The sequence below is a fragment of the Protopterus annectens genome, chromosome 1.part0 (assembly GCF_019279795.1).
Source record: "Protopterus annectens isolate FY-2018-M chromosome 1.part0, PAN1.0, whole genome shotgun sequence".
In the NCBI taxonomy this organism is placed as follows: domain Eukaryota; kingdom Metazoa; phylum Chordata; order Ceratodontiformes; family Protopteridae; genus Protopterus; species Protopterus annectens.
The window spans coordinates 1,549,288,641-1,549,360,729 of record NC_056725.1 but is presented as its reverse complement, the minus strand read 5'-3'; positions in this window follow the sequence as shown (position 1 = coordinate 1,549,360,729).

The following is a 72,089-nucleotide window of genomic DNA, read 5'->3' as shown; positions in this document are numbered from 1 at the left end:
ACTCTGGATCTCACCCAGTTCAGGTTTGTGAAAGGCAGATTATGCCTCCTGAACCTGATCAACTTCTTTGAGGCAGTCATTAAAGCCGTAGGTGAGGGTAAGGTTCACACAGCCTATCTTGACCTCGCCAAGGCTTTCGACACCATCCCCCATTCTGGAATTATAGCTAAACTCACTAAACTAGGTATAAATCCCTACGTCCCAAGATGGGTTGCCAACTGGCTCACTGACAAAACCCACACTGTAAAAGTTGCACAATCCAAATCTGACCTCAAACTAGTGACAAGTAGAGTACCACAGGGTTCAGTCCTGGGACCTCTCCTGTTTGGTAGCTACTTCTCTGAAGTACAGGCTAACACAGAAGGCCTCTGGCTAACAAAGTCTGCAGATGACTGCAAACTAGGAACCATAGTCAATTCCCCAAATGATGTGGAAATCCTACAGAAGGGCCTCGGTGAGACAGATGCTTGGTGTCAGAGCCATGGCCTCAAGCTCAATGCCAAAATGTGCATTGTCATCCCCTTTGGTAAAAACTCTGTACCCATGAACTACTACATAGACAACAGTCTACTTAACACCGAATGTGTGATAAGAGATCTTGGGACCCAGGTGGACAGTAGTCTGTCCTTTGGTAGTCACATCGCCACAGTAGTTAGGAAGTCCTTCTACGTGGCACACCTCATCATAATAGGGGTCTCATCCAGGAAAAAAGAGGTCATTGTTCCCCTCTACTCAACACTCATTAGACCCATTATAGAGTACAACTCTCCTTTTGGAATGTACCTCACAAGACATCTGCAGCAGCTGGAAAGGCCACAGATGTACCTCACAAAGAGGATTACTGGCCTCAAATTGATGACCTACACTGACCGTAACAAAAAACTCCAGCTTTACTCCGTAGCATATCGCCTAATCCAAGGTGATCTCTGCCTAACATATAAAGCTATGTCAAACCCAGAGCTGTTGGACATGCTACACCTAAAGAAATCCCAATCCCTCTGAGCTACATGCTCTAGGGACCTAAACCTTGTCACCACAATAAACAGGACATGCTGGAGGGATAGATTCCTGTCCAAGAGAATTCCCATACTCTGAAACAGGCTACTCATCTATGTCAAGCAAAGTTCTTCATTAGGCACTCTTCAAGAAAAATCTTGATGAGTGGATGGGAAATAGGAAATACACCCTGGGGATCACTTTTGTGTCTCTGCTCGACAGTGGCACAGGAAAATAACTTTCTTGAGTAGCATAAGCCAGGAAACTTGTTATCTAGGCTTACATAGCCCTTGGGCCGATAGTCTAGTACCTACCTATGAAACTATGAACCTATGCCTAAGTTCATAGTTCACAGAGTTGTATATCAAGCACTGGTGCCACAGAAATGAATGTCTCTGAAGTGTCATGATTCATACAATTAAAGGGATTATATCAGGAATGTGTTAGAGTGATTATTCCTCCCCTGAAATGTTGTCTGAGGGCTGAAAATCCTTTATCCCTATTAGTGTTCACACAAGTGTGAGTCTGCCATATCACTATCTGTTGGGTAAGCCAGTCCTGTCTGTCACTTTTGTCTTATACACATACATTACCATAATGAAACTACTGCCTATCTAGGTTCACACTCTGCAAAACTGGTTATTAACTGTTGATGTCATGGAAAAATTATACGTAGAAATGCCAAGACAGCACACACTTGAAAGAATGACTTCAGTGTTGTATCTAAAGCAATATGACTCACCTAAAATATATTTGAGTGATCAAAATGCTATAGACATAAGTATTACCCCTGCATTGAAGTATCCACATCACATTTGTTGATGAAACCATTATTAACTAATTTCAATTATCTATTATAAAACTATGGTAGTTAGACAGTGGTGCATATGAAACCCTGTCTATCTCAGTCCAAACTCTACAGAGCTGTGTATTAACTGCTAATACCATAGCAGACTTTAAGGTAGTGGTGTCAGAAAGCACATACTTCAAGTTCTGAATTAAAGAATTGTTTTTAAATGCTCATCTATCCCCCAAAATGTATTTTGTGGGATTAAAATCCTTTAGCGATGTTAGTGTTCACACAAGTGTGAGTTAACTGTATCACCATCTTTTGGGCAAGCCAGTCCTGTCTGTCACTATTGTTTTACATACATGCATTATTAGATTTAAGCACCTGCCTATCTAAGCCCATATGCTGTATAACAGTATATAAACTGCAATTTCCACAGGGGAAGTCTTACTGCAAATGTAATAGGAAAACACATTTGAAGAGATGACTTCATTGATGTGTTTAAAGGTATATGTTTGACCCAAAATGGAGTTAAAGAATTGGAGAGCTGTTTAATACACCAATCTTTCATGTCACTACATTAACACACACTCACATTACCTAGACAATACTGGATTGGAAGACCTGCCTATCTAAGTACACATTCTAGAGAACCATGTATTAGCTGGTCATACCATAGGAGTAGACCTAGGTTCATAGGTGTTTAGTAGGCTAACGACCACAAGGGCCTTTTTAAGCCTAGCCATGCATCCCAAAAGTTCTGATACCCTTGATAAGTGTAGGCAGGGGCTTGGGAGATGAAACATTCACATGCAGGGGCCTTGCAGATGAAACATGTACAAGTTGCCTGTGTCCATTAGAGACACAGGTACCAACGCAGGGATACATTTCCTGTTCCACTTCCAACTTACACTTGAATTGGGTTATGGAGGAACTCTGTTTCAGAGATGGGGTAGTCTCTTGGATATATATCTGTCGATCCAGTAGGTCCTATTTATAACACAGTCAATGTTTTAGTCTTTAGAATGGGTAATTATTGTGCTGTTTGTTTTGTGGATATGCAAGAGGTCCATTAGAGTGTGATCTGACAATGCCCTATATGCCAGGGATATATCTCCCCTCAACAGCCTGTAGGAGACAGAATACAAGGATAAGACCTTTAGGTGGTCTGCATAGGACATTTTACTTATGCCCTGTATTCTTTTAATGAGGAACTTTTGTGGACATTCCAAGTATTGGATATGCGTGGTTAGGTACATACCAAAGGGGACACTGTAGTCAATGACAGGTCTGATGGATGTCAAATACAGTGGGACAATGACTTTTTTAGACCTAGAATGCCATATCTTTATTTATAAGATGTGCAACATAGAATGATTTCTTCACTACTGTAGACGCATGATGGTCAAAGGCTAGATTACTGTCTATGTGTGTCCCTAAGTCCCTGACTACTGGGTCAGCTCTAAGGGGTGTTTTGTCGATATGATAGTTACCAAGGCTCGGTGACTTTCCAAAGAATACTATTATGCATTTTTTGGCATTAGCTTTAGTCCATGGCTCTGACACCAGTTGTTTGTCTTTATCAGCCCTTCCCGGAAAACATTTGTGTCGGTGTGGGATTTAATGACAGCTCTTAATTTGCAATCATCTGCAGATTTAATATGCCAGAGACCATTGACATTGGCCTTGACTTCAGAGAGATAAATGCCAAGAAAGAGTAGTCCAAGGACCGAACCCTGATGGACTCCACTTGTGACTGGCACCTTTGTAGAGGTGGACTCCCCAGTTCTAACTTCCTGGGTCCTGTCTTTGAGCCAGCTGGCTGTCCATCGGGTGATATATGAGTTTGTACCTAACCTCTTGAGTTTGTCAACACTGCCCGAGTGGGGTATTGTGTCAAATGCCTTGGTCAGGTCAAGATAGGAAGTGTGGACCATTTCCCCCTCATCCATTGCTTTGGTGACCTTCTCAAAGAAGTCCACCAGGTTGAGTAGGCGTGACCTGCCCATGAAAAAAAACAAAATGGGTTGGGTCCAGTGTCTGGAGGTTTACTATATCATTATTGATCATTTCCATGTTAATTCTTTCCATGGCTTTGCATATAAAACTAGTGCACATATGGGTCTCTCGTTTCTGGGATATGTAGATGGCCTACCATTTTCAAAGGGATGACTGCTGCTGTTCAACATTCATGAGGCACAAAGCCTACTTGGAGGCTACAGTTAAATAGCAATGCCAGAGGGCCTAATAGGTCATGTTTCATGCTATTTAGAAGGCATTCTGGGTTATTGCCTGGGCCCATTGATGCAGTTTTCTTGACCTTAAAGAGAGCATTAAGGACCTGTTCCCTAGTGATAGCAGGGGAAGTTATATTTGGTGGTATTTCCTGAGAAAAGGTTGAGGAGAGAGAGGGAAAGTTGGAGCTAAATCTGTTGGCCAACAGGTTTGGTGTATCTTCTGGCTCAGTATACAAGGCTCCATATACATGGCTCCATTTACAATGAGCTCTGCACACAATTGTGTGTTGTCTTTCAGGTTGCAGACATTACTAAAGAATGCCTTGTGGTAGTTCTTGGCCTGGAAGACCAAATTTACCTCAAATTTGGCTTTGGAAGACTATTTGTTCTCTGAGTTATTTGTTTAGTTTGATGAGTGTGCTTTTATCCCACTGGGTGCTGCATCTCTTGATTTTTCCTGTTATCTTCTTCCTTTTGTTATATAGTCTACTGATTTTGTGATTCTACCAGGGTGGCTTCTTTTTTGAGTTATTTCTGTACTTATTCCTGGTTGGTACAGCTGCCATTAACATGCTTGTAAAGGGTTTCTGTGAACAGTAATGCAGAGGCAGCAGTGTTCTCAGGTTTTGTGGGGGCTTGAAATGTTGCCAGGTTATCACTTAATAGCAGGAAGTTAGCCTTAGAGTAGTTTCTGAGTATTACAGGGTTAGCTGGGGGGGTCCAGGTTTTATTTTTACTTCAAAGGATACCATTTTGTGTTCTAACCTTACTAGGAAAGATATTTCTCTAGGGGGTGTGCAGCATACTCCCATAATAGTGAGGACCAGATCCAGTATGGTTGCACCCTTTGTTCATAGGTTCATAGGTTCATAGGTTCATACTAGGCTATCTGCCCTAGGGCATTTATAAGCCTAGCCAGAATGTGTTTGTCTTTCGCCACCCATTTCAAATTTATTTTGCTATGCCCTTTTTCGAGATTAGTATACTGTGCCTCTATCTAACAGTGACACAGAAGTGATACCCGGGGTAAACCTACGATCTCCCATCCACTCATCAAGATTCCTCTTGAAGAGAGTCAATGAGGGACTCTGCCTAACCTGGACTGGGATTTTATTCCAGAGTGAAGGGAGCCTCTGGGTTATGAATCTGTCCCTCCAGCATGTCCTATTTATTTCAGTGCTGAGGTTCAAGTCTCTCGAGCGCGTAGCTCGATGGGATTTGGATTTTCTGAGGTGCAGCATGTCCATTAATTCCGGGTTGGACATGGCTTGATACGTCAGGCACAGATCGCCTCTGAACAGGCGGTATGCCACTGAGTAGAGCTGGAGTTTCTTTAACCGGGCAGCATATGGCATCTGTTTGAGCCCTTTGATCCTCTTGGTGAGGTACTTTTGGGGTCTTTCCAGTTGCTGCAGGTGTCTGGTAAGGTACATCCCAAAAGGGGCATTGTACTCAATTATGGGCCTGATGAGGGATGAGTAAAGAGGCACGATGACCTCCCCTGATCTAGATGTGAATCCCTTCATGATTAGGTGGGCTATATAAAATGTTTTTCTAACCACTTTGGCCACGTGGTTGTCAAATGAGAGATTGCTATCAACTTGGGTCCCCAGGTCCCTAATTACTTCTTCTGTACTTAATGGATTTCCACCTATGTGGTAATTTGTGGGCACTTTGATTTTGCCAAAGGGGATGACTATACACTTTTTGGCATTTAGCTTGAGGCCATGGCTCTGGCACCAGTTGTCTGTTTCTATGAGGCCCTTTTGGAGGATACTTGTGTCGGCTGGAGAGTCGATTATGGTGCCCAGTTTGCAGTCATCTGCGAACTTGGTCAGCCACAGTCCTTCCGTGTTGGCCTGTACCTCCGAGAAATATATACCGAACAAGAGAGGTCCCAGGACTGAGCCTTGTGGGACACCACTTGTAACTGGTTTGGAGTCCGACATGGCTCCAGCAATTCTAACCATGTGGGTTCTGTCCTTGAGCCAGTTTGCAATCCATCTAGTGACATAGGGGTTTATATTTAAGCTGGTGAGCTTATCTATAATGCCCAAGTGGGGTATTGTATCGAAGGCTTTTGCGAGGTCCAGGTAGGCTGTGTGGACCACCTTCCCTCGTCAATGGCCTTGGTGACTGTTTCAAAGAAATCAACCAGGTTTAAGAGACAGGATCTGCCCTTAACAAAGCCGAACTGGGTAGGATCCAGTGTTTGTAGGTCCCCAATATCTTTATTTATGAGGTCCATGATGATCCTTTCCATAGCTTTGCAGACCAAGCTAGTCAGGCTTATGGGGCGATAGTTTCCAGGATCCATTGAGGCACCACCTTTATGGAGAGGGACCACTGTTGCTGTACGCCACTCTTTGGGCACATATCCTGTAGTAAGGCTGAGATTGAACAGTAGTTTTATGTTTGGGTTTAGCTCTTCTTTGAGTTCATGTAGGACGAGCCGGGACACCATCTGGTCCCATTGATGCTGTGTTTTTGCTTTGGAGAGGGCGGCTCTTACCTGAGCATCTGAGATGTCAGGGGCAGCACTCTGCTGGGATAGATATTTGCCCTTTGGTGGGGAGGGAGAAGTTTGCGCTGAACCTGTCAGCTAGGATGTTGGCAATGTCTGTGGGTTCGGTGTATTTTTTGTCATTTTGGACTATTTCGGAGCATATCTGGGAATTACCACCCAGGTTCCTAACATAACTAAAGAAAGCCTTGTGATTATCCTTAGTGTCCTGTGCAATTTTTCTCTCGAAGCTCACCTTAGACAATTTTATGTGTGTCCGTAGTTTTTTGCTAATACTGATCAGTGATGCCTTCCCTTTTTGGGATTTTGCTTTATCATTTAGTAGCTTCCTCCTTCTATTGTATAGTTTGTTTATGGCTGGGGTCCACCAGACAGGACGTCTGCCTTTGGAGGAGTGGGTGTTGGTTTTATTTGGGATTGCATGATCCATGCATTCCTGAAGGTGTTCATAGAATGCATTTATAAAGGATTCTGCGGTCTGGGCCGTATTTTCCACAGGCCCGGGGGCTTTGAAGGATTCCACCTCAGTTTTGAGGAGTGTGAAATTTGCTTTAGAGAAGTTTTTCGCTGTGGTTTTCTGGGCAGCGGGTGGGGTCGGGATGTGAATATCCAGTGAGATTAGTTTATGGTCTGTTGGTGATGATCAGGTCCAGTATGTTTTCCCCTCTTGTGGGAGTGGTAACAAGTTGTTCCATAGCATTTGAGTTTATAAATTCTAGGAACCTTTGGGCTAGGGTGTTGGAGCTAGAGTAATGCTCCCAGTCTATGTTTGGGTAGTTGAAGTCGCCCAATATAATGGTGTTTGGAGAGACCTTCATATTTTCCAGTGTTCTCAGGAAGGCCGAGTGGGGTTCCTGGGTTTGGGAGGGTGGTCTGTAGCAGGTTATAAACTGGAAGGCAGTTTTACCCACTGTTAGTTGCACATGGATAGTCTCTGATGCTTCGTGCTTTGCCACCAACCTGGAGGTGTGGGTATCTTTGATGAATATCGATACTCCCCCTCCTTTTGTGGTTCGGTCCAAGTTTTGGGGCCGAAAAGCATGGTATGAGGTATAACCTGGTAGTGCTGGGGTGCTCTTGGGAGGTTTCTGTTACTGCACAGATATCGATGTTCTCCATGCTAAGGAGAGTTTCGAGTGCATGCATCTTGAGGTTTAGACTTCTGGCGTTGAGTAGCATTACTCTTAGTTTCTTATCCCTTGTGATACCTATGGAGGTGGGTTTGTCTTTTGAGCCTTGCCTAAAAAAGGCACTATGGGGATAGCAAGAGCCTTTGCCAATATCCGAAAGCCCAGGGGTGACAGGTGCAAGCCGTCCCTAGCGAAGCATCGTGGCTTGTCGAGCATATCATCCCAAGCTGACAGGCATTGGATCCCCTTTGAATGACACCAGTACTTAAGCCAATTGTTGAAATTGATCATCTTGTCTTCATATTGTGGCATCATTCTTGGTGAGGGTAAGATGCTACTCAAGGTCAGGGTCATACTGACCTGGGCTACATGCTGAGAGAGCTCCTTTATGTCTCTTTTCATGTAGTCCAGGGAGGTACGTCTCAGGTCATTCACACCAGCATGGACAATAACTGAGTCATATTTGTACTTGCCTTGGAGTGACCTGAGTGCTTGTGTTATGTGGCGGATCCTAGCACCCAACAGGCTGCTCACCGTGACCCTCTCCTTGTTCAGCCTGGTGAGCGGGACGTCAGTGTGCCTGACGATAGAGTCACCTATTACAAGTGTATCAGGTGTGTTGTTTAGTCTTAAGGGCTGTGACTGTTTGGCACACTGGCTTTGTGAGATATGTGTTGCACGTGTTTTGTTTTGGGGTAGCGGCTGCTTGGGTGTCTGCTTTGGAGGTCTCTGCTGCTTTGGCAGATCTTTATTTAGAGCCTCCGAGTATGTTTTTGTGTGATTATGTGTTTGGTTTGCTGTCGTGGTAGGTCTATGTGAGACTGGAATTGTAGTGAGTGTGGTTTCCTTCTCCTCCTGACTGGTTATGCCAGTACTAGAGAGCTTAACCTCCAGTTTGGCTATATGGTTGCATCTCTCACATGTGTTGGAATTTGTTGGGAGGAGGAGAGGGTTGTCTGTGTACATGAGGCAGTTGTAACATTGCCTCAAGATTCCCAGATTCACCAGATGGACCGGAGAGGAGATTGACAACTGACCTTTGGACATGCTAGAATAATATTGGGAATTCCTCAATAATTGAAAACCAGGGCCAGTGGGGAGTGAGGGTGTAGTGCTTTGGCTGGCAAATTGACAATCTGGTCCAGGGAGTTTATGTTTACAAAATCTAGGAATCTCTGTGCCTGTATGTTTGGAGTCATATAGGATTCCCAGTTAATATAGGGGCAATTAAAGTCAACCATGAATATGGGATTGGGTCGGATGGTGAGTGTTTCCAATAATTTTAAATACAGGGTATGGGTTTCCTGCATCATAGAGGGAGACCTATAGCTTACAAGAAAGTGGTATTGGATTTTGCCTATGGGAATTTGAACATGGAGTAGCTCATGTGGATTGCCCTGTTTGACCAGCCTTGAGGTACATTTATTTTTTAGGTAAATCGAGATGCCTCCAACTTTAGTCCCTTTCTGGGTAGTAACTGGTCTAAATGTGTGGAAGGCATTATAACATTGCACTGTCAGTGTGCTTTCCATGACGTTAAACCATGTCTCAGGGACTGCACAGACATCACCATTCTCTAGGGTGAACAGAGCTTCTAGGAAGTGGAGGTTTTTGTTTAGACTCCTAGCACTGAACAGTAATACTTTTAGATTTTCTTGGTTTGAATTTGCTATGTTGGAAACACTTTCAGTTTGGCATTGCCTCAAAAAAAGGCACTATGGGGGATGACATTGTTTTAGCTAGTATCCCAAAGCCTAGAAGGGAGAGGTGCAGACCATCCCTGGCAAGGCAGCATGGTTTGTTGACCATCTCCTTCCTTGCTGACAAATATTGCACCCCCTTAGAATGACACCAGGAAACTAAGCCAATTATTAAAGTCAGTCATCTTTTGTTTGTATTGTGGCATAATTCTTGGAGAAGATAAAATACTGCTAAGTGCTAGGCTCATACCAGCCTGGGACGCATATTCTAAACACTCCATGATATATAGTCTTCATATAGTCTGTGGAGGTATGTCTCAGGTCATTTACTCCCACATGGACTATGACTGAGTCGTACTAGTACTTATGACCTGAGTGCATGCGTAAGTGGAGAATCCTAGCCCCTGATAATCAACTGACTGTGACTTTCTACTTACTCAGCCTGGTGAGAGAGACATCAATATATTTCAAGATGGAGCCTCCAATGACAATAATGTTGGATTGTGTGGTGGCTTGCCTTATGGGCTTAGAAGTAAGCAGCTCCATGAGATGTGGCTGTATGTATCGATATGGGTGTTGTTTTGAAGGAGTGCATTCGGGGCTGCTATGAGTATTTGTTAGGTGTACTTCATCTAGGAGGTCTCTGTGGTTTAGGAAGGTTACAGTTAAGTGCCTCAGCATATGTGGGTCTATATGTCTGCTTTGAATTGTATGTGATGGGTGCAGTATGTGTACTACTGACAACTTTGTTGATATTAGGAGTACTTTTATATGAGAGCTTTGCCTCCAGTAACATTGTGTAAGTACATCTCTCACACACTGTATCAGTTTGTTTGAGAATGAACTGGTTGTCACTAAACATGAGGCAATTTCTACATTGCCTCAGTATGCCCATATCCACCAAACTGGTAACGGAGATACTGGTAAAGTTCATATCCATGGGAACAAACCCTTTTTTATTGATTAGACAGTTGGAGTAGAGAATATACAGCGATGTCAGGAGTATCTAATTTGCAACTCTGGAGACAGCGCTTGTCACTGCAAACTAGTTGTCCTTTGTGCAACTAGGTATTGGTGAAATTTCAATCATGCTTTTACAGGAAAAATGTCACTCAAGCTGTCTATGTCTATATAGGGCACTGGCAAAAATGAGGGGAAAATAATAAGCAGACCCTGAAAACTTACTGCAGAACACAATTGAAGGGATGATATCATCACTGTCTACAAGGCAGATAAAGTGATGACATCATCCCTTCATTTGTGTTCTGTCTCACTCTTGCAGTACGTTTTTTGGGTCTACTTATTAGTTTCCTCTCAAGTGTTTGGCAGTGCCCTGTATAGACACAGACAACTTGCGTGACATTGTTCCTGTAAAAGCACAATTGAAATTTCACCAAATACCTAGTTGCACACAGGACAAGCTGCTGATCATGGAGATAAGGGTAGAACTTGGCTAGGCTTGTAAGGGACCTAGTGCCATTAGCCTAGTAACTTCCTATGATCCTATTATCTTATGTTACACCTAAAATAGATTGGAATTTTTATTGGGGGGCTCTCCTCATGTAAATGTATTTCCTGAGTGGAGGTACACACCAAATCTACTAAATGAGCCAGTCCTGCTTGTTACTGTAGTCACACACAATCTCACTACTTAGTCTTTGCTGGATTTGAATGCCTGCCTAACCAAGTCCAGAATCTAGAGAACATAGTATTAACTACTGCCACCACAGAGAAAATCTTATTAAACTATGAGACAGAACACACGTGAAGGGATGACATCATTATTGTATTGCAAGGCAGATGTTTAGACTAAAATGGGTTGAAATTCTTGGGGGTCCTCATCTATGTAAATGTTTGTCCTGAGTGGAAGTGTACACATTAGATCTGTTAGGTAAGCCAGTACTACCTGTTGTTATAGTCAAACACACTCATACTAGTTAGTCAATGCTGGATTTGAGCAAATGCTTATCTAAGTACACAATCTACTGACTGTATATTAGCCACTCATGATACTTACTTCACATGTTCTATGAGGACCATGTTTATTTTCCCTGATCCATGCCCATCTTCTAAGTTAAGGAAGAAAAACAAACTGCTTGTTATAATGCATACCATTCACAAAGCACTGAAGCACTTCAGACCTGTCTCCTGACTATTTCTGTACCAATATTCAGAAATGCCAGTACAAAAATGAAAGCTGGTAATGTACAACCAATCGTTCAGCATCTCCTGATTGCACCCACTAACACCTGGTGCCCATTTTTCCTACCCTAGCTTTGCTTCTGATTACAGCAAAAGCCAGTTCAAGATTATGCTACTAGCCTCAAGGTAAAAGTACTTTAAATATCTCATTCTGATGCATCAAATGAGTACTTCTTGTTTTTATTTTTTGTAAAAGAACTGTCAAGTAGACTGGATGGTACCTAATATAAGAAAGACTATTAATAAAAGAAATGCCATAATATGAATCCCAAACCATGAATTTTCAAAACTTGGCAATATGATAGTAATGTATCTTTCGGCTTTTCCCGGTTAGGGGTCGCCACAGCGGAACTCAGGTCCGCTAATGATTGGTAGTGGATTTTTACATACCGGGTTACCAGCCCTGACACACAAACTTCAACGAAGGCACGCCCCATTCACGTATGCCTCCACACAGAAGACACTCTAGCTGAGAATCGAATGGGACGTCTTGCTATGAGGCGACAATACTACAATGTTGAATTATTGTATAATGTAAGCACTGCAATTAAAATTTACATAAAGGACGCAGCCCTCAGTAGCCCCAAAGTGTGTCTCGGGGAGGCTGTGCCTCAGCACAGCCCACACTCTAAATGTATTAATTCCATATTTTTTGTAGAACTGAAATGTGTCCTACTGTAGTTTGAAACATGGTGCGACAGTGGAAAGAGCAAATACAGATTTGGGGGTATGTGTGCAAGATGTGTTCACATTTGGATGGTACAGTGGGGTTAGTTCTTCTGCATTATGTATTTTGAGTGTTAGATTTTCATTTGTTTTAATACTGTTACTGTAACATACATTCTAACAAAAAAATCATGTGGAGGTGTTATGACAGGGATTAAAGATAATTGTGAGACCTGTGATTATTACATGTTCAGTGATAACACCAATACTATAGACTGTGTAACTGTGACAATAAAGACAAACCTGGAACATATAACAATCGATGGAGTGTATAGACCACCAAAGTCAAGTGTAGATGACCTAGAGGAATTCATACATTTCTTGCATGCAACACAGGAGGGAAGAATAATATTAGCTGGGGACTTAAATTTACCAGAAACAGACTGGAATAATATAGCAATAACCCACGCCTGGGTGTGGGTAATGCTGGATTTACCCACAGTTGGTGTAGTTTGGTCACAAGGGTGAAGCCCGAGTGGCCAAACAAAGCCAACCGTGGGTAAATCCAGCATTACCCACACCCAGAAGTGGGTTATTGCTATTATACAATGACATTATTTAAGAAAAAAAATAATTACTTTTCTTAAATAATGGCATTGTATAATGCCTCCTTACTGCCCTTCCGCAGCTGTCTGGTATTCTGCGGCAGTTCTGATGTACTGCGCATGTGTATGCCTACCCAGTACATCAGAGCTGTGAGCAAAAGCAACGGAGAAAGCAAAATCTCGGTTGCTTTTTAGAAACTGTTTTGCTGTGTTAAATGGGTTTAACATACAGCCTTAAAAATAGAAATGGAGAATCTCTGTTGCTTTTTTTAAAGCTGTCTCGCTATGTTAAACCCATTTAACATAGCGAGACAGTTTTGAAAAAAGCAACGGAGAAAGCAAGATCTCCGTTGCTTTTTACAAACTGTCTCGCTATGTTAAAGGAGTTTAACATAGCGAGATAGCTTTAAAAAAGCAACGGAGAATCTCCATTGCTTTTTTTAAAGCTGCCTCGCTATGTTAAACTCGTTTAACATAGCGAGACAGAGTAAAGCAACAGAGATCTTGCATTCTCCGTTGCTGTAAAAAAAGAGTTATAGTAATGGAAACAGTCTGGGCGACCTGACCTTTTTCCATTACTATAACTCAGATTTACAACGTGCACACTGCCAATCAGCGTGCACGTTTTTGAATATTAATGGGGGGGTTGTTGTATAATATTGATTCAACAATGTTAGTAAGGAAATTATTCACAACGTATATTCAGGAACAACAAATGCTGCAGATTGTAAAAAAAAAAATCAGGGGACAGAACATACTGGACATTGTTTGTGTTCCTAAAGAAATTACTGTTACTTCAAGTCAAGTTTTACCACCACTGATGTACAGTGATCATAGGGTTATAAAGGTTAATTTGTTGCTAGATAATTCTGCCAAACTGAAATCTAAAAAAATGCACAGAAGGTTAATTACAGATGATATGGAAGCAAAACAGTCGCCATGTAAAACTAGCTGGAGTGAAGTGTTCAGTGGAAAAACTACAGACGGAATGTGGGATGTTTTGAAAGAGAAATTGAGTGCAAAAAAAATAAAAAAAAATTTAACATCAGGATCTAGGCATACAACATCAGGGGGATATATTTCCATAAGAACGAGATATCTGATTAAGATGAGAGACAAAAAATATAAGAAATGGAAGAGAGGTCAAACTACAACTTTGAAAATTGAAATAAACAAGCTGGACAAACAGATTAAGCATAGTGTGAGACAAGATCAAGAAAATTTTGAAGAAAATTTATATAAAGATATTCAGCATAATAGGAAACCTTTTTTATAGATACATAAGATGTGGAAGGAGTAAAGACACACAAATTGATAAATTGTGTGCAGATTCTAAAATTTATTGTCCGACACAACAGATTATAAACATATTTACAAAATCTTATGCAAAACAGTTTTGCTCCACAAAAGGCGTAATAAGTTGTCCTTGTGACATCCAGGTAACCCCAGATACTGGAATCAAATTAGATTATATTGAAAAAGAACTACGCAAACTGGATCCAATCAAAGCACAGGCAGGAGATGGAATTAGTGACAATGACCTGAGAACACTCAGCAAGAACTTACAGTACCATTATATCTGTTATTCACTAGGTCATATAAATATAGGGAGATTCCTCAAGATTGGAGAGATGCGCTTATTAAACCTGTCTTCAAGGGAAAGGGGAGTAGGACGAACCCAGAGTCATATAGACCCTTAAGTTTACTTTCATGTTGGGGAAAAATAATGGAGAAGGTAATATTGGATAAGTTACTATCAGGACTGGATAGGTTGGGACTTGAAACCATAGCATGCATATGTTGAAAACAGATCTAGTACCACCTGTAACATGATGTTCTATAATAATATAATAACAGCTATGAATGAAAATTTGTGCTGTGATGTAATTTATATAGATTTTACTTCAGCATTTGTCAGGGTCATACACAAAACACTGATCAATAAATTAGAACTACTAGGTATTGATGTACTCTTGATAAGAAGGATAGCTGCATGGCTTACAAATAGGACATGGCAAGTATCATGCAACAAATGGACAGGTGAAATCCTTGGTTACAGTCAGTGTGTCCCACAGGGCTCTGTCCTAGGCCCTTACTTGTTAAGATTGTATCTTTCAGACGTAACTTTTTCATCTGAGGTGTTCTACTGTCGATATGCAGATAACCTGAAATTGAGTAAACTGATTACATGTGTTACAGATAAGGCATGTCTGTAAAATAACTTGACTAAACTGACCATTCAGGCACAGGAGAATAATATGCTGATAAATACATCAAAAACTAAGCATATGAGATTTGGGAGACATAAACTGAAATGTGAATATTTAATACAGCACACAGCGATTGAAACTGTAGACTCATTTAAGGACCAAGGTGTATGAGTAGATTCAGCTATGAGTTTTTCTAATCATATCAACCAATTGGTTAATGGTAGTTATAGAACTATAGATTGCATAAAAAGATTTATAAAGTTTAGGAAATCAAAAATGATGAAGTCATTGGTTGTTAGTTACATTAGACTCAAACTTGAGTATGGAATAATAATACGGAAACCCTATAAGAAAACAAGCATGAGTAAACTGGAAAGAGTACAGTGGAAATATACCAAGGACATCCATGCATGTGAAAATTTAAGTTATTATGAAAGACTAAAATATCTGATCTTGTACAGTATTTCTTATAGATATCTAAGAGGAGATCTTATTCAAGTATATAGTGTATTTAGAGACAACTACCTCTGGGAATGTTTGGGGTTATCAAAAAGTACTAGAGAATCATCAGACAACCTATGTAGAGGATTCTATAGGAATGAGAAGTGTACTAATTAGTTCTCTGACAGAGTAGCTGATGCATGGAACAGCCTACCTTTAGAAAGGCGATTCACACTCAGGGCGAACAGCAATTGTTCGAAAGCCTGTTTGCAAAGTTGGCAAATGCCGAACGAAAAAAAGTTTGAATGTGCAATGAGCGAATGCACAGTGACATTCGCTCATTGCACATTCGACATTGTGGGGTGGATTGCACTATAGCGGGGTTCAGAAAATGGTCCCTTTCCCCACTGTCATGCGATCTCAGAGTTAGAATATTAAAGTAGGAGGGGTGTGGGGGTGTGGCCCCCCCACAAGAGGTGTGCAGGGGGGCTTGCCCTCTTGCTTTACACTTCTTCTTTTTTTGTTCAACATTAATGTTCGAAAAACAGCAAATCTGCTTTTCGATTTGCTGTTTTTCGAACATTAAGGACTATTGCCGTTTTCACGTTCGTGGTTACGAGTCGCTCATATGAGCATTCGTACCAGTGTGATTCGGCTTTATAAAGGTAAACTGCATGGAACAGACTACCAAATTACATTACAGCAAGTACTAGTTTAGATATTTTTAAGAACAGCCTGGACATTTACTATGGGAATAAGTGTTATGGTATATTGGCAAGCTAGAAGGGCTTTTAATGCCGGTGCTTGAAATATTTCTATGTATGTATGTATGTACTGTTTAATTGTGTTTCAAAATAATACAATATGTGGACAGCATAATGGACCAGTAGTGAGCATAGATGCCTCACAATGCTTGGTTCAGCAGTTTGGCTCTTTACTGAGATGCCTTCTGTGTAAGATCTGCAGATCCTCCACATGTCTGTCTGGGGTTTTTACACAGTGCTCAAAGTTTCTGCCTTATCCAAAAGATATGTTGTAGGTGAGCTTGTGATCCTTCAGACTATCTGCAGGTATACACACCATCTATGAGAGGGTCTGCAGGCATTCTATAATAGACTACCACTCTATTCAGTAGTAATAACTCTATCCCACACATAGTCAACATCAGGAAAGGCTCCAGGTCTCGTGAGACACTGATCTGGATTTAGTGGCAATTGCAGACTGAATGAATGAATGAATTAATTAATAATTGAACGATGATTGCTAATTCTCCAATCTGTCTGGGGTGCATTCTATTCTGAGTGTAACTGTCCTCCATGTATCCGCACAGGTTTTTCCGGGTGTATCTTCACAATACAAAAGCGGATTGTGGATGAATTGATGATCTTTTAAACTACCAGTAGATGTGCTGCCATGCTGTTTTATAAAGAGCAGGTGAAGTGCTGCTTTGCTGTTTTATGAAGTAGTTTCATCTTGCTTGCTCAGAGACATAGTATGTGTCTTTAAAAATGCTGACACTCTAATTCATCCAGGGTCTGACATTTCCAAAATGCAATCAATGCTTAAAATCTAAATGTGGTTTGTGTTTACCTTAGTACTGAACATTTTCAGTAATCTAATATCTTGCTCATCCAGAATATCTTAGAACAAGGGGAATAACATGTTTGCAACACAGATTAATATCACATCAGCTAAAGTATCATAACTGATTGCTAATATGAAGCAGCAAGACTAGGAAATATGCTCTAGCAACCACTGTGTCACAGAGAAATAAATAGAATTTTTTCTCATTGGTGCTACTTGCCTCCTTGCCCTCCGGCCATCATTCCTCCCCTACATGAACTGGAGGAGAGCAGTATGAAAGTTTTGTCATTCGGGCAGCTGTGACAGTGGTTTCACCATTACTGGCATCCTGGACAACAAGGCATATTATTATGGCCCTATCTCCACACCCTGGCGGCTGATATGAGCAATCACTTCACCACAGAGGTGTCTTATGCCCTCCCTCTAAATATGCATCCTCTCACACATGTGCCCATGAGGGCTATCTTGACCAGCTTGAAATTGCCACAAGCATGGCCTCCTAGTCCATGGACATTGAGAGCAACTGGATAACCAATAAACATCATGTCTTTCAAGAATAGGCAAGGTGATATAAGCCAATCTCTTCCTCTTTCTGCTGCCCAGCTCTACCAGCATCCCAGCCACTATTCAAATTCAGATCTGCCAGGCTTCATTCATATATGTCTCATAGCCAGATGAAATAAGTGAAAAGTTAATGTGAAGGTTAAATGCTGTCAGATTTCTCAGTTGCACAGAGTGGCAATGTAATACTCTTTTGTCATAAATACTGGAACTTGCCCATTAATCTCTCCCACATGAAAAATAATCGGAAAACATGCTTACCCATTGCAGTTAAGTCGAAAATGCCACTAAATGGCAAAACTGCATGTGGTATCTAGAGCTGTACTGAAAATAAGTGGCATAGGTGAATGCTTTCAGTGATTTACAATGACCATCTGTATGTAAATGAATGTGATAAATGATGACAGGAAATAGCATTGTATTCAAAACTGTGCAAGGATGAAGCTGCCCCAGTCCTGCAAAGTGTATTATATTTTAAAAAAATAACCTGGTGTTGCTTAAATTTACATTTGTGGTTCAAGGATTTCCTGAACATGGCATGGGGAGTTGGTTCTTTGTCATCCACATTTTTCAGTCCGGTGAATTTACAACACTCTAAACAAGGTTGTATATAAGCATTGTACTAAGTAATGATATGCAGAGTTGCAAATTGGAAAAGATGAACTTTTTCTTTAATTTTGATCTGTTTTCTAACTGTGTAACCATTCATGCAGAGTGTTACTGCATATTTGTAACTTCATTAGGTCTACTGAGATGGTCAGTTTTTCTTTATTTTTCAGACTTCTCAACATCTACTTCTAGTTCTGAAATATGCTTTTGATGCAGTAATCATCAATCACATCACAGATATCTTTGCAATCCATAATTTTTACCAGTTAGTCTGGCCACTGTCAGTAGTTTGGGAAAATCCTATTCAATCAGGTAGCTTCATAATGGAACTTCTTGCACTGTTTCTGTTTTAGTGTTACTGTGACTAGTGCAGATTGTGTTATGGCCTATAATGATCATTCAGTGTTTAGGCAGAGAATCTAGTATACTAATAGTATATACACATATAGTAAACTTGGAATAATGCTTTTTGAGGTATCATAATGTTGTAGATAATTCCATTCAACATTCTAGGTTGTCTGTAATCAATGTTATGCAGGATTTGGGTCTTTTCTCAGTGCAGTTGCCAGATCTTCCTGTATGCAACTTGCACATTTCCAGAAGCTTAACCATGAGTGTGTAATGATAGGTTCATAGATTAGTACTAAGCTAACTCCCCTTGTGAGCCATTTTAAGCCTAGCCAATTATCCCTTGTGAGACTTGAACCCTGCACCTTGTGTTTGTAAGGCAAACACCTTAAACATTAGGCCACCCTCCCACCACTGCCTGTATAACCCATCACATGACTAATGCCTGGACATAGGCCTTCCCAGTAGTAATCCTACACCAAAACCTCTTCAGACTTTCTCTCCAGGATAGAATAGCAAGCTCTCATGAATTGAATCCTACCTCCCTGGCTGAATGCATGGTCCTAACTTAGCCAGGCAAGACCAGCTCTTCAACAGCACATATGGACTTCCTGTTACAGATCTATGGGGTGAGCTGCATTCTTTTGGAACTATCAACTACAGTCATGTGTTGTATGTCACTAGGTTTAGTACAGAGGATTAAAGTTGAGCTTCTAACAAGATTCATCATGAATTTCTAAGTTCAGTTCTTTCAGTCTCTACTCATCTAACAGGGTTCCCACATGAAATAGCACTCAATTCAATTGGATAACCTGGTTAACAAAATAAATAAAATAAATAAATAAATATAAAATAATAAACAAATATATAACAAATGAATGTAGCTTTAGATCTGTCACTAGTAATATGTCAATACGTTTGCAATACTACTGAACAGGCTGTTTCATTATGAACATCAGTAAAAAGCAACACAACAAAATCTGAATCTATGGTAGAACAGCACCATTTTGACACTTGTGTTATATGCATTGTACAGTAATATATCTATACATCTATATGTATATCTATACATCTATATGTATATCTAGCTGCGTGTGTTTTGATGCTCCCCGTATTATGTAGTGACTCATTTTTGTCGCTTTTTGCATATCTTCAGTTTCATTTTATTTCACAAAAATCTGACACTACACTATATTATATAAAACATCTCTGTTTTGAGAATTCAGTATTTTGAACTTTTTATGATGTATTCTTTTTACAGGCATTCTTATACTAAGTATTTGTGTGTGTGTGCGTGTGTGCGCGCGCGCATGTGCGTGTGTGTGTGTGTGTGCATGTGTGTGTGCGCGCGCGTGTGTGTGTGTGTATGTGTGTGAGTGAGAGAGAGCGTGTGTGTGTGTGTGTGTGTGTGTGTGTGTGTGTGTGTGTGTGAGTGAGAGAGAGCATGTGTATGCATTTATATCTGTTGCTTTATTACATTTATGTTATTTGCACTTAAGTGCATTCTGAAATAGAAAGCGACATTTTCTTACAAAAAGCATACTAATAGGTTGCTTAACCTGCCCTGCAAGCCAGTACAATGACATATGTCTATATTTAATAGCAGCAACTGACAAGCAATACTTCATTTATATTTCTAGCTGTGGGTGACAGCTTTGATCTGACAGCTGTGTATAAAAGTACTGCATTTGCACATTAACAAGTGGCTTTGGTCTCTTGCTATTTTTTTGTTATGGTTGCACAACTTGGGTACATTTAAATTCTGTCTCATCACATTAGAATAAAACATATTCTCTGAGTGACTGATGACTTCATGGTAAAAATAAGAACTGAAGATTGATTAAAGACTAGTGGGTTTTGCGGTGCTTTTGATAAACAGTTCCTTACGCTGCTTGTAAACTGGTCAAGGGAAATGGAAAAAAAAAACAGAGGGTAGACATTAGTTTCTGTCACTATAAAGGTTACACTGAAACCATACCACCAATAGAAAATCTCACCATTCAGCCATACATTTCCTGCTCTGCATTAATGCAGCCTGAACTGTTTTTTCTTACATGCATTTGTTGTATTTTCAGCATGAACACCATATACTATTCATTTACTTAACTGATAGGTAACTTTGATCATGGTAGACTCTTTTGCATTATATTGAATACTAGCACTGCAGCAATTAATACAATAAAAAAATTATAGAAACCAAAGCGAAGATATTCTATACACCAGACTGACTCGGGTGATTACTGCGTAGTAGGCTTTCCCTCCAGGAAACTTCAGTTGTATAATTTGTGACTAAATGAGTTTTGGGCATGATTTCTGGTTATTGTCTGTGTTGAATTTGTATGTTTTATCAATGTCTGCTTGGGTTTCTTTTTTTTCTTTTTCTAATACTCCAGTTATCTCCTACATCACAAAAACATGCTGGTCAACTCAAACTGTCTCTTCCTCTCTCTCTCAATCTCTCTCTCTCTCTCTATATATATATATATATATATATATATATATATATATATATATATATATATATATATATATATATATATATATATATATACATGTGTGTCTGTGTGTGTGTGTGTGTGTGTGTGTGTGTGTGTGTGTGTGTGTGTGTGTGTGTGTGTGTGTGTGTGTGTTTATATATAACTATTACATTTAGCTTTGCCTCTGTGGCCTAGGGTCTGGATTCAGAAACTTTTCCACATCTCACTATGTGAATTTGCACAATGAGCAGCAATGAGCAGGATTTGTGTGATTCAGAGACACACACATACTGCGAGAGGAGAATGCCAAGAAGCTGGTTCAGGTACAATAAATGCTAATGGCTTTATCGTGACATGGTAATGAGTGACATCATTAAAATGAGCAGCTTGGAGTATGCAAGTAAACCAAAACAAGATGAGATCATTGGTGATGTAAGTATAAATGCTGTGCAATTCGGCTGTGCCTGCTTTATAATTGAACACTTTAGAATATTCACATTCAAGCTAAGGGAATTACTAAATAATGTTAAGGTTTCCCACAGTATTAGTAAGTGTGCATCTGCAAGAAGCCCTTATTGCCATTGCCATACACAAGGGGGTGTGCTTAACATTTCATGGCTTCCATGACAAGACGATGTAAACAAGGAGTACAAAGGCCACACAGAACAACCAATCAGTAAAAAACAAAAGAAAAATCTAGCAAGGCTAGACTTTTCACTTTGTGATTCCTTAACCTCTTGTATTAGAGGCAACCTGGGATATATACAAATGACCCTTTAAGGACATCAGGTGTTTCAGCTATATGGCAATTCTGAATCATTGTTTTAGTTCTTTAGTTGGGATATTTTGCAGACACCCTAATGGTTATGGATATCAACTGGGTACAACAACCCTGTGTTTTTAAAGGTTAAGCAAATATTCCACTTATGCTGTGTTGAGATGTCATAAGAAGGCTGAAACATGCATGTCCAGAGTTAGTGGGGTTTGGCTTTATTGGCCTGAATTTGTTCATAAATAGACTTAAAAATTAAAAAGTCATGGACATTCAGAATTGCCATATAGCTGAAACACTTAATGTCCTTAAAGGGTCATTTGCATATATTCCTGGTTGCCTCTAATACAAGAGGTTTAAGGAATCACACAGTGGAAAATCTATCCTTATTAGATTTTTGTTTTGTTTTTTACTGATTGATTTATCTGTGTGACCTTTGTCCTCATTGTTTTAGTTTGTTGGTTGGGATATTTTGCAGACACCCTAATGGTTATGGATATCAGCTAAGTACGACAACCCTGTGTTTCTAAAGGTTAGCCAAACATTCTACTTATGTTGTGTTTATGATATCATAACAAGGATGAAACATACATGTCCACACCTACTGGTGTTTGGCTTTATTGGCATAAATCTGTCCATAAATAGACTTAAGAAGAAACAAAAGTCATGGACATTCCAAATTGCCATATAGCTGAAACACCTGATGTCTTTATAGGTTCATAGGTTCATACTAGGCTATCTGCCCTAGGGCATTTATAAGCCTAGCCAGAATGTGTTTGGCTTTCGCCACCCATTTTAAATTTATTTTGCTATGCCCTTTTTTGAGGTTAGTATACTGTGCCTCTGTCTAACAGTGACACAGAAGTGATACCCGGGGTAAACCTACGATCTCCCATCCACTCATCAAGATTCCTCTTGAAGAGAGTCAATGAGGGACTCTGCCTAACCTGGACTGGGATTTTATTCCAGAGTGAAGGGAGCCTCTGGGTTATGAATCTGTCCCTCCAGCATGTCCTATTTATTTCAGTGCTGAGGTTCAAGTCTCTCGAGCGCGTAGCTCGATGGGATTTGGATTTTCTGAGGTGCAGCATGTCCATTAATTCCGGGTTGGACATGGCTTTATACATCAGGTACAGATCGCCTCTGAACAGGCGGTATGCCACTGAGTAGAGCTGGAGTTTCTTTAACCGGGCAGCATATGGCATCTGTTTGAGCCCTTTGATCCTCTTGGTGAGGTACTTTTGGGGTCTTTCCAGTTGCTGCAGGTGTCTGGTAAGGTACATCCCAAAAGGGGCATTGTACTCAATTATGGGCCTGATGAGGAATGAGTAAAGAGGCACGATGACCTCCCGTGATCTAGATGTGAATCCCTTCATGATTAGGTGGGCAATGTAAAATGTTTTTCTAACCACTTTGGCCACGTGGTTGTCAAATGAGAGATTGCTATCAACTTGGGTCCCCAGGTCCCTAATTACTTCTTCTGTACTTAATGGATTACCACCTATGTGGTAATTTGTGGGCACTTTGTTTTTGCCAAAGGGGATGACTATACACTTTTTGGCATTTAGCTTGAGGCCATGGCTCTGGCACCAGTTGTCTGTTTCTATGAGGCCCTTTTGGAGGATGCTTGTGTCGGCTGGAGAGTCGATTATGGTGCCCAGTTTGCAGTCATCTGCGAACTTGGTCAGCCACAGTCCTTCCGTGTTGGCCTGTACCTCCGAGAAATATATACTGAACAAGAGAGGTCCCAGGACTGAGCCTTGTGGGACACCACTTGTAACTGGTTTGGAGTCTGACATGGCTCCAGCAATTCTAACCATGTGGGTTCTGTCCTTGAGCCAGTTTGCAATCCATCTAGTGACATAGGGGTTTATATTTAAGCTGGTGAGCTTATCTATAATGCCCGAGTGGGGTATTGTATCGAAGGCTTTGAGGTGCAGGTAGGCTGTGTGGACCACCTTCCCTAGTCAATGGCCTTGGTGACTGTTTCAAAGAAATCAACCAGGTTTAAGAGGCAGGATCTGCCCTTAACAAAGCCGAACTGGGTAGGATCCAGTGTTTGTAGGTCCCCAATATCTTTATTTATGAGGTCCATGATGATCCTTTCCATAGCTTTGCAGACCAAGCTAGTCAGGCTTATGGGGCGATAGTTTCCAGGATCCGTTGAGGCACCACCTTTATGGAGAGGGACCACTGTTGCTGTACGCCACTCTTTGGGCACATATCCTGTAGTAAGGCTGAGATTGAACAGTAGTTTTATGTTTGGGTTTAGCTCTTCTTGGAGTTCATGTAGGACGCAGCCCGGGACACCATCTGGTCCCATTGATGCTGTGTTTTTTGCTTTGGAGAGGGCGGCTCTTACCTGAGCATCTGAGATGTCAGGGGGGCAGCACTCTGCTGGGATAGATATTTGCCCTTTGGTGGGAGGGGAGAAGTTTGCGCTGAACCTGTCAGCTAGGATGTTGGCAATGTCTGTGGGTTCGGTGTATTTTTTGTAATTTTGGACTAATTCTGAGCATATCTGGGAATTACCACCCAGGTTCCTAACATAACTAAAGAAAGCCTTGTGATTATCCTTAGTGTCCTGTGCAATTTTCTCTCAAAGCTTGCCTTAGACAATTTTATGTGTGCCCGTAGTTTTTTGCTAATACTGATCAGTGATGCCTTCCCTTTTTGGGATTTTGCTCTATCATTTAGTAGCTTCCTCCTTCTATTGTATAGTTTGTTTATGGCTGGGGTCCACCAGACAGGACGTCTGCCTTTGGAGGATTGGGTCTTGGTTTTATTTGGGATCGCATGATCCATGCATTCCTGAAGGTGTTCATAGAATGCGTTTATAAAGGATTCTGTGGTCTGGGCCATATTTTCCACAGGCCCGGGGGCTTTGAAGGATTCCACCTCAGTTTTGAGGAGTGTGAAATTTGCTTTAGAGAAGTTTTTCACTCTGGTTTTCTGGGCAGGGGGTGGGGTCAGGATGTGAATATCCAGTGAGATTAGTTTATGGTCTGATCTTACCAGTGAGGGATACACTTCTGGTCTGGAGCATAGAGTCCCCTTGTTGGTGATGATCAGGTCCAGTATGTTTTCCCCTCTTGTGGGAGTGGTAACAAGTTGTTCCATAGCATTTGAGTTTATAAATTCTAGGAACCTTTGGGCTAGGGTGTTGGAGCTAGAGTAAAGCTCCCAGTCTATGTTTGGGTAGTTGAAGTCGCCCATTATAATGGTGTTTGGAGAGACCTTCATATTTTCCAGTGTTCTCAGGAAGGCCGAGTGGGGTTCCTGGGTTTGGGAGGGTGGTCTGTAGCAGGCTATAAACTGGAAGGCAGTTTTACCCACTGTTAGTTGCACATGGATAGTCTCTGATGCTTCGTGCTTTGCCACCAACCTGGAGGTGTGGGTATCTTTGATGAATATCGATACTCCCCTTCCTTTTGTGGTTCGGTCCAAGTTTTGGGGCCGAAAAGCATGGTATGAGGTATAACCTGGTAGTGCTGGGGTGCTCTCGGGAGCCCTGAACCAGGTTTCTGTTACTGCACAGATATCAATGTTCTCCATGCTAAGGAGAGTTTTGAGTGCGTGCATCTTGAGGTTTAGACTTCTGGCGTTGAGTAGCATTACTCTTAGTTTCTTATCCCTTGTGATACCTATGGAGGTGGGTTTGTCTTTTGAGCCTTGCCTAAAAAAGGCACTATGGGGGTAGCAAGAGCCTTTGCCAATATCCGAAAGCCCAGGCGTGACAGGTGCAAGCCGTCCCTAGCGAAGCATCGTGGCTTGTCGAGCATATCATCCCAAGCTGACAGGCATTGGATCCACTTTGAATGACACCAGTACTTAAGCCAATTGTTGAAATTGATCATCTTGTCTTCATATTGTGGCATCATTCTTGGTGAGGGTAAGATGCTACTCAAGGTCAGGGTCATACCGGCCTGGGCTACATGCTCAGAGACCTCCTTTATGTCTCTTTTCATGTAGTCCAGGGAGGTACGTCTCAGGTCATTCACACCAGCATGGACAATGACTGAGTCATATTTGTACTTGCCTTGGAGTGACCTGAGCGCTTGTGTTATGTGGCGGATCCTAGTGCCCGACAGGCTGCTCACCGTGACCTTCTCCTTGTTCAGCCTGGTGAGCGGGACGTCAGTGTGCCTGACGATGGAGTTACCTATTACAAGTGTATCAGGTGTGTTGTTTAATCTTAAGGGCTGTGACTGTTTGGCACACTGGCTTTGTGAGATATGTGTTGCACGTGTTTTGTTTTGGGGTAGCGGCTGCTTGGGTGTCTGCTTTGGAGGTCTCTGCTGCTTCGGCAGATCTTTATTTAGAGGCTCCGAGTATGTTTTTGTGTGATTATGTGTTTGGTTTGCTGTCGTGGTAGGTCTATGTGAGACTGGAATTGTAGTGAGTGTGGTTTCCTTCTCCTCCTGACTGGTTATGCCAGTACTGAGTTGAGAGAGCTTAGCCTCCAGTTTGGCTATATGGTTGCATCTCTCACATGTGTTGGAATTTGTTGGGAGGAGGAGAGGGTTGTCTGTGTACATGAGGCAGTTGTAACATTGCCTCAAGATTCCCAGATTCACCAGCTGGACCGGAGAGGAGATTGACAACTGACCTTTGGACATGCTAGAATAATATTGGGAATTCCTTAATAATTGAAAACCAGGGCCACTGGGGAGTGAGGGTGTAGTGCTTTTAATTTTTAGTGCTGACTTATATAATTGCTTTAGTGAGCAAGTGCCAGGTAACTTAAGTGCAATGTGTTACAGGTAACTTAAATGCAAAAACGACTCTTTAAAGAGTCATTTGTATATATTCCAGGTTGCCTCTAATACAAGAGGTTTAAAAAAATCACACAGTGGAAAATCTAGCCTTGCTAGATTTTTCTTTTGTTTTTTAATAACAAGACATGGTTGAATAGCAATAAGTGGATAGGGGCACCATGCAATAAATTGTGACATGCATTGGCCTTGTCTGCAGCCCTGCAGGAGTACTGGAATACCTATCCCAGTGGATACAAAGATGTGTGTTGCTTTATGTTTGTTAGTGACAGGAACTTTTCAGTGATCTACTATGGATATAATGGGGGCTATTTCAGCCAACCCCAGTTTTGCCTGTTTCTGTTGACATACCTCAGGGATCTATTCAAGGCCCTTTGCTATTCAACATATTCATTAATAATCTTTACAAAGCTATCAGAGAAGCCTCCTTAGTACAATATGCAGATGATACCATGCTCATTCACTCTGCACTAAGTCTAGGCTACTCCAGAAGATGACCCAGGACTCATTTTACTCAAATGAGGCCTGGCTAGATGACTACTAACTACTTTCAAATGCTACAAAAACAAGTTAATGCCATTTTTACCCAAATCTCTGTCAACACAGAAAGAGTTCTTCAGCATCACATCAGCAAATAATACCTCAATTGAAACAGCTTCTAACACAAAGCTTTTTGGTGTCTTAATTGATGAAACCATTAAGAAAACTCAGCAAAAGTTGGGCTTCCTCTACAGAAATAGACCCTTTCTCACTGACTACTCTATGAATTCTTTAACATTATCTTAGCTTGTCCTTTCACTTCTCTGTGCAGCAACAGTCTTGACTAACCTGCACTCCGCCTTGTTTGCTACAATAAAACAGCTAAGCTTGTATCCATCTTACCAAACTGTTTATACCACCACCTAGCACTGAAGCACCTACATTGGCTTGAACTACCTAATTACCTCACCGACTCCCAAATCCTTAATGCCTGCAAATTAATACAGAAACCTAACTCACTACAAAACATCCTCATACACTACTTCTCTCCTAGGAATCTCTACTCACAGAATAAATATCTCCTGAGCAGGACCAAGTTTCATAACAGTGCAGGCAACTCACTTTACTCAACCTATGTTGCTAAGCACTGGAACTCCATCCCATCAACCCTAAAACAGGGCAATGTTACTGTACATTTCAAACACAACCTAAAATAACATCTAACGTCTTCATGGCTATGTTCATGCTGCCAATCAGACTAAATCCACCTTTGTGTTTCCCTTCCATTGCCAATCTTTCTATCAATCACCTTAACTCTTTCACCTTTGTTATCCCTTATTTCTTTTTCTTTCATTCCCACTACTGCTCCACCAACTAACTTATATCCTTAGTCCTCTCCTACTAATACCCCCTCCTTGCCCACCTCATCATCTTACCTATCTCCTGTCATCTCAATGTCTCCACTATCAGAACGTTTTCTACTTATGTTTTTCTTCATTATTCCTGCTTATACCTTTCCTATGACTCTATTTTCTGTTCCTGCTGTAGTGACACCCTACCTCATTAATGTCAATATACCGTGCATTATTTTTTGTATCTCCAGATATTACATGCTAACATGTCTTTGACTTATTTAGATAATATATCTTTACTATATGTCTCAAATTCACCTGCAAAGTAATGCATAAAATGTTTCATTATTATTTTTGCTTATTGTAAATATGTATTTTATGTGGAACTTTCCTCTCCAGGCCACCACTGAAAATGGGACTTGGGATTACTTGGATTTTCCCAGTTAACAAAAGGCATTCAGTCTATCTATCTATCTATCTATCTATCTATCTATCTATCTATCTGTCTATCTATCTATCTATCTATCTATCTATCTATCTATCTATCTATCTATATATCTATCTATCTAACTACCTCAAGAATACTCCATTGTTTTCTTAATACTATGCTTCAGCATGTGGGGGAGCATCATATGTGGTTCCTATGTACCACAGAGGTGAAGGGGAGCACCATGCAGTAATTCTATGTTATAGACAATTTCCCTGAGATACTGAGAGCTATAGACAGTTCTAGCATTGAAATATAGACCCCCCCACCTGATAAACTGGGAAGGAGGTACATGATCCACTAAGGATTTCACTCTATCAACTACCAAGTGATTTGTAATGTAGAGGGTATCATCCACAATGTGTCTGCAGGCTGCCCAGGCAGTTATAATCACTACCACGTATGTCACACCTGTATTCTGTTCTAACATTTTATGATTGATGACTTCCCCCAGGGACATTGTTCTGGCAATGTTAGATGTGCCCTGGAAACTTGTCAGATCACACCCATCAGAAATCCACCGAATAAATTACACCAGGGGTATTGCCATGCCCCACTGCAAACAAGGATCCTTACTGAACATGAATGTGGGCTGCTGAAGGCACACTTTTGCTGTATTGATTCATCAGATGGTGCCCTTTAGTATGACCAAGGCACATGCTCAAAAATCTTTTAAGTGTATACAGTGTTATACAATTTTAAACATATGAAGTAGTCACAGGAGGGTGGGCACTTGCAGGAATAGAAGTCTCTAGCACACACCAAGTAGTGGGGGTCTGAATCAGACAAGAAACTACTGGAAGAGCCAGCAGCAGGGGATGAACATACCAGATGGATGAGGATGCAGGATGCAATGGCAATGGCAAAGAGACAATGGCTTACACATAGCTTAACAACACAGTAGACCAACATATGCACTACTGTAAAAGTGGTGCATGCAAAACCAACACCAGACTGTGTTTATCCATGCATCATCTGGACATACTGTACATCAATCATAGGCAGCCCAGGTAACAGGGCATAAAGAATAGGGTTCAATTATCATCATTTGCACAGGTGGAGAAGAGAACACATGTGTTGGTCTTTCACAGAGAAATGTGCGAGTGCTGAGGATTATTAAAGTGAAAGGGACTGTTGTGTGAATAGGCATTCAGTATGTGTATGTAGGAAGAGGAGGGGACTTGATGTAAAAGGCTTTGTGAATAACTACTGGCAGTGGAGATGAGTGTGTGTGTATGCTGTACTGATGGCTGTACTAGTGGGAGTGTGTGTGTGCATGCTAGGACTGAGGTACTGGGAATTGATGTACTGGGCAGGTCCACAGAATGCAAGATAAAGGTTTCAACAACTCATATAGCATCTGTCCAAGAGAATTGGGTCTACTAGGTGTTGGACTATTGTCCATGACTTTGGATAGATATTGGTATGCTGGATAGGTTTATAAGTTCATAGGTTTGGGGCCTTTTTAAGCTTAGCCATGCAACACACGTTTTATGTTTTATATATTTATATGGGGGGGGGGGGGTTGGTTATGACATGATTTGCTGACTGCCTGTTTCCATCAAAGACACAGGTGCCAGACCAGGGATGATTTTTTGATTTTCCATCCACTGATTCAAGTTACACCTAAATAGGCTTAGGGTGGGACTTTGCTTCACATGGATGGGGAGCCTATTCCAGAGAATGTGAATTCTCTAAGATACATTTCTATCTTTCCATCATGTGCTATTTATGTCACAAGAAAAATATGGGTCTTTGGATCTAGTAGTTCTGATGCTGTTTGTCTTGTGGGTATGCAAAAGGTACATGAGAGTTGGTATAAGGATGCCTTGTACTACTGGCATAGGTCACTTCCCAGTAAACTGTATGAGACCGCGTACAGAGGTAGAGATTTGAAGCAACCTGCATTGGACATTGTGCTTACTCCCTGTATTCTTTTTGTGAGCGACATCTGCTATGAGAAGTGCCACTGGACTGACTGCCAAAACCAGAGACATCCCCTCTCTTTTTTTAAACACCTTTATTGAATTATCACCTGTGACATAGGCAAATTTACATTTATATAAAAGAAATCAAACTGTATTAACAAGTTCACATTTACAAACATTATACTTCACATATATATTATATAACCTAAGCAACATTACATAAATTATTCAACTACTGCCCTTTTTCTTTTAACAAGAAAATTCTTTATTAAACCATCACTTACAACATAGGTAATCATGCATCATCCTCTCTTGAGCATAGACTCCTCCACAACAGATGTAGCCATGGAATTACTAGCACTGCAGGAATGTGATATAGATCATTCATGCCTGCAGTGACTACCATCTTTAAAGTTAGTGGTGAATCAGCTTTGTGGACAGAGCTTGAGATCTGGCAGATGAACTTGAGAGAACATGGCAGATTCCAGTATGGGGCTGAATCTGTCAAAACTATCATACGTATGGGACGTGCACTCCCATAGGTCATCTTGCACATCTTTTGTCAACCTTAGTATCTCTACCATATATTTGGTGGTACTAGCCCATACTTACACAATAGTGCTTCAGATACCTTGAGTTTCAGCCACTGACACACCAGCCTCAAGTGGGAGGGCAGTCACCAAGTATACAGCAACTAGCATTAGGTACCACCCATGTGTGGTCCTGCATGTACCTCTTCTCCTATGGGCTCTAGCGGCAGATCCTGAGATGTGTCCACTATGAGGAACCACAGTCCCCAGTAACCTGACTTCCCTGTGTGGGGTGTGTCTCCTGAGTGTGCACAGACATAGAGGCTGTGTCAGTGGTCTGAATAGAAAATATGGGTCACATTCCCTGTATCCAACTAAGACACACACACACACACTGTGATCCCTGATTGTACAAACTCATCCCTGACATTATCATCACAGGTTGCAGATCCTCCAACATCAGGCAATATCAATTCCAACCAGCTGGGACCATGGAAAAAAATCAGTTGTGAATAAATCAAAGCACAATATCCTGTGCAATTATGACCCAGCACCAGAGATATATATGAAAATGAGGTTTAGGAATGATAACATTAAAAAATATATATATTTTAATTGCATACCTTTTCCAAATGGCTGCACAGGATGAGTCCCTGATGTTCCTGTATACCATAAATCAAACAGCTTTAACAAGTTAGATAGTGGCTAATGGGTCAAAAGGACATAAGATTACTCATATACAGAAATGTGTCTACATAACTGGGGCATCTCCAGTGAATACTGTTTCTGGGCACTCTGGCTCTGCCCCAGCATCCAGCACCACATTGGGGAACTATATTGAGGCGTCACTGTATCTGAGAGAGGCCAGAAACTCCTTGGTCTTCATTAAAGGTGGTTCAGTGGTCCAGCACCTGTTGACTTACCTTCTTGCACTAGGTGGACAGCTCTGTACTCAGCATCATGCATTATGTCAGTGGTCCTGTTGCACATCATTTCACAACTACAGCTCTAGACTCCAACCACATTAATGTCCACCATCAGATCTGTCCAGGCATGGTCCCAGTAGGCCCAGTCAGCAGCTTCCAGGCCAAAGAACAACTGACATGGAGATGGAGGGCCTGGAACAGCACCTAATTTTCAGCATCAGAGAACTCTGGTTAATAAAAAGCAGTCTTTTCAGCAGAGTTTGCAGTATTTTGCTGCTTTGTCTGCATTTCTGGCACTGCTCTGTATGTATGGAAAACACTGTTATTAACATCTTGTTTATGAAAACTCCTTACAACACTAGTCATTAGTCCAAAATAAGTTTACTGAGAAAATGTCTCCCACAATACATCTTTAGCATTGCAACTGGCCAAGGTGACATGACTGTTTTCTCTCATGGTTACAAAGACTTTTGTACATGATACAAATGTGTAATATATACAAAAAGGCAAATACTTTTTATTGAAACTGATATAACAAGGCTGCCTAGAATTGGACTGTTGAGTATGTGCTGATAGGTATTTTCCCATTATGCTCAGCAATCCGTCAGTCCAACAGATGTCTTACCTCTGCAGTAATCATCACAATATACTTTTTCAAAAATGCTTAAAGGTATTGATCAATTATTTTAGTATGAAAATAGCTACAACATCAGTCATAAGCAGGCATAGTTGAGAAAATGAACTTGTAAAATTTAGACCTTACCTTGTATACGCAGAGATTTACTTTGACTTAACAATTATTCACAGGTTCATCTGCTGCAGTTTCACAAGCTGCTGGTCTACTTGTTCTTCCGTAGCACAGTGGGGCTTGGTATGTTCCCTCCCTTGTATTATAGTGCATTGGGGCTTGGTACATTCCCTCTCACATATCACAGCCCATTGGAGCTCTGTACATACAGTATGTTCCCTTTCACATGTCATAGTGCAGTGGGGTTCAGTATGTTCCCTGTCATGTATCATAGTGAATTGGGGCTTGGTACAGTTCCTCTCCTGAAGCTATGGCAGAGAGTAGACAGTTGCAAAAGAAAACGTGGCACTTATAAGGGCACCAGGGGGCATATACTTGCTTAATTGTCTACATGTTTTACTGTTAATAGTCTATTTCATACTGTATAGCTTTTGTACATTACTGACATGTCTCTGCTAACTGCCATAGTTCAAAGGTAGCAGTATGATTGTTGGATACTCTCACTGTCTGAGTGTATGCATGCTTTCATATTATTTGAAATGTGGCTCAAGATAGTAAGGCTTTGCTTTCACATTGTGATGATGATGATGACAATGATGATGACTGTGGGTTTAAGACTGCACTGTTGTTATTACAATGTTGTTGTGTCTTTTGGCTTTTCCCGGTTAGGGGTCGCCACAGCGGAACTCCGGTCCGCTAATGATTGGCAGTAGATTTTTTACATGCCGAGTTGCCAGCCCTGACACACAACCTTCAATGAAGGTACGCCCATCCACGCATGCCTCCACACAGAAGACGCTCTAGTTGAGAATCGAACAGGACAACGTCTTCCTGTAAGGTGACAATGCTATCGCAGCACCACCACCGCAGTTGTTACTGTTGCTATTACAATATCATTTGTAATTTAAGTTTTCTCTTTCATATGGTACCTATAGGATTAGAGAGGTGAAATATGTATGGGGTGCCTTTTTTCATTGTAGAATTTATCTCAGATCCCCTCTTTGTCAATATATTTGGTCTGATAATATCATATGTTTGACTGCAGCATTCATTCATATTGCAGACTTAGCTCAAGATGATAAGGATGTGCCCTATGGTTTATAGGATGTGTACTGGTTTAGTTGCCACACTGGGTTGTGTTTTATCTTTGGTCATTTAGGACCAGTGTCTGTACTTCCTTCAATTATAAAACCTATGAGGGGAATGTATATCTGAGCAGTATTTTCCTTTGTATATAAACGTATGAGTTTCAGAAATCCCCTTACTGTGTGCTTTACTACATACTTAGGTTGGGTTATCTAAGTAGCTCAACACAGTAAGATCTGCTTTTCACAATGCAGGTAATGATGGCACTGGGTTTCAATCTCCTTCTAAGTTGTGTTTGATAACAGCCTTGCTAAACTGAAAAAGCATGTTTGTTGTTTCTTCAAGTGTAGTAGTTATAGCATTATCATAGTAAAAATATATATGACGTTCATTCATTTAGTCATTGTATTTACACTTCCTGTCTCTGCCACCCTCTTTGTCACTATGCTTTATATTACATTCATTTATTTTCTTTATTATTTTGTGTCCCATTATTTATTTATTATATGCAGCAGCAGCAGCAGCCTGCACCCATCCCTCTGGCATGACCTCTAGCACTTGAACCACCAACACCACTAGCACACAGTATATGTGGTCTAAGGCTCCAACAATCATCCCCAGACCTTCTGCCTACCTGCACCTCCTACTACAGGTAGCCCTGCACTGGATTTTCATACGTTTGTATTTACCAGAGCAGTGCCAGTGGAGGTGACAGCTTTGTCATGCTTTCACAGCTGGAAGACATAGTGGGGGCAATCACTGACAGGAAGTTAAATGCCCACACTTGTCACAGGAAGAATCTTATCTGGCTACTCAATGAGTTGTGGCCCTCACACCATCAAAGTCAGGGCCCAATGGTGAGGGTATGAAGCATGGTGAGTAAGCTACAACTATCTCACAGCTGGCAGAGATAGCAGCTACAGAACTCCATCTTATTCCTTATCCTGGTGTTTCCCTACCTTCATGTTTATATCCAGTCCTAGTCATTGTGCAATCCTCCACTCATAATTGTCTTCCCTCTATTTGTCTAATGTCTCTTTCGTCATTGTGCTCCCCTCACTCATTGGGTTACCACAAGCCCTACCAGTCTTGTCTTTCTTCCCCTGCTTCTTATATTACCCCTTTTACATTCTTACTTCCCTAACTTCCTCCCCAACAACTTACTTTCTTTTCATTTATGAAAAACGGGCACTTGTTCAACAAAAAAAATTATCACTCCATCCCCACCTCCATCCTGCTCATTCTTTAGTTTTTTTTACTTTATGTTCTACATACTTGCTTCCCCATTTTATCTCTTTGCTATCCTTCCATTTCCACTCTTTAATGTGGTCACCTCACTCATGTGCATTTAAGGCTTCGAAATCACTTCTTCCTCAAGCTGCTACTGCGTACAAGTGATTGTGCAAAACATTGTTAATGCATGGCGACAACTGACAAGCACTGCTACTGTTTGTATCAGAGCAAGAAGCTAGTCAACCATATTTCACATCTCCAACTGTTTTATTTATTTATTTATTTCAGCTCAGGCCCATATGGAAAGGCTCCACAGTTATAAAACAGAGGTAACAAAAAATCAACTGACTATGTACATTATTGAACACATATAGAAAACAATTACAAAAATGCAGATATAAATAAATACAAACATCAGTAATAAAGACTGCAAATAAATACATTGACAGGATATGTCAACAGTTAAATATAAGGTTAAGAATGTCAATACTATAGTGGTTTAAGGAGATAAAGGAAGAGAGGGAGTGACTCGGATGGATGGAGATTGGTGGTAGGATGGATGGAGATGAAATTCATGTACAAGAACAGGTCCAAGTGGGAGTTAAGTAGGTTTTAGATTGTACAGAAATGTTTTATGTTTTCTCTCTTGTCTAAAGTCTGTTGTGTTAAACCATATTCTACAACTACTTAAATAAACTTGGCTTTTCCACCATTGGTCACACAAATGAGCTAAACATTGTTGCTCTGTAGATGGAACATGTGAAAGTAGGAGTGACCACAAATTCTGAAGTATTTCTCTTTGCAGATTATTTCAGTGTAAACTATGACATTAGCAAAGGACTACAGATCCCAAAGTGGGTGTCATGAAGAATCAAAAATATTCCTCTACCTCCTCCACCAGCATTACAGATGACTGCTCCTCAATGAATAGTATCAAGGACCACAATATAAGGCAGAGGGCTGGAGCTGCCTGACACAAGATGTTAACCATGCCACAGGCATATCTCAGAATGATGTGCAATCTTGTTACCATTACAGTGAACTTAAACATATAAATCCTGACCTTCTGAGCCAATAGGAGGCTGAGGTGAGTAAGCAGCCACCAGCTATGTACTGTAAATCAGCCATGGCTTAAACCTCCATGTGCAAGATACCCCTTTGTGCCATGCAATATGGAGTCCCACCTCTTTCTGCACACCCCCTGAATAGATTGTAAAACATGCGCAGCTGCACAGGAGCACCCAGGTGAATATATATACTGTAGTATTGTAGTCTGGCATATATACAAACCAGTCAGTTGTCATACCACTAGTCAAGATAGGTATGTGTTTTCTCATGATTCTTATAATATGAAATGTACAAAGCAGAGGCACATCTGGTTATTGTAGTGCCTGGGGCAATCTCTGTAGTTGTCTCCAAATAAAGAGCAAAAATGGGTCTGCTGCTTGTACTGGCACTGGCACACTAGCCAGGCAGCCACATACATGCTCTTTCTGTCTTGCCCCTTTAATGGAAGAGCCAAAAAATAGTCTGCAACTTGGTAGTTGATGTTCCTGAAATGCAGATTTCTAAACTCCACCCCTACCTCTCCTGCCCTAGTTTTTAAATGGAAGAGCAAAGAAAGAGTCCACTATCTGGTACCTGGGGCTCCTGAGATGTAGGCCTCATTTCTGTGCCTGCCCAACCCTTCTTCCTCAGATTTTAGTTGAGGGAAAACATGAAGCAACATTTTTTTTATTTTAGAGTGCAGCAAACTGATGTTTATATGCCACATGGAGCACTACACTTCCGAGATTTTATTTAAAAAAAGAAACACATCTTATTCTCCTTTAAACTGTAGCAAACTGATACTAATGTAGCAAGCAAATGCTACAGTTTATACTCTGCTCAGAGTGTTACAGCACTCAGGTTTTAGTGTAATACATATATCTATATATACATTGTATTTTAAAATGTAGCAAGCAGTTGGTACACATTATTCCATTCAGGGAGCACTACATTGGTCAGATTGGACTGCAAATGCATATCTATCTATATCTATATATCTCTATCTATCTATATTTATATAGCTATATATATATATATATATATATATATATATATATAAAAAACACTATAAGTGTGTGTGCATGGATCCTTATCAGTTGATTGAGTTTTCTGAAACCCGAAATTCATATGGTCATGTTCATATGATCAAGTATTTGAAAACTTGAAGCTTTTGAATATAGATTGTGATACAGCAAGAATCAGAAAATTTACCCTTTTCTTCAATGTAGTGTGATCTCAGAGTTGGTATATACATATATATATATATATATATATATATATATATATATATATATATATATATATATATATATATATATATATATATATATATACATATATATATATATATATATATACCAGCGCCAAGAAAGCGAAAAACGAGAAGACCCGACCCAGAATCGCGAGTGGCAGAAAAGGCTGTGTTATGTAGTGACGTGACGCTAGGGGTGCGCGAGGCAGGTAAGTGTGGAGATTGACGGTCTGTGGGGATAGGGGTGGGTTAAGTGAGTTAGTGGGTTAAGTGAGTTAGGGGGTGGGTTAAGTGAGTTAGGGTTAGGGAGCGGGTTAAGTGAGTTAGGAGTGTGGCTTGTATGATTTTGGTGTGCTTGTGTTGTGTGTGTGGTTTGTGGAATGGGGATGTGTTTTGTTTTAATAATTGTTATTGTGGTGTGTGCAGTGTATGGGGTTTCGTGTTTGTGGTTATGTGTGGTTTCGTGTTTATTGATGTGGTTGTCGGTGTTGTGTGGTTGGATCAGGTAGATATATATATATATATATATATATATACATATATATATATATATATATATATATATATATATATATATATAATTTGCAGGGGGTGTAAAGGTGCAGGGATGCTTTCCCCCTACATAAATATAAAAAAGTAATTTTTGGAAACTCAATCATATAGTCTCATCCATATAAATCATCTGACATGGATCCAGTTTGATATACATATATATATATATATATATATATATATGTGTGTGTGTGTGTGTGTGTGTGTGTGTGTGTGTGTGTGTGTGTGTGTGTGTGTGCATTCTAGTTTGGTTTCTGTACATTTATTTTACTTTTATATACATCAGCATCCAGACCAGTACCCCTGCCACCTCCAGACCTGCCATCCCAGTACCAGTAGCTACTAGACCACCACTACCAACATGATAGGCAGAGGTTTGCCCAGCTACAGCTGTCACCACCACACTTCTGTTGACACTAGCAGCAGCACTGCCACTGCACCTGCTCATTAAGGTGCTGTAATAACACCTGTAGGAAGCAGTGATGTAGAATGTGACACATGTGTCACCCAGTGGAAGTTGGAGGAAAATATGGGGTATATTACTGATAGAAAGGTTGATGTCTGAATTGGCTGGCTTGAGACCCTCCACCAGTAATTTGTGTAGTCACCCTGCCCCCAGTGACATTATCATCAGAGCCAAAGCCCAGTGGTAAGGGAGGCCAGGATGGCTAACAAACTCCCACTGGATCATGGCTGTCAGGGACAAGAGCTGCATATCCTATTTTCTCCCCATCCAAGTGTTCCCCCTCCATTTTGTGTCTCTGCCCATCCCTATTTACATTCAGTCCTTTATATCACCATTGTGTTTGCTTTGTGTGTCTGATGCTTCATACTCTCTTGTCTTCCCCATTGTCTTCTCCATCCCTGGTTGTGTCATCACCTCCCCTCTTTGTCTTATCTATCTTTTATGTTTATTCGTATGTCCTTGTCACCTACCTGAACCCTCTAAACTTTCTTTTACTTTCTTTCTTATCTTTCCCAGCTTTCTTCTTCTTCATACACACACACACACACACACACACACACACACACACACACACACATGCATATATATATATATATATATATATATATATATATATATATATATATATATATATATATATCTAAAATAGACACCTGTCACAAAAAAAAAAAACCCTCATTCCTCAGCTCCATCTTGTCCATTCTCTAATTCTTTACCTTATGTTATGTTCTACTATCTGCTTACTTTTCCCTTTTCACCTCTTTCCTATTTTCTAATTTCCAACCTTTAATTTAGGTCAAAACATTGTTCAGCACACAAGCTTCATTGTTGCCTCCTACTTTCTGCTACTGTCCTTGCAGGATTGTGCAGATCATTATTGAGCCTTAAGCATTGGGCATGAACACTGATGGTGTTCCTATTTCACTGTGGCCACACAATACTAATAATCACATTTTCTACAGTCCTTGCTGCAGTCACAATAGGTATATGCAATAAGCTATTCTTCATGCAGTCTTGTTTGCACGTGTTCATTATTAATGATCGCTTTTGTTTATTGAGCACACAAAGTAAACAATAAAGGGCTGGCCATGATGGTGCCTGCACTGTTTCTAAATCCTAGGGTGTGACTGTACAGAAAAGAGTCCAAGACAAACTAATTCATTTATCTGGTTAAAAAGTGAATAGATTAAAAGTAAAAGAAAGAGATCCATAACTAAATCAAATACATTCCCCAGGATTCAGTAAATTCCTTCAAGACTCTGTGTAGAGCCTACATTGAGTGGATCCACGTACACCGCCACAAAGTGCTCTCAGCAACGTGTAATTCATATTAATGTTGTGCTGCAAGCCTAAGTGAGGTTTCACAGCTTGTCCCAGTAGTGTTGGCCATGAAACCTTGTGGAACAACACAGATAAGGAATCTGTGTACATGGGAAAACCAACGGTCCACCCCCATACCTCTCAACCTCTTGGACCAAGTAATCTGTACAAAGTTAGTAAATAAAGTGGGGCAAAGCCTTAGATATAGGGAGCTATAAATTTAGAAAGCTGACAGAATAAGCTGGTATGCATCAGCATGCATCTTCTGAAGAGTATCAAGTCTGAAATAAAAACATCTGTCATTATTTAGCTGCATTCATCCCGAATGATTATGTCAAAACCACAAAGTTTATGAGCAACACCACAAACATATAAGCCAAAATCCTGGTAAATCTGCCAGAGGTAGTTATATCTGTTATGTCTGGCTTTTTCCCCATGTTTGCGCAGTGCACCATGGTACTTGGCGATGCTTACCCTGTTTGCACAGCTGGGCCACCCATGTATCAGACATGACCCAGACATTCAGAAATAGAATCCAGATGCTTTCAATTAGTTTTACTGGACAATGCTGTGGATCGTGCATACCTGTTAAGTGGTGCCACCCTATGCTCATACCATCAAGGTGACAATGAATACTAAACTACATTGATTGTGTAACTAATCCTATGGTGACATGTTGAGTCTTGGACTGGAGTGCATATGGTTCTGTGTTCTAGTCAGGGGTTTGCAAACTTTTCTTATATCATTATGACACCGCAGCTTATCCAAACAATGTGTTACTGTAAGGAGATAATCACAGAATTGTATTGGTTGACAGATTTTGCTGAAAATTTTGAAAAAGGTGAGCACTGCTTAGCATCACGCAAGTACTAGTTCATGCAGTGCTAAGCACTGCACATCCTTTTTAAATGTATCAGTATACAGATAGTGTGCACTCTCAGTAAGTGAAATTTGCAGAAAAACATGGTATTTAAAGGTGAATTGGTGAGAATTGCACTTTATACATTGAGGTCTAACTTTTGCAGTAATGTCTGGCATCTGAGAGTGCATGAGATTTAAAGCACACCACTGGGGTGTCCAGGAGTCCAAAGTTTTTACTGGACTCCTAGTTAGGGATCATGGCCTATGCCTGTTGCAGGAAGACTATACTGGCTCCCAGTAAAAAATCTGAATCCTGGGATAGTTTGGCAAGAGCTGTTCCCAGTGGGACTGGTATCCTCTGCACTGGTCAACAATGTTATCAGCACTATGATAACCTCCATAGGAGAAAAAGGGATACCCTTGATCAGTGGATCAGGTATTGCCAGGTGGGGAGCACCCTGGTGATGTGTAAGTATGATTTACATGTATTACTTGCAAATACTCAAGCTGACTATGGTAAACACTGATATTCATAATGCATTTTCTTTTTCCTTTTTCCACAGCAGCAGAAGAGAGGGCCTCATATGTGAGGTCCTATGGTAGACAATTAGCAAGGATGAGAGAAGCATGTGGTAAAGAAGAATAATTATATAAAGCAGTGTTATTACAGCCTTAACAGTTATAGATAGATTAGTTGCTATATCGTACATTTTTAGGAATTTGGAAATGCATATCTGAACAGTAAAATCAAATCTGCATGGATTACTCTGTGGCATAGCTTTCAATTGTACTTATTTCTGCTGAAAACCCAGATTTCAGAATCATTGCTTTGCTTTGGTCATTGTAGGATTCACAGTAGTCTGGCAAATAATTTCTATTGAAGTCAATAAATAATGAGTGTCAAAATGTATGTTTACACAAATCCTATGCAACTATCCATGCTGTGTAATGGCAATATTGTATTATGTCCCAAATTATGGGTCACTAGGATATATCAAGATATCCTGTTCTAACAGATGGAGAGGTATTATCTGTAACACAAAGCAACAGTTGCACATTCTCAGATAACAGTGACCGTGAGTCTATAGAGTTTAAAAGGAAAGAGTGTTTGCATTATGTTGTATTCCAATCGAAAAGTACAGTACTACAGTTGTCCAGTAGTCACTGCTTGTGGGTTCTAATACCACACTGTCCAAAGTTAAAAATCATTTGATTACAATATTGTGTTAGCTTTCCATCAATAAAAAATACAGTGCTGTTACGTTATCATCATTATACCATTTGAAGTGCAGACCTCCAGAGCTGTGGCTTGAATGGCCTGCTGTCATTTGTAAGCACTATACATGCAGTCCATGTAATAAAGGAATTTCTTAGCAGCTGTTATTGTTGAATACAATAAAGCAATTTTAGAAAGGTTGCTGTACAATCTGTGAAGTTACTAATGCTCTCCATTTTTTTCCTATCACGCCACCCCATATCTTCTTTTTGTTACTTCTGGATACTTATTTTTATAATTTCTTTGTTGTTATTATTATTATTATTATTATTATTAGAATATTATTTATTTACACATATTTCTCCTTATTATATTATTGTTTTATTATTTATGTTTTGTTTATTATGTATACTTTTATCTTGTGTTGTTAAATACTTTCTCATTTTTATTATTTATCAATCTGTTTTTAACACTTTTTATGTTTTTTTATTGTTTTTTAATCTTTGATTCAATTTCTATATTTTATTTAATTTTTGCTTTTGATTTTTGTTTATGCTATTACTACACTACAGCAGGATAAGCCAGTTCCTGGTGATCTGCCTATGTTTGCTCCACCAGCTACAGAACCAAGGACTAGCACTTCTGGGTTGCCATCTGCTGGCACCCCCTGCTGCTCCTGCTATACCTGGACCCTCAGGTAGGTCCGCCCCAGGGTCCAGACCTCTGATCCCCTCTGGGAGCAGAGGCAAAGGGGGTATATACATCACCCATGTGGAGTTGCTAGATGTGGTGCATAGGATTGTGCACCAGACTGTGAGCACACGCCTACACCAGATGGAGAACATCCTTTCCATCCTTGTATGGCAGACTGCCCAAGGGCATAGACATCATCCACTGCATCCAGCTGCACAGTGATGGAACAATGTTGACAGTTCAAAGGGTGAGGACTTGAGTCACATTGTTACTGTTCTGGCATCCATGGGACCTCAATTCCCCAACCCCCACCCCAACCAAGGTGTTCACCTCCCTCTTGTGTCCTTCACCGACCCTGTCCTTGTCTTGTATGTCTTGTGTGTCTGCAAATGCTTCCTCACTTTCCCAACTTGTCTGTCCCAGACTTGCCTAAGTCCCTTCCACACCTTTCCACTTTCTCCTTTAAAAAGAAAGGGCCCCTGCCCCCCCCCCAAAAAAAAAAACATTGTCATACATATCTCTTTATTTCAACATGTGTTTACTTGACACACCTAATTTGGTCCATTTGGATTCCTAATGCAATTATATTGCTGTCACCCTTATTTCTGGAGGTGGCAGTCCAAATACAGCTAGAAATGTGTACATGTGGCCAGTTGTTACTACTGAAGAAATGGATAGCTATGGTGCTTCCCTACACCCTTCCTACACATTCCTGCCTTCCTTTCACTTTGTTTTTCCCCTGCTTGCGCCCCATTTCACCACTTTCTTATCTTCCCCATTTCTTTTCTTTATAGAATTATTGCACAATGTTGCACGATGCGCACCATCGCTAAGCAATATTAAGTGGCAGTAGTATCAATTAATGCGTGTCAAAATATAGTACACACTTGTAAAAGTTATAGCGCCATCCTATTTTGAGCCTAGTACCATCGAACTTCATCAACAGTGCATTAACCCATCAAGCCATAGACTCAGTTAATTAATGGATGTATTCTAAACAGTCAATAGTAATTATCGCATATTCCCAGTAAAGTGTGTTTGCAAAATACTGCACATCACGCAGCAAGTCTGAGAAAATATTAAATCAATAACAGGAAGAAACTTGTCAACTTGGCAGAGCAATCCATCTGGGAAAAGCCATACACAATGGGTGGACATAGGGCCATCACTAAAGTGACATATGTTGTAAATATTGCTCTTACAAACCTAGAAACATGATAGAATAACAGGTATTGCATGATTGTTAATTGATTTACTTAAGTAGCATGTGTATGCAACAGCAGTCTACTGTGCAATTATCAGGAATATGTGTACAACAGACCTGTTACTCAAATGACTCTGTAGCATAACTGTTCTAGCACTGCTATTTTCTTTTGGTCCAGATGGTACTGGGTTCAAATACATGTGTATCATTCCAAATACTTGCTTGTTTACATCAAGGTTATAACTTCTGCAATTTATGAATTTGTCACATCAGCTGTATATGCACTAAATGCAATAATGATGAAATGTACAGTGCTACATGGTATTGATATCCAATAAAAGTGAATAAGCTCCTGTTTACCATTGCAGCACAATGCTGCACAAGATGCACCATTGTGCAATAATTCTTTAAAGAAAACAAAAGGGGAATATAGGAAAGTGGTGAAATGGGAGCAAGCAGAGGAGAAACAAGTGAAATGAAAGCAGGAATGTGCAGTAAGGAGAATTATCACTATCCATTTCTTCAGCAATGATAACTAGGTACATGTACAGATTTTTTTAGCTGTATTTGGACTGTCACCTCCAGAGAGAGGGGTGACAAGAACATAATTGCATTGTGAAGCCAATTGTACCAAATTAGGTGTGTCAAGTAGACACATATGCAAAATGGAGAGCTATGTATGGGATGATATATTTTTGGGTACATATGCCCTTTTTTTTCTAAAGGAGAGAGTGGAATTTTGGGGAAGAGACATAGGCAAGTCTGGGGCAGGCCAGCTGGGAATGTGATGAAGCATTTGCAGACAGACAAGACATACAAGACAAGGATGGGTTCAGTGAAGGACACAAGAGGAGGGTGAACACCTTAGTTGGGGTGGGGATTGGGAATCATTATCCTATGGATGTCATGTCTGGTGACAGTGAGAATCAAGTCCCCATGCACTGGACTGTCATCTCTGTCACCTCACTGTGCAGATGGCTAATGTGTCTAATGTCAACGTTTTCTTGTGTTATTAAGGACAATGATGGAGGGCAGTGACACCAATTGGCGTAAGCATATACCAATTTTGTGGAGCACAATCTTATGCACCAAACCTGGCAGTTCAGCTCAGGTGACAAAATCACCACCACCACCCCTACCTCTGTTCCCAGAGGAACTACAGGCCTATCCTCTGGGCAGAACTACCTGAGGGCTCAGGTAGGGCAGGGGCAGCAGGGGGGTGCCACCTGGCTGCTGCCCAGAAGTGCTGGATCGTGGTGCTGTAGCTGGTGGAGGGAGTGTAGGTGCTACATGGGAAGTGCATTACCCTGCTGTGCTGTAGTAATAACAAATACAATTTAAATTTTTAAATGAAATAAACATAACACATAATAATGTACAAAATGACATTAAATAAAATTAAAAGATATAATAGATTAATATAAAAATACAAACTAATATAATTACAATGATACATAATAAGAAATTAATATATATTTAACAGCAAAACAATAGAAAATCATACATAATAAACAAAACATAAGTATAGAAATTATTATAATGGAAAATATAATTATATACATAATATAATAATAATACAAAAAATAAAAAAATACAAATAATTGATGGGGTGAGAGGAAAAAAAACTGAACATTAGTGACCGCACAGATAATATACAAAGCTTTCTACAAATAATGCACTATATTCTGTTATCTTTTACTTATAACAATAGCACATGCTAATGAATGCATTCATTACATTGAATACTACCTTGTTGCTAACACAGGCACACTATACTATAGATCAGATTGCATTCAGCAATCATCCATGGTTACATATATTGAACATGTGCATGTTGCATGTAGAATGTTTATCTTTGTCAGTAGGCCATCTGGGGCACAGGTATAGAGGTCTGCACATCTGCTGCTATCATTATGAATACATAACACTACTGAATTTTGTTGATGACAAGCTAAAACAGTATTGTAAAGAGCTGCCCTTAAATTTGAGGAGTGTGTTATGCGAATTCACAAGTATTGACTAATTTAATATTGTAATTTCCATTTGGAATACAGCATAATTCCAGCACTCTTTCCTTTCACCCTTTATCGATATGGCTTCACTGTTATGATAACAATCTGCAGCATGCTCTTGGTGTCCCTGGTTTAGATGTCATAATTTACATTGCAATATATATGTCCACTTAAACATGCACTGGCTAAATGACACCCCCTGTCTATTCTGTAATACTGGACTATTGTTTTACTAAACATACTAATGCATGCATATTTTTGCTTTAAAATGGACAAATACATAGTCAATGTGAAGTGTTTAGCACAATAAGTTATATTTACTCCTAATGCTAAAATAACAGTACTGTTTGGAAACATACATACCACTTGTTTCTCATTCTTCTCAGTCTTTCCTACTGCACACCCCACCTTTGAGACTGGAATCTCAGAACTTCACCCTGACTGTCAGCCACGTATAATGCAGATGAAAACCAATGTATAATGACCTTTTCCCAGCAATTACAGTTGTGACAGATACTGAGAATGTAGAACATTGGAATCTGCGACATTTGAAAATGGTGTGCACTATTTAGCATCGCCCAAACATGGACAACATGTTTGTGCAACGAGAACCAATTCAGAGCAGTTAATCAATACAGATATTATCATATTAGTATGACAGTATTAGTGTGTCATCCATCTGGAATATACCTAATATATAAGAAATAGTAGGTCAACTGCTATAATGGAGGGTAATAATAATGTGAAGTAATAATAATGTGAAGTGGGACACCATTGGAAAAAGGCAAATGTCTGCTGTATTAGAACCCAGGACCTTAACCATGGTAGTCCTACACTCAAAGCACTTGCCAGTAGAAGGTTTCAAGAATACATGTGTATGTTTCGTTATATTGCAATATAATGCCAAGGATACATTGGTAGAATGCAAGTGGCAATTCTTGCATTAGAAACCCAGACCATGTGAACCTCAGTCCAACACTTAACATCTTCAGCCACAGGAGAGGTTACAAAACAATTTACTACATTAATATTTATCCTGAGGACATCACTGTTACACATATCAGAAATTAACATAATACAAGTGAGGCTAGGCAGAATATACTAAAAAAAACACGAATCACATACACTACTAGACTATGTTACTACACAGGAAATAGTCACACATAGATCCAAAATACAGTACACCATAAAATGCACATGCCAAACACAGGATGGGTGTCTTAAACCTGTGTTTTAAACAAACACCTTTGTTGTAAGCAGCAACAGGCAGCCAGCACGATACCGCTCCACCTCTCAGAGCAAGAAATCAGTACAAACGCACAAGGAATGGAGTGACATAGGCTTAAAAATAGGAACACTCTATAAATATTGGTCTTACATACTTAGGAAGTGGGTAGAATAACAGGCTATGCATTAGGGTGAGTATTCTGCAGGGCACAAAGTTTGAAACTCACTTGTGTGCCATTGTTTCCTGACATCATTTCTCAATGATTTGCCAGTGATTTTCCAGAAAAACCACAATTTTATGAGAAGTCATAATATACGAGTCCAATATATGGACATCCTGCAATAATCTGTACAAATGGGAGGAACGGCTAGAACACAATCAAATTTGAAGTAATTTATAGTTGTACTAAAAGATTACCATGCTAACTTGCATTTATTGAAATGTAGTACTTTTAAAATATTGAACGTACTGAGTACACAACCTGTTATGATGTCTGATTGCAAAAATGCAGCACTATTGTACATGTCTGTGTCCTGGTCATTCATGAGTCATTTTTCCAGTACATACCTCTGAACAGTATATATTTGCACAGAATGACTAGATGTTTGCCACACTTTTTTGGACCTTTTATCATAACATCATGGTTTTCTGGCAAATTTGTGGCAAATCATTACAGAGTTTAGTTAGAAATTAATGACAGACATTTGAGTTTCAGACTTCATACTCTTCATAAAAGTCAGGCTAATGCAAAGTGTGTTATTGTATCAACTGTCTATGTCTTTCAGAGGAATAATTTAAAACTGTCCATATTTTTGTGACTTTGCCCCACTTCTATTTATTGCATCATCCAGATTTCTTGATCTAAGAGGTTGAGAGGTATGGTCCAGTAGTCTGGGATATACAGTGTGTACACTACAGAAGTCGATATTGTTGCATTTATAATGTCAAAGGATATTCACTGGGAATAATATGATATGCAGCTGCCAACTAAGGAAAGACAGGTTGGATATCACAAACAAGCATTGACTGCTCTTTTGGGGGTGTGGGAGCAAAGATGTGTGTCTACTACAGCACAAGAATGTGTTGGTCTGGTTACTCTACATGTCTGGCATCCTGTCTGTTGTATTATTTAAGTATGGTTGTGAAATGTTATCTGTAATGTATCCTTAGTACAGTTGCGGAGTGATTTATGAGTATGGTTTTAGCCTCCTAGGTGCAGAGTATGTGTGTTATGGCTTCTGTCATAGCCCAGACAAGGACTTACTGAGCATGGCTATGTGTGCCTACAAACACATCTGGTGCTGGCTCCTCTTCTGAGTCATCATTGTCCTGTGGCTGTGGTGACCTTGGCCTTGTTGGTAGGATGTGTACCCCATCCCCTTCATGATCCTGCAGCAGCTGTTCACACTACATTAACGTGGGTAGCATGGCACATACAATGCGCACTGAGTGACATGTCAATAGATATTAATGATATCCTTGGCCATGGGTATGTAGGACTGGCACTCTGAGTGTGATATCCGGAAAAGAAAATTTATGGCATTTCTGGTTGGACTGTGTGTCTCATTAAGGTGTTCCTCTGTGTGTGTATGTGTTCATCTCCAATGGGTTCCCTTGGCCATGACTCCAGTTTATAGCATGCATCCACAACTACATGAGCCTTGGAGATATAACCCATAGCACAACTCTGGTACATTTGGTGAATGTGGCATATATATAAGTGGTGCTAAATGCAAGCATTTGCAGTACACACTTTCCAAATGATTCCCATGACATTACACATGACTTTGCAGTTATTCTTGTGGTAGACCTTATGGTTAGTTGAGAGCCTACCATATTCTCCAAGTGCTGTTCTCAAGTGTACATGACTGTGATGTATAACACACATTACTGGAGATTACTGCTATATGTTACAATTGCGGCAGACTTCTGACCCTCTCCTCAGAACTTATGTTAAAATATATGTGCTCTCTGTGTTGTTGTAGAATTGCATGCATGAATAGTTCGCAAATCCTGGATGCTGATGCCTATGACACACCAAACATGTCCCCTGCAGCCTGTTAAGGGTACAGGTGGGTGGCAGAATAACTTCAACACATACCTTATAAATGTCATATTATTTATTGACCAATGTGGAATATTTAAATTGTAATCAACTGTTTCATACTGGTAGCCTTTCTGTACTGTTTTATCTGTGCACAGTTTTTTTTTTTAATGATGTGATCCTTATATGTGTTATCATTATTTTGTTTTTCATAAAAAGAAAATGCCCACCTGCCATAGACCACCATTCTCTGTTGCAGAGAATGATATCATAATAGGTTCATAGGTAGGTACTAGGCTATCGACCCTGGGGCCTATACAAGCCCAGCCAAAATGGTACCCTGGCTTTTGCCACCCAATAAAATTATTTTTCTGTGCCACTGTCGAGCAGAGCCACAGAAGTGATCCCCAGGGTGAATTTCCTATTTCCCATCCAATCATCAAGATTTTTCTTGAAGAGTGCTAATGAGGAGCTTTGTTTGATATAGATAGATAGTTTATTCCAAAGTATGGGAAGTCTCTGGGACAGGAATCTATCCCTCCAGCATGTTCTGTTTATTGTGGTGACAAGGTTTAGGTCCCTAGAGCATGTAGCTTGGAGGGATTGGAATTTCTTTAAGTGGAGCATGTCCAGCAGCTCTGGGTTTGACACAGCTTTGTATGTTAGGCAGAGATCCCCTCTGAGTAGGCGATATGCGACGGAGTAAAGCTGGAGTTTTTTGAGATGGTCTGCATAGGGCATCTGTTTGAAGCCAATAGTCCTCTTTGTGAGGTATTTCTGCGGCCTTTCCAGTTGTTGTAGATCTCTTGTGAGGTACATACCAAAAGGGGCATTGTACTCTGTAATGGGTCTAATGAGTAATGAGTAGAGGGGAACAATTACCTCTTTTTTTTCTGGATGAGAAACCTTTTGTGATGAGGTGTGCCATGTAGAAGGACTTCCTGACTACTGTGGTGATGTGATTATCAAAGGAGAGACTACTGTCCACCTGTGTCCCAATGTCTCTTATCACACTTTCGGTGTTAAGTATACTACCACCTATGTTGTAGTTCATGGGTACAGAGTTTTTACCAAAGGGGATGACAATGCACTTTTTGGCATTGAGCTTGAGGCCATGGCTTTGACACCAGGCATCTGTCTCAGTGAGGCCCTTTTGTAGGATGTCCACATCATTAGGAGTTTTGATTATGGCTCCTAGTTTGCAGTCATCTGTGAACTTCATTAGCCAAAGACCTTCTGTGTTAGCCTGTACTTCAGAGAAGTAGATACCAAACAGGAGAGGACCCAGGACTGAACCCTGTGGTACTCCACTTGTCACTGGTCTGAAGTCAGATATGGAGTCTGCTACTTTCACAGTGTGGGTTCTGTCAGTGAGCCAGTTGGCAACCCATCTTATGACATAGGGATTTATACCTAGTTTAGTGAGTTTATCTATAATTCCAGAGTGGGGGATGGTGTCGAAAGCCTTGGCAAGATCTAGATAGGCTGTGTGACCCACCTTACCCTCGTCTATGGCTTTGGTGACTGCTTCAAAGAAGTCAATCAGGTTTAGGAGACATGATCTGCCTTTTACAAACCCGAACTGGGTGGGGTCCAGAGTTTGGAGATTACCAATTTCTTTGTTTATAAGTTCCATGATAATACATTCCATGGCCTTGCAGACCAGGCTCATCAGGCTAATGGGGCGGTAGTTCCCGGGGTCCATGCGGGCACCAACCTTGTGGAGTGAGATAACCAGTGCTGTGCGCCATTCAGCAGGCACAAAGCCTGAGGTGAGGCTATGATTGAACATCGTACTTAGGTGGGGTGCCAGTTAGTTCTGTAGTTTGTGTAGAACACAGCCTGGGATGTTGTCTGGTCCCATGGATGCTGTGTTCTTGGCTTTGGAGAGTGTGTTTTTTACCCGTGCAGCCATGATTACAGGAACTTTGCATTCTTCCATTATAGAGATGGGCTCTTTAGGGGGTGAGAAGGGGGTAAAGTTAGCACTGAACCTATCTGTAAGGATGTTGGCAATATCAGTTGGGTCTGTATATTTAGTGCCATTGTGCTGTAACTCAGAGCAGATCTGAGTGTTGCCATTGAGATTCTTGACATAGCTATAGAATGCTTTGTGGTTGTCTTTAGAATCAGTGGCAATTTTGTCAGGGATCACAGCTTCTTACTGAGGCTGACCAGAGAGCTCCACCACTCATGGGATTTTACTCTCTTTTGCAACAGTTTCTTCCCTCCGTTGTACAGTTTGTTTATGGCAGTGGACCACCAGATTGGCTTCCTTTATTTGGAGGATAGCATCTTGGTTCTGTTTGGGATAGCACGATCCATGCACTCGTGTAAGTGCTTATAAAGTGCAATTGTGTAGGATTCAGTAGTCGTAACTGTATTGTCCATCTGCATGGGTGTCATGAAGTTCACCACTTCTGTCTTAAGAAGCATGAAGTTGGCTTTGGAGAAATTTTTTACCATGGTTTCCTTAATGGGGGGTGGGAGCAGGATGTGGATATCTAGGGTAATTAGCTTATGGTCAGATCAGACCAATGAGGCGTTGACTTCAGGTGTGGAACACTGGTCACTCATGTTGGTAATGACTAGAACTAGGATATTGTTGCCCCTGGTGGGGGTGTGGATAAGTTGATACAGGGCATTGGAGTTTATGAATTCCAGAAAGCGTTGAGCAAAGGAGTTGGTACATGAGTAGTTTTCCCAGTTAGTTGTGGGGTAGTTGAAATCGTCCATTATTAGCGTGTTTGGTTGAACCCTAATATTTTCCAGTGCATCAAGAAAAGAGGAGTGGGAATCCTGGGGCATGGTGGGGGATCTGCAGCAAGCTACAATTTGGATTGCAGTTTTGCCAGAGTTAGTTTCACTTGGATAATCTCAGCTGCATTATGCTGAGCAACTAGCCTGGAGGAGTGGATATCCTTAATGAATATGGACACACCTCCGCCTTTGGTGTTCCGGTCAAGGTTACATGGCCGAAAAGTGTGGTATGAGTTATAGCTTGGTAGTGAAGGGGTGCTCTCTGGAGCCTTGAACCAGGTCTCAGTCACTGCAAAGATATCGATGTTCTCCATTTTAAGGAGTGCCTCGAGTGAGTGCATTTTGAGATTTAGACTTCTAGCATTGAGTAGCATCGCCCTCAGTTTTTGCTTGCCTGTTCCTGTTATGGTGGTGAATTTGTCATTTCAACCTTGTCTAATAAAGGAACTATAGGGGTGGCAAGAACCATAGCCAGTATCCGGAATCGCAGGGGTGATAGGTGCAGGCCATTTCTGGCAAAGCATCGTGGTCTGTCAACCAAGTCATCCCAGGCAGACAGATACTGGATCCCTTTAGAATGACATCAGAAGCTTAGCCGATTGTTGATGTCAATCATTTTGTCCTTGTACTACAGCATCATTCTGGGTGATGGCAGAATGCTACTCAGGGCTAGGGTCATAACTGCCTGGGCTACAAGATAGGAGAGCTCTTCCATGCCTCTTTTCATGTAGTCCAGTGAGGTACGATAATTGATACATTACATCAATATCATGCAGTCCTGATGCCAATGTCAGAAAGTGTAGCCCTGTTGGATGAACTGTTGCAAAATGTTAATGCTAATGGCCAACACAATCACACTTATGTGCAGGTGTGACACAGAGCCACAGACATGATTCATGCTGCAAGTATGAATGCTGCTGAAGCTGGATGTGACTGCCTGATCACCGGTGGTGGGCCTGCAGAAGTACAACCTCTGACTGCCACTGAGGAATTTCTGGCAAACATTGCCACACAGGACAGCTCCCAACAGTCCATTAGCCAACAGGTTCTGGAAGTGGGTGCCTCCCCAGCATCTCAGGAGGAGCTTCCAGGTAGGCTTTGTTAGAGCATCAGTCTTATAGCATTGCATTCATTCTATAATAGTGTATCTAGTTTATATGTGTGTCCGGTTCTTTTTATGGTGTTGGTATTTAGATGGCTGCATTTTTAAGAGGTTGTCAGCCACATTCCTGTTAACATTGCATTGACTGTAGATATAGAATATTAAAAGTATTACCCCCTGTTATAATGTTAAATGCAGTGCTGCTGCCATTACCTCATCCTTTACTTTTTTCAGGACCATCAGGAATCCACACATATAGGGCTCTAGCAGCTGGTAAACAGAATACATTTATGTCACTAATTAAGATATATCTCAGTGGGTGTACCTGATAATGCTGAAAGCTTGAAATGCTGATGACAAGAAGACTAACACCGGAAGATCAACAACAAAGATGACTGACAGTTGAGAATCCCGACCCTGAGAACACCAACATGTCAAACGAGCGCTAGTGGGTAAGTATGCGGTAGTGACGGACGTCAGGGTTAGGATGCGGGTAAGGTAAGTGTGCAATAGCGATGGTCTGTAGGGTTAGGGGTGGGTTAAGTGAGTTAGGGTTAGGGCATGGGTCAGGTGAGTGTGAGATAGTGACAGAGGTTAGGGATAGGAGCAGATTAAGTGAGTTAGGGTTAGGGCGTGGGTTAGGTGAGTGTGCAATAGTGACAGACCTTAGGGTTAGGGTTTGGGTTAAGGTTAGTGCATAGATAGTTGTGTATGTAAGGTTCAGTCTAGGTTTCTAAGGTTTTTGGTGTGCTTGTGTTGTGTGTGTGCTTTTTGGACAGAGGATTTGTTTTGTTTGTTGAGTGTCGGGATTGTGGTTTGTCGGGTATGTGACGTTTCGTGTTTCTGAACTTTTGGTTTTGTGGTGTCGGTGATTTTGTTGTCGGTGTTTTAGCGTGTTGGTGTTGTCAGGTAGACCCATCTCAATATATCTGTAAAGTTTGATCTCAGGCTCGCGGTATGGATTGCTGTACTGTATGCATACTTTTCAAATGTACAGATATTTGCAGAATATCCAGATGTGTGACTCATAACTTTGGTTGGTATGCAGTGGCAGCTGGTGACTTCAAATCAAAGGGGGGCTGCAGGAGACAGCTGAATGGGTGGGGTCAATGGGAAGGGGTGTGGCCAACTAGAAAGGGGAGGAGTTATGCTCAAAACCACAAAATCTAACTTTAATTAAATACGCTGCCCTGGGTGCCAAACCGTCATTATGAGAGTCCAATCAAGACAAAATGAAGTGTAGAAGAAAAAAAATATTTCAGTGCAGTGACTGCATGACAGCTTACTTAATATATAGATGGAAACAAAAAGGTTGTGAGGCATGAAAAAATAAATTACTTTTTAAATGCATTGCCAGTCAAAATCAAGTATAAGAAAAACAAGCAGCACTCAACTCAAATCACTTCTCCTTGCACTGCAGTTCTAATTATAATTTATATTCAGCTTTATTAAAGTACCAAGTAACATGCTGAAAATAGCAATCTCTGTGATACCCCCACTTGTAAAAATGTTTCTTATCCAAAAAAGACCTGCTGCCTGACAACTATCTACTTGTTTCATTAGGAAAACATGATCAAAGTAAAAAATGAAAAGCAAACAAGAAACAAGCTCAAGTTACATTGCTTAAAGGATTACTGTACAGGTTATGTACCACACATGATAGACTGGCATTCTAATTAGTTTACGGATAAAGCCTGCAGAGATGACGGGAAGTCTCCAACAAGTGTAATGAGCTTCTTAAAATAATGTAATCCTGTCCTTTATTACAAATACTGTCATATGCATTTCAATACCCAAGGCTTATACATTATCTAGTTAAGTATTCTCTGCATGGCAACAACAGAAAGGCTTTCAATGTTCACAATTCTTTAACAGTATGCTTATTAAAGCTTACTTGCATCTTACAATCTCAGACAAGCTTACCTGATGGTTATTAAAGCATTGCTACTTCAACACACAGCAACAAGCACTTTCTGAGTAATAATAAGCATAAATCAACAGTGTAAAAATATGACAGAAACCAGACCATTCTGCAAAATCAAGGACAGATGAAAAGCCACTGTAGTACTTGTGTCTACCTTGGATGGGGGGATACTCTGCACATTTACACTGCATAACTGCTCCTTGCCTTGCTTGGACACATCCAGAGTCACTACATGGGGGAGTGGGGTGCAACAAATATGTCACAATTTGAAATGTCTCTGGCTGGCTGTGATGGCCCTGACACATTTGTCATACCTCTCAACCTCAGATCAGGAAATCTGGACAAAGCCATACATAGAAGTGGGACAAAGGCCCAAAAATTTTTAAATATCGCTCTTATAAACTTAGAAAGATAATAGAATAGTAGGTATTGCATTAGTATGACTTTTCTGAAGGGTTTGAAATCTGAAACTCAAATGTCTGTCATTATTTTCTAACTTCAGTCTTTAATGATTTGCCACTAATTTGCCAAAAAAACACAATTTTATGAAAAATGGACCAAAAATGAGATGCAAAAATATAAAATAGCCACACAATACAGCTGGGAACCTGTCAAAGAAGGGACACTTTTTTAATATTAGTACTGCAAACTTGAGCAGCTGACAAAATAAAAGAATCTACATGCATTTCTGAAATAAAGGTAATCTATAACTCTGATTATTACAGTTATTTCTTAACTGTAAACCCTCCATGTTCTCTTCCAAAATTGCTATTTTGCAGAGGGATCATTAGGGGAAGAGCAACATTTTGAGACAAAATCAGGGACAGTTGAGAGGTTTGGCTATGCCTAATTCTATAAAGCAATTTATTTGCATGTACCTCTCAACCTGTTAATGCAATAATTCTGGACAAGGCCAAATATATTGGGGGAACATATAAACAGTACTAAAAATTGCTCTTGTATAAACTGAGACAGTTGATAGAATAACAGGTCTTACTTTAGCATGCATTTTTCTGAAGGTTATGAAGTCTGAAACTCGGTGTCTGTCATTATTTAGTGACTTAATTCCTAAATGATTTGCCAGAAAACCACAAATTCTATGAGGAACGAACCAAAAATAAGAAGCAAAAATCTATTCATTCTGTGAAAATCTGGACAGTTGGGAGGTATAGTTCAGCCGGGGCTGTCTGAGTTTGTCCCCCTTCCCCCTCACACAATCATGGTCGAATGGAGCCTCCCCCTTGCAGCCATTCCAATGAGCTGTTACTTAGCTATTTCACCCCATTTACCATAAACATTAATGTGCATACTGCTTTACTTCTATAATGATTTGGACTTCATTTGAAAGTTTTATTTTGCATTTTACAGCACAAACACTAAGACATCTGCCAAACAAAGCAATGCAGTCTCACAATGAAAACAGATTTAGCATTAAAACTTATCTGCCCTTGAAACTCACATTAATTGAAACAGCATTAAAACCCTCATTCAAAGAAAATACATTTTGCCAGTGGCAGATAAAGATTAACTTTGGGCTGTTTTCAAATCATAGGCCCCTTGCACATGGAACATACATGTGCTCTTTGATACACCTTCCTGATTGTACTAAAGTAGATTCCTTGTACAATACAGTACAGTTGCTAGAGGGCATTTTAAATGTATTGTTTTGAACAATTTCCCAGTAAACAATGAATGACAAAACTGCCCAATTCAGAACATGTTTCCAGTAAACAATGAAACAAAATACATGCACCAATAATGACAAAATTTCCCAGTTCAGAACATTTCCATCGTAAAAGTCTACTCAAACTTCTACAGTCCACCATTATCAGTAAATATGCACAATCTCTGAAGAAGTAAAAGTCATCTAAATAATCTCACATTAAAGAAATATGTAACTAATGAAGAGGTTGCTGCTAGCAAACAACTTTATATTTCATTGTTTCATCTCTAAAAAGAGTGCCTGTTGCCCTTGATGAATAAATTGCCTCTGTTGCATTAAAAAAATGATAAGCTAGTAATATTGCAATAGGGAATGGATGGCAAACTGATAGGTTCATAGTTACTAGGTGTCTTTGCCAAAAAGGAATGCAGTATCCAGCCCCTTTACAAGGCAGTACAGCATCAGCAATGCATCTACCTACTGTGGGAGTAGAGCCCACAGCCTTCTGCATGAAAGCCAAGTAGATTACCTGCTGTGCTATTAACAACAGAAGTAACTTTTGTATAAGCAGCACTCAACTTATATTCCCCTGCATCTCTCAGCTTCTTGTAAAATCTACTTGACACTCAGCTGTATCTCTGAACTTTGCAGCACAAGAAATCTGGAAAAAGCCAACATTTATTGGGGAGGAGGCCAGAAACCAGGGCCACATTTTAAACGTTGCATGTGTAATGTTAAAAAGTTGCTAGAATAAAATGCTATGCTACCACCATACATTTCATTGCCAAGTATTGAACCCAGGACCCTGTGCAAAACAATCAGAGCAACATACCACTACACCAAATCATCTCTTTTATGAAGCAGAGGAAGACTGAAACTTAAATGGATACCATTTAGTGAATTCAGTTCTCACCATAGCTGTCAACCTCTTAGCACAAAACACTTGAACAAAGCCAATAATGGGAGAATACAGCCCCCAAACATATTCAGTGAATTCAGTTCTCACCATAGCTCTCAACCTGTTAGCAAAAAACACATAGACAAGACAAAGCCAGTAATGAGGGAATACAGCCCCCAAACATATTTAGTGAATTCAATTCTGAACATAGCTCTCAACCTTAGCACAAAAAAAAACTGGACAAAGCCAATAATGGGGGAATACAGTACCAAAAATAGGAACAATTTTCAAATATCCATCTTACAAACTTCGAAAATTGCTAGAATAAAAGGTTTTGTGTTACCATATACTTTTTGAAGAATATGAAGTCTGAAATTCAAATGTTTGTCATTTTTATTTAACATTTGTTAACCAGGAAAGTCTGACTTGGAACAAATGCCAATTTTCAGCAGAGGCCCAGGGAGAAACACTCAAGACATATGTCTTTGTAAGATGGGACGACACCAGAGCAAACCCACACAAACACAGGGAGGACATACAGACTCCACACAAAAGGCACCCCAGCCAAGAATCAAACCAGAGAACCTGTAGCTATCAGGCAACAATGCTACCAGTGCACCACTAACTGTGCCGAAAAAAAAATACAGAAATCATAGATTTTTATGAGGAACAGAACAAATATCTGCAGATTTTTTTTACAAATAGTGGTAGGTAGGGAATTCAGGCTCTTGCCACTTGGGCCCAAGGTACAAGGTTCAAGCCCTATTTGCTACCCACCACCATGTAGCAACTGGGGCATTTCACACATACACACACACTCCTTATCTGTTAATCTGGTAACAGACATCCATTCAAGCTCTTCCATAAGTCCGTTGCAGCAGTTAAGCCTGTGATGATCCATCCATATAGAAAGCCTGCAACAATGAGCTGTACAATCCAGCAAGCAAGTACTTCCCCTGCTGTGATGCTCCTTCCTGCAAAAGCACCAGCCTGCATCTGTTGCAGTCTGATCCCCTTTCTGTCTATACAGTTGTAACTGCATAGACTGCTGGGAAATTTGTAGATTCCATGTTGTCTTCCCTATCTGGACTGCTGGTGAGACAGTCTGGATTCTGTGAGCATGCTCCAGATTGGTTTACCAGCATTCCGGATAATGGGAAATGCTGCGAGTGTGCATGTGTGACGGTCCAGGGCTCCATTCATTTTATTTTTGTTATTTTCTTTCTTTTTTGTTTTATTTCTATTTATTTTACATTTTTTACACCTGGGGGGCTACAGTCCTGCAGTCCAATAGCACAAGCCATCCCAGTATGTAAGATCATTGCAAACTATTGACAGGTCATTAAAATTCTGAGACATCACATAATAACAAAAACCCAAAATTCAGACTGTATACCCATCAGAAATGTCTTTGTGAAGCAATACCTGTATTGTATCACCTCTGTATATTTGTAAAGACAATGTGTCACAATCTTCCCTACTGTTGGGCTTTTGTCCACCCATTATTCATGGCTTTGTCGACATCTCTTGCTCTAAGAGGTTGAGAGGTATGAACATCTGTTAATAGTGACAGCACTGTAAATTGATTAACTTATATTGCAGCATAGTAGTGCAGGTATTAATGTATTCCTGTTTTCCATCCTTTTATCACAGGTGAACATTGCAATGGTTCTGTGTCCAGTACACCACCTAATGTCAGTGTCTCATCAGATTCTGATGATGATGGTGGCCAAAGTGTGGCATAGCTGGGGGTTGCAGAGGCTGATTCTGACACAGGTTGAACTCCAGCAAACCCCTTCATTCTCATGGGACATGGCAAACATGCCTACACATACCCAGTCGAATGAGGCCACAGATAATGGATAGCTGGAGGGTAAGGACATTGACCAGGGAAGTGTGGATACTGTGGCTTCACTGACTGTTGACACTGGCCATAACCAAACTGTTGGCAAGGTGCCACACAGGTGGATTGATGGGGGGGCTCAGAGGAGGCCTGCTGACCCTCCCCAACCTGTTGCAGGTGTCTCATCACATGTCACCCAAAGTATGTTTAAGGCTGTCATGGAGGCACAGGCATGTTCAGAAAGGTACTCAAGGAGAATGCTCAGCGTTTTAAATGCAGCACAGTCTGACATCTGTGGCTGCATCCACCATGTTGTTGAATTCCCAGATCATTTGAATGACACATTGGAATGAGATGCGTCTGTGAGGGAGCACAGATTATCTACCATGGAACACACACATTGCCTGTGATGGAACATCTGCTGGGTGACCTCATGGGAGTAGGTCAGCAACTACATCTGTTTCTGATGCACAGGGTGACTATCTATATTAATCTGAGTGTATTGCCTCCATTTGTGCTGTAGATCTAATAATTCTACCTGTCACTTAGATTGTACGCAGCTATTTAGACAGTTGCTAGCATAATTTTTCGAAGTCTTTATACTGGATGCTTTTGTACGGGCTGTGAAGTCAGACAATTATATGTGTGTCATTAATATAACTCATTCTTTCTGTTTAAGGACTATGTACTGCATCCATATGAGTGCACATCCAAAGTTGACCCATCAAATTCAGAGCTCAGGTTTGTATGTCAGCACATAAGACAAAATTCATCAGAACAGTAATACAGTATAATGTTCTTTTTTGCATGTACATCATCATAGGTACCAAAGTTCATAGGATGACACTAGAGCATTTACCTGATGGTGTTTAGAAGAATTGCCGTTATATCAAAATATATATTTTCTAAGGCAGACAAAATGCATGACCATGATTCGTTCATACCAAGATGAAGTATGCTGGATTGAGGGAGGGGCTTGTTGAGGAAGTTGATTGCATGTGTGCTGTGATGACTACCTCTTGCCACACAGCTGACGCTAAACTTATCCTTGCGTAAGCTGCTGAGTGAGCATGTGTACATCTCACTATACAGTCAACTATTATAAGAACCTTTGGGATACATGCCTTCTGCCTTAAGCACTGCTATGTTGAGACAGTGGAGATAAAATCTCTTATGTGTATTGTCTGCTTGTAGACTGTTATTAGGATGTGTCTGCTGTTTAGGTTGGTTTTTGGTGGGTACCCCTGCACATGATGTTTGTGCTGGGTGCATATTATGATTAAGAGTCAAGGTGTGTAAGCAAACAACCTGTTTAGTGTCACTCTTCTGAAAGGAAGAGATCACAGATTCATGATTCCTATTATAAGTTGAGCTCTTTAAAACTGTACTGTAGGAGAGACAGGTTATTCTGTGCAGATGATGCATTATCTTCACCGAATCACCAACTCATGGCAACTATGATAGCAGGGGAAATGGGGGAAATGAGAGGTGATAATGTGAGCTTTGAACCTGGCATCTGCATAGAGAATGCAAACATGAGGGATATATATATATATATATATATATATATATATATATATATATATATATATATATATATACATGCTCTGACTGCTGTTTTCAGGTGACTAGTCTATGTCATGTACAGTATGATGTCCTCCATAAGGTGGATCACTAACTCTGTTATTGATAGCATAGAGTTAAACTACAAACAAACTACTGAAAAACAAAAAAAATAGGCAGGCAACAGTAATTCTTAAACTTTTATGGTTAGCGCTTTTGTCAAATATTCTTACACTCAACTTCATCAGTCACTAGTTAAAAGAATGGTAGCCATATTTAAAATCAATAGGAAAGTGTATATACATTTTTTACACAATTGTTTATACAATGTTTAAGTACATGTGTTATAGAAATGAGAATTGTATCAGGTGACATGGTGTCATGTGAGTTGACTGAACATGTGACTAAGAATCTGGTTTAAATATGGCTACCATTCTTTTAACTAGTGTCTGATGAAGCTGAGTGTAAGAATACTTGACGAAAGCGCTAACCATAAAAGTTTAAGAATTACTGTTGTCTGCCTATTTTTTGTTATTGATAGCTAAGTGTGTATATTACTGCTTATTGTGCAGCAGACGTTCTGACAGCTACATCTGCTCTGCTACATAGCAGCAGCTGATTGTATTTGAAAGTAAGTGTACTGATGTTCCTGCATGGATGTGGGCAAACTGTTACAGCCTCTGCACACAATCCAGAGCAGGTAATACAAAGACACACTGTTAAAGGACAAACTGAGTCAAGACACACTACAGGTAGGTAATCCTATTGTACACTTCCACCTCGAGTGTACAGTAATGTTTCACCCAACACAGAGTTCATCTTCTTCTCCCTATTAATTTGAATAGTAGCATTAGGGCTTGCCAAAGCAGGTTATCTGCCTCCATTGCCACCCATCATCTGCATCTTGCACTGTCACACCAACCACCTGCATGTCCTTTGTCACCACATCCATGAACCTTATTTTAGGTCTTCCTCTTTCCCTCTTACCTAGCACTTACATCCTTATCATCCTACTCCCAATGTACACAGCATCACTCATTGATACATGTCCAAACCAAAAACCGTAACATATGAGCCAACAGTATAATATACGGTTATTACTCCTGCCCATCCTCTGTATACACAACACAATGCAAATCATAACATCTGGAACTCTACAAACACCTGTTATGACTCCTGTATTTTTGTCAGTGATACCATTTGCAACACATATGACATAGCTGGTCTAACTACCATCTTGGAGATCTTCCCATTTCACTCTTATTGTTATGCATATGACAAAAATCAATCCTGACACTCTTCTCCACCCACTCCACCCTTCATGCTGTCTCCTCTTCATGTGTCTTCCGCAATCACTATTACTCTGAAATGTTGATTCAAAGTATTTCACATCATATACCTACACTAACTGCACTCCATGCATCCTAAACATTCCTCTATCTTCCATCCCCTTATATAGTCTGTCTTAGTCCTGTTGATCTTCATTATTATCTTCTGGAGAGCATATCTCCAGGATCTACTAAACCTGTTTCCTACTCTCAATACAGATCACAATATCACCTGCAAACATTTTAGTCCCCGTGGACTCCTATATGATCGAATATGTCAACCTGTCCATCACCGTTGCAAATAGATGTTGTGAAGTTTGTGAATCCAGTAACAGGAATGTCACTGTTGTCTGTCCTATATAGGATGAAGTGACATCTACCCGTGTGTCAAGACAGTGTGTGAAGATGGCCCGTCATGATGTATACATATCCAGTCATATGATATGACTTTTGACATCAGCAGCGTATTTTGGAAACGAGTGGGTAGTGTCCCACAGGCTGCTGTAAAAAGGTCTACATAACATCCACCAATTGCTCATACGCAGACACACACACGCACACACACACACACGCACACACTCACACCAAGTTGACTGCAGTGAGAGTAGAAACCCTACCTAATGAAGCTTAGAGACGACAGATCACAGTACTTAACACATGCGTCACAGCAGAAGCCCAATGCACCCAGGACTTCAGGTGATCTTATGGTAGAGGACATCAGCAGGCCATGTGGGAGACAAGAGTCTGTAGGACTGCTTTGACTGGATGTTTGTGAAAGTAAGAAAACAACCGGAAACCATGCCATTTGTGAAACTAGATTGAGATACCCACTTCCACTTTTTATTTTTTTATTACACACACACACACACACACACACACACACACACACACACACACACACACACACACACACACACACACACACACACACACACAGACACACACACACACACACACACACACACACACACACACACACACACACACACACGCACACACACATGCACACACTTATCAACAGTGAGATTAGAACCCCATCCTATCTGTTTACAGATTACAGTTCACAGTACTTACATTCACCACAGCATAAGTCTGATTTAAGTAGGACTGCAAGTGAAATTATACTAGATGACATAACCAAGACATGTCTTGAACATCAGTTTGGGAGGTCTGAGTAGTCACATTGTTTCATAGTGTCATTTGAGGCTATTAGCTTAACAAAAAATATAGTTTATTAGCCTAGATGTGTAACTACAATATCCTTTTTGGTTATATTTTTCTGTTTGCATTTGGATGAGCAAGGCTATGAACACCATCATTTGGCCCTGTTGCTGTGGGAGCACACAACTCATATATTACAACTTGTACATTTTTTGATATGTGTGTTGAAAAATCAGTGTGACCCAGTGTTGTTGCGATTGTTGGTGTTATTGCTGGTGGGATACACATGAATGTCTGTCAATATATGTACGTATAATTATGTTGTGCCCTCAATTTGCAATGTTTCCACATGTACTGTTAGGAGAGACATGGGTTCTGAGAATGATAGGACAACATACCTTTCAACTGTCCAGATGCTTGCAGAATATCCAGAAGTTTGACTCATATATTTGGTCTGTTTCACACAAACACGGTTTTCTAGGAAATTAATGGCAAATCATTGAGAGATGATGTCTGTAAATAGTGCAGACATATTAATTACAGACGTCATATATTTTAATAAATTCATGGTAATGTAACACCTGTTATTCTATCAGCTGTCTAATTTTTTAAGAGCACTATTTGACAGTATCCCTAATTTTGGGGCTTTGCTCCACGATTATTTGTGTCTTTGTCCAGATTTCTAGCTCTAAGAGATTGACAGGTATTTAGGGCACTAAATACATGTGTTTATTTATCTCTATACCTATCTCTCTCTCTGTATATATATATATATATATATATATATATATATACATATATATATATATATATATATATATATATATATATACATATATATATATATATGTCTATATATGTATTTATCTATAGATATAGCAACAACACAAGAGGCATGGATAACTAAGTATACACACATGTGCAGTTTGCCTTTTTACCTGTTTGCACATAGGTAAGCAGTGTGCAAATGTGAGGTGCATTACTCAGACATACTACTACAGCCTGCCCCACTCCTATCTCTACTCCAGGCTAGGATTTCCCATTTACTGATGGCAATAATTGAACATATCCAGTGTTTGTGGTTGAGATGTCTGACATAAATCCTACTTCCTTTTTCACTGTTTCTGTACTGTTGCGTGCCACGCAAAATGTGCTATCAAAAATGTTTATACATGTGGCAGAATGTGCAAATGTGGAATTTAAATAAGACAAACTTGATAGCAGTATGGGACATAGACTCACAGTCTGTAAAACACAAACATTGCAAGTACACTGCAAAAACATCGACTTATACCAGGATTAGAACCCTCAACAACATTCCAGCTTCATCAGACAGGATGGCTGCCTTAGTCCTTTTGGCCACAGAAGCAGCTTACCAGAGCAAGGCTCATTCATAACACAACCACATGCATAGAAATTTACACTGCTATACATCACTTACCTAACACTCACAATGTATAACCAAATCTATTTTATTGCCCCTCAGCTGTGGTGCAGAATAACTGTGACACACACCCATCTACCGTGGGTTGGTTGGAAGTGTACATGACTTAATGTTATGCATTTATAATGGGACACCCCTGTTCTGGGGGTTGGGGGATCAAAGCACATTTACTGTTAGGATACAGACAAGTGTGAAGTTTGACACTGCAATGAGTAGCCTCACTTTTTAACTTTTCTCTTGAAAGATGTACCAGAGATCTGCTGCAGTCAGACTGTATGAATGTTTCATGCATGAGGCCTACTGATTACAAATGGACACCTAATATTACAACTGTGTCTGGTAGTCACAGTTTCATTTATTTACTATACAAATACACCACTATTTACTTGCATTATGCATCAAGTTCATAAATACACAGTATATGTAATAATACCCTACAAGAATATATTGTAGGTTAAGGACCTACATTGCAAAGGCAGCTGTTGACACAATTTTAGTTCAGGGCTGACTCTCTCTGATGCAAGCAGTACACAAAATATGTGGATAGGTACAACTTGTGTGAGTTGCCTGGCAAAAGTTTTAATATATGCAGGTTTTGTAGAAGAAAGGAATTAGTCACTAGGTCCCTAAATGGTCAGTGAATGTGCTATGTGTTGTCTCTTATCCAAAGCAAGAGCATACTGAGCATGCCTACATCTGCTTACAGGGACAGCAGCTGAGGGTTCCTCCTTCAAGTCCTCCTGTGACTGTTGCTGTGGTGACCTAGGTGTTGGTTGGGGGGATGTGTGCCCCTTCTCCTTGCCGATCCTGCTGCTGCTGTTTCTGCAAGATCAGATTGTGGAGTATAATTCATATTGTAAATATTTGTATACATGTGCATGGAGTATACTACAAGGCTCCACCAGATATATTTAGGCACTGGAAACGTGAATTCAGAAGCTCAAACACACACTCTATGATGTTCCTAGTTTGTGCGTGCACCTCATTATGGTGGTCTTCTGTGTGTGTGTGTTTGTGTGTGTGTCTGTGTGTGTGTGTGTGTGTGGGGGGGGTATCTATGCATTTCTGATGGGTGTCATCATCCATGGTTCAAGGAAATAGCTAGCATCCCCCAATGATCTGTGATGTGTGCCAAATATGGGAGTCATGGTAACTGCCAGGGTTGCCAACACACACATTCAAGATAATCCCTTGGGCATTGTACACAACTTGGCAGTTGATGGAGTGGTATCCCTTATGGTTACTGTAGATGTTTACCGTCCTCACCAGGTGGTACCTTGATGTGTGTATGAGTGCAATCTATGGCACCCAGTACTTCAGGGAAGTGCACTACATGGTAGTACTGTTGCATATTGCTGGCCCTCTCCTCAGGAGAAAGAGGGAAAGATATGTTCTCACTGGCATGTATGAGCATAACATCCAGAAATTTGTGGAGTATTCTGGATGCTGATGACTTTGACACCCCCATCATGTCTCCAGTTGTTCTTTGAAAAGTACCTGTGCTAATATCCTTAGTTTCTACTGGGATGGGTTCCCCTTGGTTGGCTCTGACTTTGAGTGGAAGGCAGCAGAAATCACAGAGTTCCTTTAATATGTCTATGCCCACCCTATAGACTTCTACAATCTCCAGCTCATGTAGCTCCTGGAAGGTTACCCTGGGCCTGAACACTCTTCTCCCTCTCAGCATAGACCTATTCTCAGCAGCACCAGCAACATTGATGTCAGCCTCTAGCACATGCAGATGCAGAATAACTGCAGCAGCCCCTAGTATGATCTCAGTTAAAATTTCCAAGTCTCTACTGCAGTGGTCTTGAAGTATCAAGGGAAAACAAGAATGTAGGCTGAATGCATACTTTATACATTCCTGGAGTAGGTCCACCACATGGAATTGGCTAATTAACATGCCATTCACCTGCTTAGGTTGTAATCAGCATGATTTAAAAAAGCTGCTTGAGGGCTAAGTAGTAAATAGAATTTAACCTGGAAGAGAAGAAAATATGTATGAAATACGCAGTATTCAAACCCATGACTATGTGTACACCAGTGTTATACTTACAGCTCTTGCCTCATGTATATGTTGCAAAATGACAACAGTATAAGAAAAGTTTCCCTAGCCTGTAATATAACCCAGAATCATTTGCATTCCAGTCCTGCACTTAACAGCTGTCACCACACAATTATTTACATAAGATCTCCTATATCACCAGGTGGCTGGTAGACATGGCATTGGACGTAGGGTACTGGGTAGACCAAAGGATGATGTAGGAGGGAGAGAAAACCCACATCCCAAAACAAAATAGCTAAGGTGGCTGCTCCAGGTACAAGGTTTTAAGGGGGGAAATTAACAGATGCCAGTAGGTGGCTACTGCAGTACTGAGACTGATTTCCATACTGGCTTTTGTAAGTGCTACTATTGAAATGAATCCTGTCAGGACTTTTTTTTCTCATGGTCACAAACAAGCATTTAATCCTTCAGGAAACAAACATATGCAACATTTCAAAGGAGGCAAAAATCATGCATACCAATAAGGTTGTCAAGAATGACACAGAGTGTCCACCACTATGTACACAGACCAATTTATACTGAAACACTAAAAAGCAACCTTCCCAATCTTTAAAGACCTCCTAAGCTTTTAAACAGCAATGCCTGTCCTCATCAATCTCTAAACCACTCACCAAAAGCATCAACAAACATCACACATACTCCTATGCCTAATGGAGCCCCAAGAGAAAAGGCAATAAGGCAAGCAAACACATTATCCAGGACTCTTGTCATATGGGACTCCATTGTACAACACACAGATGCCCCACTCACCAGACTGATTAAGGATAAGGTAATGGTTAATTGCTTATCTGGAGCCAGAATCTGACAACTTATGGACATACTCAAGTCACTACACCACAGGTACCAGCATGATTCTATCACAGTCCATGTCGTCATTAATGACCTGCGATATACCTCCCTGGACTATATGAACAGAGACATTATTGATCTCTGAATATGCATCTCAGGCAGGTATGTGCACTGCATTCATTGAAGAACATTCCATCTTCACCGGGACTGATGCTGCAGTATGAACAAAAGAAGATTGACTCCAATAATTGGCTTAGTTTCTGGTGTCTTTCAAGAGGGATTCAAGATTTTCAACATGGGAGAACATTGTTGACAAATCATGTAGCTTTGCAAAGGATGGTCCACACCAGTCCCCACTAGGCTTCTGAATATTGGCTAAAATTGTATTCACCCCCACAGAGCCTTTTTTAGGCAATGTCAGATCAACAAAACTCCTGACATTGCAAATAAAACCCAAAGAAACCTAAAGGTGTTACTCCTCAATTCTAGGAGCCTAAGCAAGAAACTCAGTACTCTACAATCTCTCCTCACTGTGGAGAAAAATAGACATCTGTGCTTTTATCAAGACATGAATTAAATCCTCAGAATGTACTCCGGCAGAGCAAGGCTTCAGTGCCTTCCACACATTTAGGCCATCAGCTGAGCAGACAGGGACAAAAGCTAGTGATATCTAGATCAACATTAGCAACAAGCATAACTCTAGTTTAACAATGCACTGGAGTGTATCTACAGGCAAATCACCAGAGAGAAAGTCCCTTATATATATATTGTTGACAGTTCATTTGGTCGACAAGCATGTTATGTGGGGGGCTTCGCCCCCCACACCCCCCCTAACTATATATATCAACTCCAGGGTCGCACAATATTGGGGAGGGGGGCAAATCTGCCTGTCGACCAAATGAACTGTCGTCCAAATGAGTTTCGATCATATGGCCTGTTGACCATCTCAGGTAGACCCATATATATATATATATATATATATATATATATATATATATATATATATATATATCCTAGATAGCTATAGGTCATGCTCTGTGTCTCAAGAATCTAATAGCTTGTGCCTAGACCTACTGGAGACACTCGCCATTAAATCAAATACCCTATTCATAGGAGATTTTAATTACCCCTCTATGGACTGGGAAACATACACTGCCTCAAACTTGGAGGCACAAGGATTCCTGGACCTTATTAACACAAATACAGTTGACCAGATAGTGCACACACTCACAATCATTTCAAACATACTGTACCTGGTATTCACCAGTATGGGAGAGCCCTGCACATCCCCCATAACATGTCCTCACTGGTGAGGTCAGACCACAAAGCTATCTCCTTTGAAATAAAAACAGAATACCTTGTAACTGTTAAGAACTATTCTAAAGCAAATTACATCCTATTAAGTCTAAATTTGTCAAAATTCAATTTCCCTTCTAACCTTGAGTTCAAAGCAACCTATGCAGAATTGTTCACAGAGACCATGTACAACTATGTACATGGCTGTATAGAGGCTGCTGTATCTACTAGAATTAAGCCCTAAACAAACCCTAACAACAAAACCACACTGGTGGAATCCTAACCTTAATTGGGTATATAACAAAAGGAAAAAAGTCATGGTTAAAATCAGGAAGAGCAACTCCCACAATGATAAGAGCTATATAACAAATCTAAACAGGAAACTAAGAAGATTAATGAATTAAAACAAGGCAAATTATGAGGTTAGGATAACTTTTCAGGCTAAAGACAACCACAAGATCTTCTACAGCTATGTCCATTACCTCAAAGGCAGCTCACAGCAGTGTGCCAAACCCATAGTTAGTGGTGCCACCTTCAATGAGCAGAGTGACATAGCGAATCTACTGGCTGAGAAATTCAGTTCAATCTTCACCCCCACCTCGCCCATGAAATATCTACTAACCCCTCCAAATATTAAAAGGGATAAGGTCCTGGAGGTGCTCTCTAATGCCAAAAACACAGGCTCAATGGGCCCCATCAATAACCTGCTATGTCCCCTAAATATCTTGAAACATAACCTATCAGGACAGCTTGAGTCACTTTTCAACTCAGAACAGGTTTTGTTTCATGAGAACAGAGAATTGCAAAGCTTATCCCACTTCACAAAGGTGGACTATCAAATGACCCCAGGAATTACAGACTCATTAGTCTGAGTGGTCTAATACGCAAACCCATGAAACAAATAACCATGGAAACGATCAACAAAGACATAGGCAACCTTTAGAAACTGGGCCAAACCCAGTTTGGCTTTGTCAAGGAAAAGTCATGTCCACTAAACCTGATGGCATTCTTTGAGAAGGCTACCCATACAATGGATGATGGGAAAGCAGTGCATATCACCTACCTGGACCTGAGTAAGGCATTCAATACAATACCCTCTCGGGTATAGTTGACAAACTCACTGAACTGGGGATAAACCCCTACATAACTCAGTGGATTCCCAGCTGGCTCACAGACAAGATCCAGGAAGATAGGATTGGTGAGACCACCACCACTAACAGATGGGTCACCAGCAGGGCACCTCAGGGATCTGTGCTGAGACTGCTTCTATTTGGCATCTACATCTGGGAGGTAAAGGCTAATGTCAAGGGACTTTGGCAGACCAAGTTCTCAGATGGCTGCAAACTGGGAGCTTGCATAGATTCCCTCATGACACAAGCATCGTACAAGAGGGTCTAACACAGACAAATGAGAGATTCCAAATTCACAGAGTAAAACTCAATGCCAATAAATCCATAATAGTGTTTTTTTGAGAAAAAAGCCACCCAGGCTAATAATTCCATGGATAAGACACCCCTAAGAGTTGAGCCGGTAGTCAGGGATCTGAAAATATATGTAATCAGTAATTTGGCCTTTTCTGGTAAGAAAATCATTCTATGTCACCTACCTTATAAGTAAGGTCATGGCATTCAGATCCAAGGAAGTCATAGTGCCACCTGATTCAGCCCTTATCAGACCTATCATTGTGTATAATGTGCCCTTCCGCATGTATCTGACCAGACATATGCAGCTGGTGGCATGCCCACAAAAGTTCTTTAGCTGGAGAATTCAGAGTATAAACACATTGTCCTATATGGACACTTTAAAGCTCTATCTCTATACTTGGTCTCCTACAGGATATTGAGAAGCAGTCTATGTCTGGTATGCAAGACATATGCAGATCCAGCTCTGACAGACCTTTTGAACTTCCACAGAATGAAGAGCATCAGCACCACTAGATCCAATGATTTAAATTTTGATGGAGACATAAACATGACATTTTGGTGAGACTGAAATGGATCTTAGGGGATCCCCGTGCTTTGGATTAGGTTCCCGATCCATGTGAAACAAAGTCCATCCATAACCCTATTTAAGTGTACCCTTGACCAACAGATGAGAAGAAATTCACCATGGGTTTGGCTCATATGTCTTTGGTTGACAGATGCAGACAGTAATGCCCAAGCTAGAATACCATCCCGACATAACCTTTAGAAACTTTCTAGCTAACATACTTAACTCCTAATAAGTCCCCTTGACACACAGGGACACAACTGGGTTTGGTTGCACAGCTAGATTTAAAAAAGCCCTGGTGGTCATTAGTCTAGTATATACCTATGATCGTACGAACCTATAATACTTACATCCATAGATCACTTTCCATGTTGGTCTCTCTTCAGTTTTCTTCACCTTCTCCTGTGGTGTCTTAATAACTGTGGAGGAGTAAGTGACACGAAGTATGTCACAGTGAGCCACCGACTACTGAAAGTCTGTCTCCTGAGCATACCTCTCAACTTGCAGAATTTGGAAATAGGAACAAAGGCCCCTGGAAAGTAGGTACATCCAGGAAAAATCGGTACATCCAATTAGCTTAACAGTTGAATACCAAATTGCACATAACTCTTCTCACTTCTAATAGGAATGTGATTCACTACTCAGAAACACATAAAAAAACAGAGAGTGACAAAAATGATAGAAAAACATAAGCACATTATGAAAGAGATGGTGTAAAATCTGCAGACTAAGGAATTGTATTGCATACCACACACGTTTATTTATTTTTGCTTCAGAAAAAAATATGTAAGATATGTGTCATTTCTTTAAATTATTGTTGCCACTAGTGTGTTGGTCATGTACTGTGCTTTTTTGTGTTCTATACAGCTTAACAAATCCCATGGGATTAGAGGGATTCAGAAAATTGTGTGCAGGGTTGAAGCAAGCCTGAAAATATACCTCCAAAATAGGAACATCTGTTCATTGGTAAATAAGGCCTGAAAGTAGCATCATTCATGCAAAACAGGGACAGTTAAGAGGTCTGCTCCTGAGGCTGTAAGGCCTTCGAGGTTAGAGGACATATGCTGGTGTGGTGGAAATGTATTTGTGTGGTTGTATGTGTCAGTGAGTGCGTGTGTGTGTGTGTGTGTGTGTGTGTGTGTGTGTGTGTGTGTGTGTGTGTGTGTGTGTGTGTGTGTGTGTGTGTGTGCACGTGTGTATGTATGCATGCGTGTGTATGTGTGTGACTGCGTATGACTGTGTGTCTACCTGGGTGGTCACAGTAGGAAGGTTAGTTAGCAGATAGGTAGGATAGGTGTGTGCAGGGCCGGTGTTAGCATTTTGAGGGCCCCCAGCAAGTGTCAAGTTTGGGGGCCTCCTGGACACTTTCAGTCTAAGTATCACCCTGTCACTGCCACCCTTCATAAGCTGCATTTTAGACCATAGCATTCACTGCCACCCTTCATAAGCTGCATTTTAGACCATGCTATGGAT